Source organism: Miscanthus floridulus, chromosome 6, assembly GCF_019320115.1.
Source record: "Miscanthus floridulus cultivar M001 chromosome 6, ASM1932011v1, whole genome shotgun sequence".
NCBI classification, from domain to species: domain Eukaryota; kingdom Viridiplantae; phylum Streptophyta; class Magnoliopsida; order Poales; family Poaceae; genus Miscanthus; species Miscanthus floridulus.
The window spans coordinates 98,886,890-98,958,978 of NC_089585.1; the positions used below are offsets into that span (position 1 = coordinate 98,886,890).

Consider the following 72,089-nt stretch of genomic DNA (forward strand, 5'->3'; position numbering starts at 1 on the left):
GATGGGGAGGCGGTAGCGCTCCCACTAGCATGTGCATGGTGGAGAGGGAGCCAAGGCGAGCTAGTGGTGCAGAGGAATTTGCACGGGGTGAAGTGATGGAGGCTGACCATGGCACGGGCGGTGATGGGTCTTAACGGCACGGTGGCATGGCGAAGCTCCAAAATTGAGGCATGGCTGAGCCACAATCAAAGTGGGGTGGGAGTGGCTGGAGAGGGGACATGAGGGCAGAGGCGTGAACAAGTGGGATTGATGAGAGGTGACCCCTCGTAGCTACGGCACTAGTATGATTCGACGGTGGCAGGGAGACAAGAACTGAGAGAAAGCGAGGGAGCGGTGGGGGAGGGGCAGCCAGCGACTCGGCAAGGGCATGCCTTGGCAAGACACGGTTGGCATGACCAGCATAGCCCGTGGCTAGGAACTAGCTGACAGACACGCACGCTCGCTACCGGCATGGCCTTTGCGCCACAGTGCCATCAATGGTAAGGCGACAGCGACACGGCCACGTGCATGCAGCGTCAAGGCAGGCCAGCGGTGCAACACAGCTATAGGCGTGCAGCATGGTGGTACGATGGTGGTGGCAACCACATTGTCATTGCATGGCATGGAGACAGCAGCAGCACCAGTGGTAGCCACGGTGGCAGGGGCGGTCGGGCGTAAAGTGGATCGGCGGCCTAGCGGAGTGGCCAGAGTGGCTAAGCCACGACAAGGCCACGGCGCCCACGGCCAGCCGGTGTGTGGCCATGTGTGTGCACGGCACAACCACATGGTGATACGGGTCGACCACGTGTGGTGACCACGCGCACGACGCTAGACAGCACAAAGTTGTGACGTGCACGAATTTTAAAGCACTGATCACGACCAAACAGTTGCTCCTAAACCTAAACCGGCTTCACTACACTCAAGATGGCATATGGAACTACTAAATCAAATCATAGCACTACACCACTCCTTAACACTGTCTCTCCAAATAAATTGCTAAACATAGCAGCGTCTAGCTGTCCACAGACATAGAAATTTTCTAAGCGTTTGAGCTAATCTTAATTTCCTATTGCATTTCTAATCTACTGAAAATATTACTTAGCAATATTCTTTTTTAACAACAAGTATTTCGTTGTCATCTACAAAGTTTGCACTTCCAACTTTATTTAAGTATCACACACATGTTCTATAGTATTTTTGCTTAATAAAAATTGGTTTTAAACCCTACTAGATATGCATGAACCATCGAACCAACATTTGTTTAGCATTTTTATTGATCATTTTGAGTTACAGAAATCGATCTACACCCTTCACCACATGCATTAACACACAAGTATGATGCTCATGATATGTTTTAGTAGATGATTAATGGGGTAACACCAACGGTGTTACAGCTCTACCCCCTTAAACAAAATCTCGCCCCGAGATTTCATGTGAGTGTCTAGCGTAGGAAAAGAGATAAGAATAAATTCTGATTTAAACAATTACCTCGGTGAACTAGAAAGAAGGTGGGGATAATGCTTCAAGATATAGCTTTCTTGCTCCCATGTTGCTTGGTCCTCCGAGTGATTTTGCCACTGAACTTTATAAAACTTCACCACATTGTTTCAAGTCACTCTTTCTTTTTCATCTAAGATCTTGATGGGATGCTCAATATAAGACAAGTCAGGCTAGAGGGGAAGTCCTTCAATTTCCACAGCTTCATCAGGGGCCCACAAACATTTCTTTAACTGGGAAACATGGAAGACATTATGTACTGCTGACAAAATATCTGAGAGCAGGATACGGTAGGCAACAGAACCACACCAGGTCAAAATCTTGTAAGGTCCAACATAGCAAGCGGCTAGCTTTCCCTGGACACCAAAGCGATGCACCCCTCTCATGGGAGACACTTTGAGATACACCTGATCACCAACTTCAAATTGCAATGGCCTTCTTCGCTTGTTCGCATAAGTTTTCTGATGACTTTGAGCGGTCTTCAAATGACTTTGAATAACACTAACTTGCTCTCTTGGTTCTTTGATAAAATCATGTCCAAAATATCCATGGTCACCCACTTCAACCCAATTAAGAGGTGTTCTACATTTCTTGCCAAACAAGGCCTCAAAAGGTGCCATACGAATGCTTTCTTCATAGCTATTGTTATAAGAAAACTCAGCTAGAGTCAAGCATTCATCCCACTTTTCTAGAAAAGAGATGACACAAGCCCTCAACATATCCTCAAGTACCTTATTGACCCTTTCTGTTTGCCCATCAGTCTGTGGATGATAAGCTGAAGTTCAGAGAAGATGGGTACCAAGGCATTTCTGGAGTTGCTCCTAGAAACGAGAGACAAAGACTGACCCTCTATCAGAGATGATAGTAAGAGGAACTCCATGCAGGGTCACAATCTGGTCAAAATGCAACTTGGTTGAATACCTTGTATCCACCGAGAGGAAATGAGCGGACTTGGTAAGACGATCCACAATGACTCAAATAGAGTTGTAGCCCTTGGACATGTGGGGTAACCCACAATAAAATCCATGGAAATATCTTCCCATTTCCAAATAGGGATGTGCAAGGGCTATAGAAATCTAGACGTATGCATATAGTCTGCCTTAACTCTTCCACAATTGTCACACTCTGAGACGTACTTGGTAATATCCTATTTCATATTTGGCCACCAATACAAGTGACGCAAATCATGATACATCTTGCTACTTCCTGGATGAATGGATAACTTGGAGTTATGAGCTTCATCCAAAATCTTTCTCCTAAGCTCCTCACTTGATGGAACAACCAATCTATTCTTGAACCTCACTACACCTTGATCATCAATACTAAAATGTGGACCACGCTCTTCGGTGATTAACTTCTTAATGTGAGGAATTCCTGACGTATCTTGCCTTTGCTCGATAATAATTTACTCAAGTAGATCTAAGACTAGAGCAATGTGAGCTAGCACCTCAGCATGGTTGAGAGACAAAGGTGCTTCTTCAACTTGATATGACTTCCGGCTCAAAGCATCAGCTACCACATTAGCTTTTCTAGGATGGTAATGAACCTCCAAATTATAATCCTTGATTGGCTCCAGCCATCTCTATTGCCTCATGTTCAACTCGGACTGAGTGAAAATATATTTGAGGCTCTTGTGATTCATATAAATATGCACTTTATTTCCCAACAAATAATGCCTCCAAATTTTTAGAGCGTGCACCACAACAGCCAGCTCTAAATCATGGGATGGGATAATTCACCTCATGTTTTTTCAGCTAGCGTGAAGCATAAGCTATCACACGTTCATCCTACATAAGCACGCATCCCAATCTAGTCCTTGAGGCATCATAATACACATCAAATGGCCTATTAATATCTGGTTGGGCGAGAATAGGAGCAGTGGTAAGAAAATGCTTCAGAGCTTGAAAAGCTTCTTCACAAGCTGGACTCCATACAAACTTGACATCTTTCTAGAGCAACTTGGTCATTAGTTGGGCTATTTTGGAGAAATCAGGAATGAAGCGCCGATAATAACCACTAAGACCAAGGAACTGACGGATCTGATGCACTGACTTTGTAGAATTCCAATTTAACACATCTTGCACCTTGCTTGGGTCCACAGAGATACCTTCAGGTGTTAGGACATGTCCTAAAAACTACACTCGATCTAACCAAAACTCACACTTGCTAAATTTGGCATACAACTTGTGTTCCCTTAATCGAGTCAGTACTATTCAAAGATGTTGTGCATGCTCTTCTTTGTTCTTGGAGTATATCAAAATGTCATCAATGAACACCACTACAAACTTATCCAACTCCAGCATGAAGACTGAATTCATGAGGTACATGAAGAATGCAGGAGCATTGGTGAGACCAAAAGACATGACTAGATACTCATAAAGCCCATACCTAGTAGAGAAAGCTATTTTTGGAATATCTTGTGGTCTGATCTTAATTTGATGATACCCAAAACAAAGATCAATCTTTGAAAACACCTTTGCACCAGCCAACTGATCGAACAAAGTATCAATATGAGGTAAAGGATACTTATTCTTAATGGTTACTACATTGAGAGGGCGAAAATCCACACACATCTGCAGAGTACCGTCCTTCTTCACAAAAATAGCTAGGCAAGACCATGGTGAAGAGCTAGGACGGATAAAGCTGTAACACCCTAGGTGTTTGGCTTCCACATTTGCACTTGCATTTCATAAACATGAGCATCATTCATCCATTCATGAGTTTAGATTTGTATGAAACATGCTTTTGAAACATTGCAACATATTGTTATATGCTATGTGTGAGTGTTTTAGGAAAATGAATAGTGTGTAATACTCAAGTGCAACATGTGCAACACACTTTAGTGAAACATGGTTAGCTAGTACAATGCCACAAACTCGTGAAACACATGAAACATGGTTTTGAAACAGAAGTAACAAAGTCACTTGTTTTTCCTTGTTTCAATACATGTGATGCTTGATTTTGGTGTGACCAAGGTGTGGTGTGGCTAATTATCCTCTTAGCAACTTATTTATACTTAGAATGTCATTAGGAACAATGTTCATGTTGATCATTTTGCCTAATTAAGTTTCCAAGTCATGGTTTGACTATTGTGGACCCCTAGAGCTCCTTGGTTTGACTGTTTAAAATGTATAGCTTAGATTGTTTGCATGTCTGAGCAACCTAAAGCAAAGTTGTAGAAAATTTTATAAGGAACAAACTTTGTTTAGGAGCCAAGTCATGAAAATGTGCAGAACATGCTCTAAAGGGACCCACAAGTCAGTTTTAAGGTCTATTTGGAGACTCTAAAAAATTTCTAAGTATTGACTGCATTCACCGTTTGTTGTGGCTGACTTTGGCTTGATGTAACTCGTGATTCTTTGAGAATTAGCTGATACTTTCTAAAGCAATGTTGTAGACCTATCATAGCTCTACATTTTTGCTTCAAGGAGATTTTGCTAACTTGCCACCGATTAGGAGTTTGAAGGTCATCAAGTATCGCTGTCAGGCGTCGATGGCTTAACTGAATGGATGCTACAGTGGCCCGACCGGCAGTAGAGCTTCACCACCGCGTGGCGCCGCGCGTCACTGGCGCCCTGACCGCGCAGGCCACATCAGGCTTCCACGCACCAAATGAAGCCCCAAAACATGCCTGTGACTCCACCGCGCTCACATTTCATTTTCTGGTTCTCCTTCGCTCTCCCGCCGTAGCCGTAGCGGACCACCACCATCGCCCTTGCTCTGCCAAGCTCGCGCAGGCTCGCCGTGGCACCACAGCCAGCCAGATTCTGCCCAAAGCTCCGCTAGCACCCCACAAACCTCGTCGACCTTCTCGCTGAGCCAGACAAGCCATAGGTGAGGGCCTTTGGCCATTTCCGACGTCGTCGCCATGATCGTTACCTCGCCGGAGTTGGAGCTCACCGTGGCCAGCACAGCACTACCTTTCTCCTCCTTCCCTAGCCCTCGCCTAGTCTTCTACATCACACATAGATGCTCAGGTGATGGTGCTACCGCCAATGCCGGTCCAGCCACGCCAAAACACGGCTGAGCGCCATCGTGCGCCGTGGCCGACGTACCTAGAGGCCGATAGGGCTTAGGTTAAGTAGGTCAATCGACGCGGGAGGTCGAGGTGGTCACGCTGATGCCATCCTCGTCGCTGGAGACGCCGCTGTCGATGAGCTCCGCCGCTTCCGCGCCGTCCCAAGCCGCCTCCTCTGCTTTCGTCTCACTGCCATGCGGGCCCAGCTGACATGTGGACCCCGCCTGACAGTGACTGTGTATTCAAAAGCTAGCTCATTTATTCCAGATTTGATTGTTGTTTTTTAAAATTGTATCTCCAGTTTTATAAATCCAAATTGGGTGGTTTCAATTTTGTTAGGATCATAGTGAAGTGTAGTATTTAGGAAAAATACAACATGAACACTTGTAGTGGAAGTTTTGGATGAATTAAATTGAAACTTGAAATGTGTTTTTAAATGCATGCAAACTTATTTAAATTATATCTTGAGTTCCTGTGCTCCAAAAATTATAAACTTTTGTTGGTGAGCTCTTCTTGATGAGTAGAAACTCTGGTAAAAATTTGAGAGTCATTGCATGTATAGTTTTTGAGTTATAGATTTTCCTTTTATCATTGAATGATCCTTGTGTGAATTTTAGTAATTTATCTATGAATCCAATGACCATGAAATTTATTGGAGAATGTCCTAGTACCTTAAGGATGCTAGAAAAAATATAAAATATGTTGCTTGACACTTTTGACTAGGGTTTCCTAATTATGTCATTTTAAGCTTTTATGCCTTGTCATTTTTGTGTAGGATGTTATACTTGCTCAAATGATGTGAAATTTTTACAGTAGTCTACTTGGAGCAAGTAGTACCTACTGTAATTTTGGTAGATTAAATGGTGCAGTTTTCATATATGTTTATCATTCCTCTTAATTAATTAAATAAATTGAGAAAGGCATTAAAAGAAATGAATTAGGAGTGAACACTTTACTTTCTAGTGTTCTTCTGATATGTGTGATAAGTGAGTAAAGTTGGTTTTGTCCAATTATTTGTTTGCAACATAAGTTAATAAATATTTCCTTGCATTATGTCTTTCGGGACAGTTCTTGGGACTTTACAAAGTTCCCCATGATATTTTGGTTTGCTTGGAAAGTGGTGAATACAAAAGTTGTAGATAAATTATGTATCAAGCTCCTATAAAAATTTGGTGGCATTTGTCCTAGTAGTTTATGAGCTACAGTCATTCAAAGTTAGATCATAGTTTTGCTTGCCTCTGTCTTGTTTGGACCTGATTATGTAATTCTGTAAATTCGACCTGATAAAGGTTGGAATCATGCCTTGAGGTTTGAAAATGAATTGTAGCCAATTTCATAAACTTTCCAAATTGTCTTGTTTCCTATCATTTCGATTTGTATATCTCTGGTTATGATCAGTTTACTATACCGCTATATAAGTTCCCGTTTCGCTGAATTTCGAATGATTGTGTGTGTGCTTAGTTGCGATGTTCTTGTTGATTGTTTAGGTGCTAGCCTAACTTGAGAACATGCTTAGGTGCAGGTGCTAGGTCCTTAACTGAAGATGAGCAATTGTACATTAGATTGTATAAACTTGGTAAGTTAAAGTGATTTGAATAGAGCTTAAGTCGGAAAATACGGACTGCAGTAAGCATGTGCATTCCCCGAGCATTTCTAAATTCGTTCATGTGCATCCATGATATTTATCTTGCACATACATGCAATAGGTGTGCTAGAGGGAGTGATGCTTCTGGAGTTCGAGGGAGCAAGCCAGGAGGAGGAGCCCGAGGTGCAGGCAATCAACAAAGCAGCCGCCGAGGAGAAGTTGCCCGAGTGCCCTGACCACCGCCTTCCTCTTTCCTAAAAGGCAAGCCCCGGAGCATATTAAGTCTCCTATGTTTTTACAAATATCTTGAGTATCTCTTATTGTTGATGATGCATTAAGTATAGGAATTGGTTGGAACCAATTGTTACATTATATATCTATCCTTGTCCAGGTATCGCACTTGAATCATATTTAAGTTTAGGAACGGGTTAAATGCTTAGCCATGCTTAGTGCGGTAGAAGTCAGGTGATTTCCTGTCACCTGCGAGCTTTAGGATGAGGTGGATCATGGTTGGCTATATTTGCTATCGTGGAAAAGAACCATGTTAATAATGAATTAAGACCGGGCGGAGTCTTGTGTAGGTTTGGACATAGTGGCTCCGTCTATGTCGTTTACGGATCGATACGTTGTACGTCCTCATGTCATGTTGAACGTAGCCTAACACTTAGATGGCCGGATAACTCGTTCCGACCACGAAGCCTAGTAGCTCGACTCAGGCTAGGGACACGAGCAGTGGCGCTCATTCTGGAGGTAGTAAGGATGTGTGGAGAGCCATTGGCATAAGCCCAAGCCGGGTTAGAGTCCTGATCAACCTTGGCAGAGTGGTTCTCTGAGAATGCCGATCTGTTTCGGACTCGCGACTCTGGAGTTTTGACAAAGGTGACTTGTTTGCGACCCTGACGGGGGAAGTAGGGTTTGTGTTTAGGAATACCCCTCCAGCTAGATAGGAATCGATTCGAATCGTCGTCTCTCTCAGATAGTGAGAACTTGACTGAGCAGCGGCAATGTAGATTCAATTAATTTAACGATATGGTTAATTGGATGATGATGATAATGTTGCCATGATTTATAGCTGCTATGGTTATTAATGTTTGCATCTTAATCAAATGATTGCTTAGTACAGGCGCTAATATAGATGATAGGTTAATGGCTAAAAGTCACTGCTAGTTCAGATTAAGAGTTGATCATTATTACTTATGCTTTTCCGCAAAAAGAAAGTGTTAGCCAGATCCACTAAATTAAGCTTTGCATGATCCTTGGTGTCTTTTGTTTTGGTTTCCGACGGGTAAGTCTGGCTGAGTACATTCTCGTACTCAGGGTTTTTTCACTCTTGTTGCAGATGACCTTCTATATCAGGGCTTCTGTAAGTATTGTCTCCACCCGGTGGGTGACGAAGACTAGATCACGGGCATGATCTCTGTTTTTCTTATCCGAATGCTTTTGTGGGTTGTGATAAGCAAACTGGTACTTGTATTTGAACTTGGGTGTGTAAGTTAAACTATTTGCTTCCGCTACTTTACAAGACTTGTTTTGTAATAATGATGACTCTGAGATGTTGTAATCTATTTGCAAACTGTCTGTGAAATGTTGTAACGTATGATGTGTTATGTTGAATTACTGTGATCTTGGTTGTATGCAAGTTGGTTTGAAATCCTTCGTGGTTTCAGTTGACTACCGGGTTTATATGGGCTCAAGTGCGAGAATTTGATCGTTCCGGTGTTTGTTTTTGTACTTATGCTCTTATAAATTGGTCGGTTCTGTGATAAAAGCCCTTCTAGAATAATTCCTATAACTGCTTCTTCATTTCTACAAGTTTTTTAGGAGCCATGCGGTAGGGACGCCGTGAAATAGGAGTAGTGCTAGGTTCTAACTCAATAGTACACTCCACATCCATATCTGGTGGCAACCCAGGTAGATCTTTAGAAAAGACATCTGGAAACTCATAGACCACTGGAATAGAAGCAAGATCAAGAGAAGCTTCAACATGAGCAACAACTGGTAAGGCTGGATCTAAGGGCATAAGGAGAGACATCCTATCCTTGGAAGAAGGAAATTGTAATTCAACAACTCTATGCTTAAGGTCCAAGACTACCCCATAAACTCACAACCAGTTCATGCCCAGAATTGCATTTATGCCATGCCCAGAATTGCATTAATGCCTTGCCCAGGCAACACCATGAACTGGAGGTAGTAAGTGTGAGTGGCTAGCACTAATCTGACTGTGTCCATCCGAGTATTAACGCACAACTGAGCACCTAGAGTACTGATTCTATAGGCAATAGGAATAGCCATAAGAGATATAGTGTGCCTATGTGCAAACCCATGCTCATGAATGAATGTGATGCACCAAAATCAAACAACACATATGCTGGGTGGGAATCAATGGTAAACATACCAGCCATCACAGGTTCATTCTGCAAAATCTCCTCAGCCTTAGTGAACTTGACTTGTCCAAAGCGGCTTACGGGCACCTTCTTCTTGATAATCGTCCTCTTGACCAGACGACAGTTGGCTGAAGGCTAGGAAGGCTACGCAGGCTGGTTCTATGGACACTCCCGAGCATAGTGGCCCTCCTTGCCACACTTGAAACAAGCACCAGACTTGTTCCCCTATCCCTAACGAGGCAGAACCTGCTGTCCCTGAGGCTGTTGTTGCACCTGCTGAGTAGGTGGACGATACTGGGTGGGAGGTGTCTAGTAAGCCTGCTGAGACTGATGGGACGACTATCCACCCAGAGAGTGATAGGACATTCTCCTAACAACCTGCACCTTCTGAGCTTGTGGGTGACTAGAAGATCCAGTGATCACCCGCTTGCTCTTCCACTTCGCCTGAGAATCACGCTAAAGTCCCTCCATAGCAATGGCTGCATTCATCAAAGCACCAAAAGTCTGATATCCCCCAGTGTATAGCTCCTTTTGAAAGATGTAAGAGAGACCATGGTAGAAATGGTCCCTCTTCTTCTCATCAGTGTCTACATGGGTCCAGCATACTGTGCAAGATGGTTGAACTTGTTCACATAATCCATCACAGTCGTACTCCCTTGCTTCAGATCTAGGAACTCAGTCAACTTCCTGTTCAGCAACCCAACGGGAATATAGTACTCACGGAAAGCAGTGATAAACTCTTGTCAAGTCACATGATGGTCCGTCGGCTACATGGCACTGAAAGTATGACACCATGCACTGGCAGACCCCAAAAGTTGTAGTGCGGCAAAGTGCACCTTCTGCTCTTTAGTCATAGTGAGCAGCTGAAACATTTGCTCCAGAATATGAAGCCAATGCTTCGCATCCAGAGGCTCAGCAGTTGGCGTGAACATGGGTGGGTGTGTCTTCATGAAGTCCTGGTAGGAACAGGGCCCTACGGAAGCGCGGGCACCACCCCCGTTCCCGCCATTGCCATCGGGGCCTCCATGGGCGAAGCCACCAATAGCCTAGGCAAGCATCTCCAAGGCATGGGATGACTTGCGCCGAGCAGCCAGCATCTCCGCCATCATCTCCACATGGGTCATCAAAGGTGGTGGTGGCGGAGGAGGAGCCAGAAGTGGGGCCTCCTGGCTGTCCCCCTTGGTGTTGCCATTGTCCTCACCACGACCGTTATCACCCTAGTCTGCCCCAGCGTTGGTACTCCCCCGACCAGACCTCAGGTTCATCTATAAATAGATAAGAACCAACCATTAGGGACAATCCCTCTATATTAGGAACAAGAGACTTAGAGAAATGATAAGGTTTTTATTAAAGCATTCTTTTAGGTTATCCTATCAATTCACTAATCCAAATTATACATGTGGAGGAGTTTAGTTTAAGCAAGATTCTCTTTTCATGATGCATGCATCGGCCTACCCGTTCACTCAAGCCATGGTGATTCGTGGACCAATGTATCCCAGCTAGGTACCCCGAAACACATGCCCCGCTTGTACCCCAGGCAAAAGCAAGACCAACCCACCACTCTCCTATCAAGGGGTCCATGTCCTTGTTGAAACTTGGACTCAAAGCCCCCACTCCTAAGTCCTAGAATTAGTGTGGTGCTTAGACCTCCACCATCCCCGCCTCCAATCAGTCGGTTCGGAAAGAGCCGGAACCCATGACAAGAGAGCAACGAGTCTTCCCGATCCTAAGCAAGTATGTGCTCAGGATAATAAGTCTATGACCCGACTACCATCCACAGCAACGGACAGTCCTTAATCGACATGAATAGGAAAAAAGTGTAACCAAGCTAAGCCCCATTGGCCATGGGACATAACCTGTTACACCCACCAATACCCATACCATACCCCTGCCCTGTCTCCATTTTTTCTTTCATCATTTTATCATGAGTGTAATAATAATAATCACCTATTGTGAGTAACGGTAGGTTACTCACCCTACCGATAGCCTAGGCATAGCAGCTACTTGACCTATGCTAGTAAGACTCATAGGTAGGTTTATCTATGCATGTAGTTTCAATATAAATCATGTAACCTAAATGCACATCACATATATATATATATATATATATATATATATATATATATATATATATATATACAGTGATTATTCAAAATAAGGGTTATGCACCGGGGCTTGCCTTTGGCAGGTGGATTGTCAGCTATGTCAGTCGTCAGTGGCTGTGGGGCTTCCTCCTATACGAGGACCTCCTCCTCGTACTCCTCGATCACGTCCTCGTACTCCTGCTCTCCGGCGGTCACGAACTCCACTAACTCGTTCTCTACATGCATGCAATGATGATGCAACACTTAGTATTTTAGCAACAGCAACTCTTAAAATAAGAATACACATGCTAAGCTACTAAGCTAGCTCTAATGACTAAGATACTAAGCTAATCATTATCTCTACCAAATATATTTTAAGCTCACCCTACAAGTGCTTAACTTTTATAAACCAATATCATGCCATTATTCCTTTAGCCTTAATGGGTATTTAGCTACCTATTAAGTAGTCTATTCTAGGGCGATAAAAATTACAGTGAGCACATAATAAAACAATGAAGCAACTATAAAATTTTTAGGGTTTTTGCTATCACCAATCTACCACAAAATTCCTACAATTATTAATCGAAATAATACTAAGCATCTCAACTATTTTAATGCTCCTTAGCAACCACACAGATATGTATGAACTAACTATACTAACAGGTAGACAATGTTTTTGGGAACCTAACAAAATTAGTTTCACAATTTTTGGATATCTACATTATTGTATATTAATTATCAAAGTTCATCTTAGAATTAAAATGAAAAGGTATTTCTATTTTCCACGAAAAAGATAAACCGATTTCGGCCCAACGCGGCCCACGCACAGAGGCAGCCCACGGCGGGGAGCCCACGCGCACTGGCACTCTTGCAAAAATGCCCTCGCGTTATCAGACAATAGCGCGAACACTACACGTACTATTTCTATAGACAACGACTTTGCAATGGAGCCCTCGTATCTTTTCACCTTCGCATCGGAGAGGTCCCCAAGACGCCATGCGCTCGTCGACGTGGCGGACGGTGGCACAAGGCAGTACACTGGCCACTCGAGGCTTGCACTGACCCAACTAACGAGCCGAACCACATCTACGACCCTAACGCCTACCCTAAGCGGCGAAACAGAGGAACAGGGCACACTGGAGTGGGTTGCCACCGCGCGTGGTCGACCACGACGGCGTTGCGGTCATCCCGATGAGCTACAGCGCTAACAGGATGGTAGAGATAGGGGATAAGCACTAGGGGCACACTGTGAAACCGTCCAAAGTGGTGGTTCGGCCGGCGATTACCTGAGCAGGGCTGGCCGCATGTGCGCGATGACCACAGCAACGAGCCACGGCGGACACGGCCGCGTCAGCGGCGGTAGGGAGGCGGTAGCGCTCCCACTGGCGTGTGCACGGTGGAGAGGGAGCCAAGGCGAGCTAGTGGTGCAGAGGAATTTACGCGGGGTGAAGTGGTGGAGGCTGGCCATGGCGCGGGCGGTGATGGGTCTTAACGGCGCGGTGGCGGTGCGAAGCTCCAAAATTGAGGCTCGGCTAAGCCGCAATCAAAGCGGGGTGGGGGCGGCTGGAGAGGGGACATGAGGGCGGAGGCGTGGACATGAGGGATTGATGAGAGGTGACCCCTCGCAGCTACGGCGCCGGTGCGATTCGACCGCGGCAGGGAGACGAGAACAGAGAGAGAACAAGGGAGCGGTGGGGGAGGGGCAGCCAGCGACTCGGCAAGGGCGTGCCTTGGCGGGACACGGTTGGTGCGACCGGCGTAGCCCACGGCCAGGCACTAGCCGACAAACATGCACGCTCACGACCGATGTGGCCCGTGCGCCGTAGTACCATTAATGGCAAGGCGATAGCGACACGGCCACGTGCGCGGAGCGTCAAGGCGAGCCAGCAGTGCAGCGTAGATACAAGCGCGCAGCATGGTGATGCGACGGTGGTGGCAGCGGCATCGTCGCGGCGCGGCGCGGAGACAGCAGCAGCAGTAGCACCAGCGGCAGCCACAGTGGCAGGGGAGGTCGAGCGTAGAGCGGACCGATGGCCTAGCAGTGCGCCCAGAGCGGCCAAGCCGCAGCAAGGCCATGGCGGCCACGGCCAGTCGGTGCGTGGCCACGCGCACGCACGGCACAACCGCGCAGCGATGTGGGTCGGCTACGCGTGGTGACCACACACACGACGCCAGACAGCACAAAGTTGTGACGTGCACGAATTTTAAAGCGCTGATCACGACCAAATCGTTGCTCCTAAACTTAAACTGGCATCACTACACTCAAGATGGCATATGGAACTACTTAATCGAATCATATCACTACACCACTCCTTAACCCTATCTCTCCAAATAAATTGCTAAACATAGTAGCGTCTAGTTGTCCACAGACTTAGAAATTTTCTAAGCGTTTGAGCTAATCTTAATTTCCTATTGCATTTCTAAGCTACTGAAAATATTACTTAGCAATATTCTTTTTCAACAGCAAGTATTTCATTGTTATTTGCAAAGTTTGCACTTCCAACTTTATTTAAGTATCACATATATATTCTATAGTATTTTTGCTTAATAAAAAATGGTTTTAAACCCTACTTAATATGCATAAACCATCCAACCAACTTTCGTTTAGCATTTTTATTGATCATTTTGAGTTACAAAAATCGATCTACACCCTTCACCACATGCATTAACACACAAGTATGATGCTCATGACATGTTTTAGTAGATGATTAATGGGATAACACCGAGGGTGTTACAGGATCCCATTTCGATCACCAGACACTCCATTCCATCGGCCTCTGCTTTGCACAGAGAGCAGGGCAACCCGGAGAGGGGCACCGAGGGCCTCTCCTCCATCTCATCCCATACTCTTCCTCCTCTCTTACGAGTGGGGAGGCACCACCGGCGGTGAGACAATATTAGGATTAGCACCGAGCTAACCCGCTACAAAAATCTTCTTCCTTTACGCTTTGCTGTAACCCCTCGATTTTGGATGCTCTTGAGTATAAGGATCATCAGCTGCTGGATGTAGGGACCGAATTGGCCCGAACCAGGATAAACCATTGCATATCTCCTGTGTGATTCTTGTGTTCCTGAGTCCACCCGAGCCACCGGAGACCCTTACTCTGACACTTACTCGAACAACATGTTTACCGCGGTTTCGACCCCGCGACAGCTGGTGCGCCAGATAGGGAACAACGTCAAGTACGATTATGACTCTACGGTGGCTGGAGTCACCCGCCTCGTCGCCGGAGCGAGCGGCACAACCCCAGGCGGCGTCCGCTTCCCGGCCGAGTCCCCCGTCACGACCGGGGCGTTCCCCGACACAGAGGCCCGGCACGCAGGAAGGCCCGCCTGGCGAAGGGATCGACGCGCTAAACAGTAAAGTCACAACGTCAGCTTCGATGAGTTGTGTCTAGGGATGAAAACGGTACGGATATTTTTCGACCGTATTCGAAACCGAATCTGTTTAGAGGGGTTGAGATCTGTCCGTATCTGAGTCCGGATATCCAACATCCGATACCGTATCCGTATCCGAATACTCAAATCGCATATTTATGATGTCGATATCCAATCGTATCCTATCCGACATAGTTGACACTATCCGTATTCGAATCCGAATCCAGACAGAAATATAAAAACAAATGTAATATCGGTGATATCCGTCCGTATCTCATCCGTTTTCATCCCTAGTTGTGTCTGTACAACAGCAGCGCCTTCCACAACCTCACCTTCTTCTTCGGCTGCCACCTAGGCGATTCCATGACGCATACAAAATCAAATGCGTGGATTTCAAGAGTCCGCCAGATGCTGGCCCAGGAGACTCCTTTCTGGTCATGACTGATGAGCATGACAGGTATCTGGAGCAAGAATTGGCAAAGGAACTGTAGCATGATTGTCACCATGCCAGCGAGAGGCGATGTTCTGATAGCAGCAAGTAACCCGAAAAAACTTCACAAGCGGCGGATACGGAGACGTGCTTAAGCGTGGGTTCGAGTTGGAATGGAGCCGTATCACAGAGGATGGGTGTCACCTGTGCGAGGAGTCGAACGGGCAATGCGCCTATAGCCAGAACTGGGTATTCCCGGGCGGCTTGTGCCACGGAGGGAAGGCGGGCAACCCGTACTGCAAACACATCGCATCAAGTAAGCCCTTAAACCTACTGAAAGATTTATTTCCGTCTAAAAACAAATTCTGCTCCGTCTGCACAGCCAACCATTTCACTCGGCGATTCCAGTATTCCACGCCTGTGTGTCTTTCTATTGAGGCTTCGCTTCAAACTAAAATGAGTTTCATGATTTGGTTTCCTATTCACAAACAAAAAACGAAGAACTCAAAGCTCTTAAATTTTCAGAAGAATCGAAGACAATGAGCACGTTGGTTTTGCATAGGCCACCATGAATTGACTAAAATTAGGCTCTCATCACCAGCACATTACGAATCCACTACTTAGTCAAGCTTTCATCATTTCGCCAATCAAGTGACCTGGCACTGAGAACATCTTATCAACCGCCAATCAAGTAGACTCTCACGACTGCCAGGAACCTCAATTATGAAGGAAATTATTCTCAATGACCATACAAACGTTTTCAAGGTAATGAAGCAAAACTTGTCGGCCCACCTGTCTCACTAAGTACTCCCTCCATCCAAAAAAATAAAATAAAAATCTCGCTTCCTCGTATGAGTCAAACAATTCCAATTTTAACAAAAAATATATTAAATATTATTTATGATACGTAATAAGTATCACTAAATTAATCATGAAATATATAAACCTATTTGAACATACAATTCCTCGTATTTGTGCTTTGTGTTTCTGTTTGACGTAATCTTGCTCAAATCTAACATTGTCTTTTGTTCGTTGGCTACAGGATCAAAAGGGAAAGCAACAATTATTGCTGGTAAGCACTTCGCAGCCTATAGCCAGTACCCATCTTCATGAATTTAGTCTAAAAAGAGCAGAAGAAAAGCATATAATGAATTATTGGCATGTCATGTTTGAAAATCCATAATTCTCAAAAATATGACAACAATGTAGATAAATTTCATCCTCCCTTTGGGCAATAATCTGTTGAGTTTCTTCACTGACTATTGGTGCATTTTTCTTGGCAAATTGAATTTTTAGAATGCTTTGTAGTTGAATTCGCTTGTGATGCTTTTGTGATGCAGGTATTGTTGCAGGCATGTTATTCATGTGTCTAGTAATTCTCTTATTCTTCTCGGCCACCGAATCTATTATCAACAGCAACTCGACCACCACCATAGATGAGCTTGGGGCGGTTTGGGATCTACCAGGCCTACCCACTTCTCTTCCAATGTTGGTGACTGCAAGTGGGGCTACAAAACAGTCAAGAGGGATGAAACATTTTGGAAGGAGGGATGGATCTAGCCGATGGCAGGCCGAAGAGGCGCTAGTGAGGATGGATCTGCCACTTTCTCTTCCAACACCGACAAGCGCGTAGGAGGCCGCTAACCTCGTCGCCTCATCCAGCGTGCAGCTGAAGACAACCACTTTGAACCAATGGAGTTTGAAGACAAGGGCAAAATAAAAGTCGTTTCCCCCACGTTTATCTCTACAAGTACGAGAAATTAATAAAATAATCAGCGGCATGCGTTTTCAAAAAAAAAACACACACACTTTCATAATGGTACTAGACAATTTTTTGAGTTGACAGTGCGCCCATCTGCAAATACCATATTTCTCCGATGTCCCTCAACAAAATTTTCTTTTTTTACTAAAGATGGACATGAAAAAACAGCTTGTCCCAGCTCCTTTCTCGCTCTCATGAGCCCCATCATGATCATGGTCAGATTTGCTCTCACGGACACAGACATGGGTTGCCGATGTGCACAGGCGTGGCCGCCGGGGCACGCGAACGTGGTGAGCTTTCGGGGTGGGGGCACAGGGCTTAGGGCCTGGAGCATAGGAGCATCGGGAGAGGCGTGGGGAAGAAAGAGAGGTTGTGTGGAAGAAAGACGAGAAAAAATAAATGAGGAGAAGAAAAGATAAGGGCATTATGATCATTTCATTTTTTATGAGGAATTGTTTTGCCAAATATTTTATCAAAACAGCTTCAACTTTATTAGTGGAGCTATCTTGCAGCGGAACAAAAAAAACTACTCCGCCTGTGAAGTACTCCCTCTGTCCTATAATATAGTGCATTCAAGGAATTTAAAGACAAATTAAGAGAGAACATAAAAGACACATATACCCTCATTTTATTTTCTAATCAGACGCTGTCATTAACGTGATTAATAGTGATTGATCGATAAATGAAAAGTATTTAATGCAAAACTAGATTTTGTTCTCTAGAATACTTTATATTTGAGGATAAATTTTGACGCATATACCCTCATTTTATTTCCTAATCTGTCACTATCATCAACGTGATTAATGGTGATTAAATGGAAAGTATTTAATGCAAAACTAGATTTTGTTCTCTAGAATACCTTATATTTGAGGATAAATTTTAAATACTAGAATGCACTGTATTACAGGACGAAGGGAGTAGAGCTGTGCTAAATAGGCCTCGACACTCCCTCTGGGATCATCAATTGGATCTGGGGAAAATGGCACAATTCGGGACTGGCCGTAGTTTGGTTCGTCAAGTCTAACCCGTTGGGCCATAAAAAAAGCCAACCTGTCGTATACTATGGGCAGGCTTATGCCAAAATTTAAAGCCTAAACCAGGCATGAACTAAATTTGGCTCAGATTGTTACATGTATGTAAATTTAGTTGGGTTACGTTGCCTACTCCTGGCGTATTTGGTTTAGTGCCGAAGCTAGCAATCAAATTTAGGGCCCATTTGAATACTAAAGTTGGGTTGTAGTTACGGCTAAAAAATAGCTAAAATTTATTTGATTAGCTAGCTAGTTGGCTAATAGTTAAAGATTTGTTAAAAAATTACTCACCTATTAACTTTCCTGTTGAGACATATTTGAGCTAATTTTATTTTCTAGCTAGCTAGCAATTAGCCTAAATAGGCTCTTAATCTGAAGCCCATGCATCCGGGTGAGGTTGTTCTGTGGACAATGAAGGCTTGACTCGAAGGAGGAGCTAGCATAGCTGATAGCTGTGCCAATGAAGTCACGGTGCGATCGGTAGACCTGACTAGCAGAGAGGTGACTCTGTCCATCCCGGTCCCGGGTGAACGTAGTTTCGTGGAAAGGGCGAGGATATCCTACTAGTCGAGTAGACAAACAATAGAAAAGTGTGCAAACACGGAAACACCTACCGCACAAGCGCTGTCATTTTAAAAGTCGCTGGTGGCATTACGAATCATGAAGACCACTACATCTTTTCCGGTTTCTCAATTTGACTCAGTCTTGCTATATAGTGTGTGCCAGTAAGACAGAAGGCACCTTTATCTACTTTGTCATGGTTTTTAATGTGAAAACATAGACCTCTTAGGTGGAACAGTTTTTTCTTACAAATTGATATCACGAAATTAGGTTCTGGATAATAACCATCACTAACAACAGAGATTAGAGCCAGTGTTAACCAGCATATTACGATTTGTTCAGATGAAAGCAATTGTGTGACGTTAAGAGTCTATTTGAGAGAACCCGTAGAGCAATTTACAATTATATGACGTTAAGAGTCTATTTGAGAGAACCCGTAGAGCAATTTACAATTATATGACGTTAAGAGTCTATTTGGCAGAACCCTTAGAGCAGTTTACAGCTAAATTGATCTGACCAACACCAAATCGGGTTAGGCTGAGAAAAATGATTAGATCGAAATGGTTGGTCCAAAATTCGACCCAATGCACCGACGGGTTGGGTCGGGCTACTTCTTAGAGTTTTTCTACTTTGGGTTGAGCCATGTGTCGAAAATCATGGCTTGACACACTAGCTGATTAGGTTTTTTTTGAACAGGAGGTGTGAAGTGGTTTTTCGAAATCAATAAAAAAAGTTGTAAGCTGGAAAATGAATTGCTCCTGATTCATGTTTTTCCTCCACGGAATTTATCCAAAAAAAAACTACTCACACACTTTCGGACAGATAATTGTTTCTCTCCGAAAGCTCCTAGGAAACCCAATTTGCAGCGCCGGTTCATCAATTAACAAAATGTGATTCTTGAAAAGGAATAGAAAAAACATCGTGAGCGAAGACTTTCATTATATACTGCTATATCCCTTTGATTGGCATACGGTCCAAATGGAAGTCAACTAAAATCATACTCCGTACCGAGCAGTAGTAGGGCCATGTTTAGTTGCCTGAATTTGGCGCCGCCAAAAACACCGTAGCAAATTGTAGCTACACTGTAGCATTTCATTTGTATTTGATAATAATTGTACAATCGTTGACTAATTAGGCTCAAAATGTTCGTCTCGCAGAGTACAATCAAACTGTGCAATTAGTTTTTGATTTCGTCAACATTTAGTACTCCATTCATATACCACAAATTTGATGTGACGAAAAATCTTCTTTTTACATAGTGTCAAAGTTGGGAATTTAGGGTGAACTAAACGTGGCCTAGGTTAAGATCGTATCTTGCCTGACTGGACCAACAAGCCTAGGGAGGACGTAGCAGGCAGCCCACGATCAGTGATCAAACGGCTTGGCACGGACCGGGAAGACCGCCAAGTCCACGGCCAAGTCTCAATCCGTGTTATCTCCTGCCCCACCTCCGGGCCCACCAGCAATCAACCTTCGCCGAAACCCGGTCAAGTCCATGGCACCTATAAACGGCGGCGGCCGCAAGTCACAAGCAACTGCGTGCCCAGTTGGAGCTAACAAAACAGCCAGATGAGCGCGAACCCACCTCGTCTTCTCGCCACCATGGCTGCTCACCTACCAGTACCACGTCTCCCCGTCCTCCTCTTCGTCTTCCTCGCCGTCCATGTCCATGTCCCTGCTTCCCATGCCATCTCTCCGTCGCTCCCGACCACCTATGACGGTTCGATTTGCTCGGAGTCGATCAACTGCGGCGGCGTCAATATCAGCTATCCCTTCTACCTCGCCGACGTGACCATAGAGACCGCCGATTACGGATACAGCTACTCCTGCGGCTACACCGACCTGAAGATTTTCTGCCAAGCCGAAAGGCCGACCGGGATCCCGGTCCCGGTCATCAGTCTCGGCGGCGAGAACTACTTCATCCAGAAGATCTTCTACGACAATCACACCATCATTCTGGCGGACAGCGACGTGTTCGTCGGCGGCAGCTGCCCTGCAGTCAGCCACAACGTCAGCTTCAACGAGACATGGCTGTACAACAGCAGCGCCTTCCACAACCTCACCTTCTTCTTCGGCTGCCACCTAGGCGATTCCATGACGCTTGACTTGGACGCATACAAAATCAAATGCGCGGATTTCAAGAGTCCGCCAGATGCTGGCCCAGGAGACTCCTTCGTGGTCATGACTGATGAGCATGAGCATGACTGGTATCCGGAGCAAGAATTGGCGATGAACTGCAACATGATTGTCACCGTGCCAGTGAACCACGATGTTCTGATGGCACCAAGTAACCAGCAATACCTCAGAAGCGGCGGGTATGGAGACGTGCTCAGGCGTGGGTTCGAGTTGGAATGGGAACGTCTCACAGCGTATGGGTGTCACCTGTGCGAGGAGTCGAACGGGCGATGCGCCTATAGCCAGCACAGGGACTTCCTGGGCTGCTTGTGCCACGGAGGGAAGGTGGGCAACCCGGACTGCGAACACATCAGCACCGCAACTGCATCACGTAAGTCCTCCTGAACCAACCCTTTGTTTTTTGCAATCACCAGAGCAAGCACCGGTTCCGTCAGTAGCTTGCAACCTCGTAGCTAGCTGCTAGCCTCGCAATGTCCCGTGTGTGCGCGTCCCGCTGCTCCTTCTTGCCTCGTGCTGATGGTGAATGCTTTGACTTTGATCTAGTCTACACTTCGTCGGGGTTTGCCTGGGAAATTAATGCTTGGGTAGGTACAGAGCTGGAAATTCTGGCTCCTGCTTGCATCATTCGACAAGGATGTTTACAGCCTCGCGACCCTCGTTCTGCTTTTTGCACCAAATCCGTCCTTTTTCTCGTGAGCGAGATTCATCAGGCGGCCCGGCGGCCTGCCGTGTTCCACGAGCAGAGGCGGTATTGCCCCTGTTTCCGTGTGGAACAAGGACCACGATGCTAAACGGCAGACGCAGCCCCCGAATTTTTTACTTTTTAGTCTTTTTTTTTTGAAAGTTTTTTATAAATATGTCTCTGGAGAAAAGATTTCAGACCCTTAGCTCAGCGTCATCGATACTGGCGTCGAGCTAACACGTCTCGGCTCCAGCGTCTATGGCGCCGAGATCTTGGGCTCGACGCTGACGTGGCGCTGATTTGGCAGACAGCTCGGCGCCAGCGTCGCCGTAGACGCCGGCGCCGAGCTCTGGTCACCGGCTCATCACGCGCACTGCACGTTGCCTTTGGCAGCTCCCACGTTGCCGCACCAGAAAACTGACTGGCCAGTAGTGGCATGTACTAAAACCTGACGGTGACTACAGCGACATGGGAGTGCAGCGCAGCGCAGTGCAGCGCAGACAGCGACGTGAAGTGACAGGACGTTTGCCTGCGCTCTGGGTGCGCCTGCGACTCTGCACCAGTGCGTTGCTTTTAGCATCGCGTCTCAAACTCTGAGCTGCACAACGGAACGGGGCACCAAAGTATGATTGCTTTATCCGTCCAGGAGAAGAAAAGCTGAAAACGCAAACGTGTCGCGAGTACAACGTTTGAACGTGAACTCTGGTCCTGACAGCAATGCAAAGAGCCGGGGTTCTCCCTGAAACTCTGAAACAAAGAAGAAGAAAGGGCAAACGTACTCAGTTATACCAGTAGCAATTGAGTGTGCTCCCGCTGATCATGTCGATTATCGGCATGAGCCATGATGCATCACCAGAAGGTGTCGTACGAACGAAATGAAGCTAGGGGCCCTGAGAGTGTTCCATCGAAGAGATGCATCATGCTGGGGCCGCATGAATGCAGGAGCGGCAACAGTGATTCATCGAGCAGCCGTGGCGTTTGTACACACTGTGTCTATCGGGTTCACAAATCCAGGGTTCCTCGCGGACCGGCTTCCCCACAAAGGCTCGGCCCAAGCAGACAGCGCGCAACGCATGGGCCGGCCCAAGAGTCTAAACAGCAGGCCAGAAGGGCGATCCAATCACCGACCGGAAGGTCTGGCCAAGGAGAAGCAGCGTCCGTTTTCCGACTCCGGTCCACCTCTCTGACCGGAGCGCTCACTTCGGTCTCCAGCTGCCTCCGGACGGTCTCTCCGACCGGAAGGCCTAGCAAAACACTACCTCCGACTTTGACCCCACGTCTCCGACAGGGGGATACAAAGATCATGCTCACTGCTCTTCTCCGACTGGCGCAACCAGAGTCGACTAGGCCAACCGACCGGGGACGCCCGCTCGGAACAAGCCAGGGAACGAACGGAGAAAGCAAGGCAAGGCGCACAAGTCAAACCACGATACCAAGGACCGTACCCTATACACTTGTCGGAACAGTACTCTGCAACCGCCCTGACACAAACAGTGTTGTAGGCGCCGACATTTTCTCTATAGTATTGTGGGCACCATTAACTCCCATACGGTGAGGCCCCCCACATGTCTCTGGGCATCGACAGTGTTGTGGGTGCCAGAATTTACCGTGCCGAGTGAACATGGTGAAACTCCTCACATGCCTCTGGGCATCAACAGTATATGCAGGTACCAACATCTGCCATACCCGAAACAAGACGACGTAACCTCCCACATGCATCCGACACCCAACAGTGTGTAGGCGCCTACCCTCATCCTGTACCTGCCGGCGTGGACAACAAGGTTTAGAAGCATACGTACTTTCTTCCTCTCACTTGTAAGTCCGCCCCCTTCATCTATAAAAGGGGATGTGCTCTCTCCCAAGAGACTAAGTTGATTCAAGTTCATGCAAGTTAATCCAGATCGATCAAGTTCACTAGCTCACAACCATAGAACCACCAGGTTCGGACCTCAAGCGCTCGCTTGAACACTTAGCTCATAGCGGAGCTCTTATCGCTCTCGGCCCTTCCGACCGGAGCCGACCGGACCACTTGTACACCCATCTTTCTTCTTCTCGTTTGTAACCCCACTGCAAACTTCGAGCACCTGGGCTCAGGAATAAAGTCACCGACCGACTCAAACTGAACGTAGGGCACGTTGCCTGAACCAGTATAAACCCTGTGTCATTGAGTGCTAGGCCACCTCCGATCACAACGTACGGCAAAACTATAAATATTTACTTGTTTGTCACTTTCTGCAACGACAGTGTCCTTGGGTCATGTCGGACTGTTGTATTCTTACTCCGCTACTATATGTCAAAACGTACTCCTACGTGTGTAACACTGGCGCCAAGTATTCGAGAGAAAAAACACACAGTGCAAGTGCATTATATTTTGGGCTTTTAGTATACTGATACCAGTATGTATAGTGCAGGAGCGAGTAACACTGGCGATTAGTATACTGATACCAGTATATACTGATACCAGTATTAGTATAGCTGGCATTATATTTTGGGGGTTTTTTTCTCTCCCTCGTTGCTGGCATTATAAGTCAGATATACTGATATCAGTATTAGTATAGCTGGCATTATATTGTTCATCTGGTGCATTTTGGCGTGCGGCCGTGCCCGTGCGTGCATGAATGAGTTGCGAGGTTCGAGCAGGGGGACGTCGACGTGGCAGGCGCCGTCTGCTCATCAGCCCACAGCTGCGACGGCAGCGACCCTGCCTGCCCAATCCGTGGGCATGGACAGCAACCCCGCGCCAAAGACACAGACACCGCGGGGGTTGTGCCGGGAGGCTTCCATTCATTGCGTCTCCTTCTCTGGTGGCGTGGAGATGCAGCGCACTGCGTTCGTTCAACCACGTCGCTCTCGGTCTCGGGCGCACTGTTTGGTGTGTGCTTGGTTGCTTGCGAATGCAGCCTAACGCTTGGCAACAAAGGGCTGCACCTGCACCTGCATGCGGGGGAGCTAGCTGAGAAATGCACTGTATACACTGGTATCTCTCCGTTTGGCTTACCCAGAAACCGGCTTGTTCGGCTTCTTTTTTCAGCCGGAACAGTGTTTTTCTCTCACAACAATTCATCCAGAACAGTGTTTTTCAGCCAGTTTCAGCCAAAATTCAGCAAGCCAAACGGGGCATAAAATCCCAAAATATAATGCACCTGCACTGTGTTTTTTTCTCTCTCGAATACTTGGCGCCAGTGTTACACACGTAGGAGTATGTTTTGGCGTATAGTAGTGGAGTAAGAATACAACAGTCCGACATGACCCAAGGACACAGTGTGTACAAACGCCACGGTTGCTCGGTGAATCACGGTTGCCACTCGCTCCTGCATTATGCGACCCTAGCATGATGCGTCTCTTCAATGGAACACTCTCAGGGCCCCTAGCTTCATTTCGTTCGTACGACACCTTCTGGTGATGCATCATGGCTCACGCCGATAATCGACATGATCAGCGGGAGCACACTCAATTGCTACTAGTATAACCAAGTATGTTTGCCATTTCTTCTTCTTTGTTTCAGAGTTTCAGGGAGAACCCTGGCTCATTAGCATTGCTGTCAGGACCAGAGTTCATGTTCAAACATTGTACTCGCGACACGTTTGCGTTTTTAGCTTTTCTTCTCCTGGACAGATAAAGCAATCATACTTTGGTGCCCCGTGTAATAGAACCGACCAATTATACGAGATTAAGTAAGGAAATCTTCCGCCGAAGCAGGTAATTTAGCAAACTTAAGCCTGTATAACCTGGTAGTCCGTGAAACCACGAAGGATTTCAAACCAATTGACATACAAAGCAAGATCGTACAAGTTTAGCAGTCACCGTCACATGTTACATAAAGTTCGCAATGACAGTGGATACATCAGAGTTTAGAACATAAAGTTATTACAACCCAAGTTCAAACTGAAATTGCGGAAGCAAATAGTTTTAAAGCCACACACACACTTTTAGTTCTGATACAGTGCCAGTAGGTAGTCATCTCCAACAAAAGCATCAGATGAGAGATACGGAGTGACCATTGCCCTTGGTCCTAGTTGTCACCCATCGCCGGGTACAGGCAGTTAATGCAATAGCCGTAGTACATTTGACCATCTGCAACAACAATGGGAACAACGCCCTGAGTACGAAAAGGTACTCAGCTAGACTTACCCGTCTTAAACCAAAATTAAGCGACACCAAGGGTTATGCAAGGCTTTCTTTAGTGGGCTAGCTGACTGGTTTGCGAAAAGCATAAGTTATCATGAAGAAACCATTTTAAGTACTTTGCATCATCTTTATTATGACCTATCCATCTAGGTAAGCACCTGTACTATAGCAATCAATTGATTAACCAATAGCATCCAGTTACCAACTTAGATTTAGCATATCCCATACTATCCAGATAACCATCAGTGTTCCATCATAATTACTACGGTGCTGTAGCTAGAGTCAAGTGCTCACTATCCAGGAGCGATGGCGATTCGAATTGATTCCTAACCAGCTGGTGATTTATTCCTCACACAAACCACACTCACCGATCAAGTGAGCTACAGATCACCAATGACACTTTCCAAGTAGCCGTGGGATAACAGTCATGGACCGCACTACCCAGGGACCGCCCGACAGCCAGGACGCATCTTGGGCTTACTCTTCGCGTCCCCGTCATACCCCCTTCAACACCAGTCTACCAATCCGAGTTTATCCCGGCTCGAAATAGTGTCACTAGCTTCGCGGTCGAAAGGTACTTTATTCGGCCAGCTAAATGTGAGGCATGCGTTCAACATGACAAGAGGGACGAGCAACGATCGGTCCTTAATCGACACAGATGGAAACTAACAGCACCCCAGAACCCTATCTGGTTGCCTCCAACTTTTCCCGTTCGGTCTCCAATTATCCATCACACATGGTTAATTCCAGGATATCATTCTTTCCATAGCTAAATTCTTCCAGTAACCACCTATAAATGTAGATGACCGGAAATCACCGATCGCTACCGGTCTAAGCAAGGCTAAGCAGTTATTCGACCCCGACCTAACAGGGTAAAAAGGTAATAAGGTAGGCAAGGATAGTAATAAATGCATCAACGGTTTCAATCAACTCCTACAACATAATGCAACAATATATAAACTTATATATAGAAAGAATTGCTTTTATAAAGTACGAGACTTAAAATGCTCCGGGGCTTGCCTCGTTCGAACGAACTAGGTTGATGATCCACGCACTCGGGCAAGTCCTCTCCTTGCTCCTCTTCCTCTGGCACCTCATGTGCCTAGACTTCTCGTGGATCTGTCCCGGTCTGCTCTTCCTGAACTGCTACTAGCAACTCCTCCTATGATCCTGTATGATGCAGATGCATAAGTGCTCATACATAGGTGCACTGAAGAGATGACATGTAGTGATCATGATGCATGGAATGTCGATGAACATGTTTAACTTTATTGAACATAGTAGAAGTAAAGTTCTTCTACAAGGTAGCCAACATTATCCAAGAACATATACTACTGTACTACTACTACAACCACTGTACTAAACATGCCAAGTCACCACAGCAAGCTAAGATGCTTCAAAGATACACCAAAGCAAACATTATCAACTAAACATGCATTAAAGAAGATTATTTTATTTCATTTTAAACTAGGGCTACAACAGCAACATATATTTCTGGTGCTCATAAAAATCTGAGAAAATTACAGTAGCATAGTACTACTCTATGTAGATTACCATAAAATTTTCATGGCATTTGGATAAGTAAAATAGCCTACACAAAAATAACAAGCTATGTCATAATTATGAGCATGAAAATACTTTGTACTATGAAAAGTGTCAAACAACAGATTTGGTATTTTTCCTATGTTCTACACAGTAAACAATAACTGCACAAAAATTATCATACACATGTTTTATACAATTTTTGCTCTCTATCAAAAATAACAAAAATCATCAATTAAAGACACTTGAACTACACATCAGTATTTCTATACAGAACATGCATGACATATATTTTTCCTACAAAGTACATCACTAAAGAAGATTAACAAAACTGGAACCATATTTTTCTGATGTATATTCTATTTACTAGACATTTTCTAAGAAATCAGCATTTATTCAATTTAAATAAAGCTACACAGAAAAGTATCACAGATTTGACATGCCATATTTTTAACAAATAGATTTAGTCACAAGAAACCTAGCAAAATTTGTTTCAACAAATTTGGAGCTAATTTGAGCAAGTTAAAAATTTCCAAAGCATTTAAACAAAATATGTAAATTATTTCTTTTATTCTTTTCTGAAAATCCCGGTTCAAAATGCTAGATCCACCCGGCTCAAACACACACACACACACACACAGAGCAACAGACAGGTGGGACCCCGAGGGTCAACTGACCCCACCGGTCAGTCAAACCCGAGCAGGGCTCGCGGTTAACCGGTGAGATCTCGCCGTCGGCGAGGTTGCCGGTGACGAGGTCACCACCATCATGACCACCGTGCCAAGGCAGACACGGCAGTGCAACGGGCGTGGCCAGAGGTGCACGGAGGCGACCTTGCTGGCGTGCATGGCAGCACGGCGGCTTGGCTCTCCGGCGGGAGCGCGTCTCCGGCCATGGGGTGGCGCGGGGAGCGGCGTGGGAGCTTCACCGAGCTCGAGCGGTGCTCGTGCGCGTGGAAAGAGAGCGAGAAGGAGGATGGAGGGGCGAGGTCCACGTAGCGGAGTTCTCCGACGAGGAGGAGCTCACGCCGATGAGCGATTCACGGCCGAGGAAGGCTTACCAAGGCGAACTGAGGTGAGCACGGGGTGCGCGAGGTGGAGGCGAAGCTGCTGGCAAGATGGAGCGGTCGACGGCGAGCGGTGGTGGCCGGGCGAGCTAATTCCGGTGAGGCGCGGCGCGCGGTGGCGGAGGCGAGCGCGTGCGCAGGAGCTGCTGCTACGCTGCGGCTGGCGGAGTGGAGAGGCAGGTGGGGAGCGCGGCGCGGTCGGGCAGGTGAAGGCGAGCGCGTGGAGGGTGGGGCAGGCCGGCGGTGACGCGCGGCGAACTCGCCGGCGCATGGCCGCCACACGTCGGTCGCGCTCTGGCGCCGGTCGGGACGCGGTGCGGGCGAGCGAGCGAGCCAGCGCGGAGGCAGGCCGGGCCGGCCTGTGCGGCTGGGCCGAAAAGGAGGCGGCGGCCCATTAAGGTAAAACCGATTTTTTTTCAATTTCTTTTCTCTCCCAAATTCATTCAAATAAAATTTTGAACCTTTTTAAAGCAATTTCAAAAGTTGGACCCAAAATAAAAGTTGTTCAAAAATTTATTCTCTACAACTTTGTCAAAAGGAGCTAGGGCTAATTCCCACTAGATTTTGAATTACAAAATTAAGGTCAAATTAATTTCAAAACCGTATTTTGGAAGATTATTTTTCAAAAGCAAAATTTGGAAAATTTTGAATACCAACGTTACTCAAAAATGCATGTGAAACATTTCTAAGTCATTTGTACTCTCAAACAAGCATGTTAAACATCATTACAAGCACAAACACGACCCAGGTTCATTTAAACAGTAATGCAACATACATGTTTCACGAGCCTGTTTCATATGTTTCAAAGCACTGTTTTAGTTATTATTTAACATGATTATGCATGTATGATTATGATGCTTGATGATGTATTATTTTCAGGATTTGCAGAATGTTAATGCATGCTTAACACCGAGGTGTTACACCCCGTTCCGTTGTGCAGCTCAGAGTTTGAGACGCAATGCTAAAAGCAATGCAATGGCGCAGAGTTGCAGGCACATCCAGAGCGCAGGCAAACGTTGTACTGCCACTTCACGTCGCTGTCTGCGCTGCAGTGCACTGCGCTGCGCTCCCACCTCGCTGTAGTCACCGTTAGATTTTAGTACACGCCACTACTGGCCAGTCAGTTTTCTGGTGCGGCAACGTGGGAGCTGCCAAAGGCAACGTATAGTGCGCGTGATGAGCCAGTGACCAGAGCTCGGCGCCGGCGTCTACGGCGTTGAGCTGCCTGCCAAATCAGCGCCACGTCAGCGTCAAGCCCAAGATCTCGGTGCCAGGGACGCTGGCGCCGAGACGTGTTAGCTTGGCGCCAGCATTGATGGCGCCGAGCTAAGGATCCAGATTCTGAAATCTTTTCTCTAGGGACGTATTTGTGAAAAACTTGCTGGCGCCGAGCTAAGGATCCAGATTCTGAAATCTTTCCTCTAGGGACGTATTTGTGAAAAACTTAAAAAAAAGTCTAAAAAGTAAGAAATTGGGACGCAACCCACAGGCGGACAGCCGGACAGGCCTGGTTTGCGTTGCCAAACGGAGAGGTTTGGTAGCGCTGGCTGGCTCTAGCTGTCTAGCAGGCGGGCAAACATTGTTTGGTTTTCGTTGCTATTGGATCTTTGTTCCGTACGTATAAGCCATGTTTTAGTCCATCCGAAGACGTGTTTCCAGGGTTGGAGTTGTTAGTGAGTGTATGCTTTCTATTCGCTTTGATTTCAATGGTTCACAAAAGAGGACTGACAACAGGAGGCAATAATATCCCCAGTTTACCTACCGAGTAGATGAGTGGGTTCAGACTCCACCACCTAGTTTCGCAAAGTAGAGTCGAGGTTTGAAGTCACATTGTCCAAGTTGTACGAAGTTTTTGTTTTTGCTTTGTTTGTACAGTTCCATTTTCTTTTCTATTGCCGTCGTTTCGAAAAAAAACAAAAGAGGAGTAGGTCCCTGCCCTTTGGTACTCCTATGGTTATGAAGTGCTGAGCACTGACCACTTATAGAATATTATAAAGCTTAGGATTAGTGGAAACCATCATTAATTCCTCTAAAAAAAGGGTAGATTATCAAGCGTAGAGCCAAGACCACGCCCACGCGCCTTCGCTTCCCGTGATGTAGAATGAAAGTTCAGAAGTGTCTGAAGTCGTCATTTTTAACCTTCACCCTCTTCTCCCCGAAGCAACCATGGCAAAATTCTTAAAGGGTTCCAGGGGTTCTATGGAATTAGCGACAGTAGGAGGGCATGAGCCCCCACCCACCCACCCACCCACCGCTGGATCCATCCCTGCTTGCTTCCATGATATTGTTGTTGTGCAAGCTCGGTATTGGAGCGACAGCAAACCGGTAGTGAGAGCGGAGATTGTCGTATGGAATCTTCTAATTGTTAGGAGTGTTTTTTTTTCCATGCAAAGACATGGTTCTTGGTCTTAGTCGTGATTCGTGACGTCATACTTTCTGTTTACTCCCATTTCATGGTTCCCAACCTTAGCAGCCGTGTTACTGAAACAGTGTTTTTCTCTTACAACATTTTAGCACAAACTAAATTTCAGCATAAACGATCAGGGCGGAGGGACGTGGAATAAGAAATGTGGTACTACATCATGTTTTTTCACATAATAGGAACATGAATAGTTTTCCGGAACGAACAACTTTCCCCGATTGCCAAGTTCCCATCACTTTTCCTCAAAAAAGTTCCCATCACTGCATCACAGAGGGGATCACAGGACTGGGTCCTGACTAGAATCCTGAGTACCACTGCATTTATGTAGTTGCTGACCATGTACGAGTGTTCAACGCTAAACGCAAATCTTTTCTTCTAGATAGAACACAACTACACAAGCCCCGACGAAACAACGACGGGGAGGCAGGAGTCATAGGCCGTAGCCGACCTTGCGTGGCAAGCGATTGGCATTTCGCGACACCCAGGTGGCTGGTCAACCACGGCTCTTCCGTCCGGTGCCGCCCTCGTCTGCCACCCAACCTTCGGCCAGTCTCAATGGAGAGTTTCACCTCCCAGTTTCCAACACGTGAAACTTTGATATGAAACGGGTCTCTCCCACAGTGCAAAGTTTCATGGCACGGTTTCATCCCTTATTTTACTATTCACGGGTCCCACCTATCCCTATCATCCCTCTCTTCCCCGCGTGGTCCCGGAGAAGAAAAGTCGCGATGAAACGAAGGAAGGGCCTCAGTGCAGGTTTCACGGCGTTTCCAAAGTTTTGGAAACAGTGCGGATAAGTTTCATGGCCATGAAACGAATCTCTTCTCTCTCCTCCCAGTTTCATGCAAAAACTGACGTGGCACCTTATTAATTGTGCATGAAACCCCCCATGAAACTCCATTGAGACTGGCCTTATAAACAGAGAGAGCCGAGGCCGGCGGCCACCGAACTAACGGGGAGGGAAAAAGGAAAAAAAAACTCGACTTATTCAGCCATGGCCCTCTGCTCGCTTCGGCACCGGCTGCCGCTGCCGCTTCTCCTTGCCGTCTTATTTGCCGCTTCCCGTGGCGATCCTTCCGACGACGATTACAAGTACAACACCTCCATATGCAAGGTGCAGCCATACACATGCGGCGATGTGAATATCAGTTACCCGTTCTATCTTTCCGATGAGACGGCAGATGTCCTGGGCAACAACTCCTCCTGCGGGTACCCTGGGCTGGGCATCGACTGTGTGGACGACAAGTATCCCATCCTGCAACTCGGCAGCGGCCCAGACTACTCGTACAACGTGACGGGCATCGACTACACCAACTCCACCATCTCCCTCGCCGATCCCGATGTCCTCGACGGCGATGAGAGCTGCCCGGTCGACCACAACGTCACCGTGCCGCCCGCCGTGTGGCTCAACTTATTGCCAGAGTACACTGTTGGTTACCTCCTCTTCTTCGCCAACTGCTCCATCTACACTATCCCTGGGCAGCCTTACATCAACCCGATCTCATGTCCAAGTTCTTTGGTTGGTTATTATTCTTTTGTGATTCCTTCGGATTCGGAGGTGCCCCAACAAACTTTGTCACGGGAGTGCAAGCAAGTTATCCAAGTGCCGGTGCTTCAGAACGACTCCCTGACGATCGATTCGCAATGGAGCACCAACGGGTACCGCAACGCTCTTAAACAGGGTTTTCAGTTGGGATGGAACTCGAGTAGGAAGTCCGAGCTGTGCACCAACTGCGAGGGATCCAATGGACATTGTGCCTACAGCAGATATGGGGAATTCGTGGCTTGCTTGTGTACCAACGGCCGAGTGAGCAACCATGAATGCACCAAAGGTAAGCCCTTTCTGTCTTGTAGTACTACCTTTTCTCCTTCCTTTTTTGGTTGAAACCAAGCCTTTTCTCCTTCCTTGGTGTCAAATTGCTAAGGGGGTCCATTAGCTTGCAGCTTCATCAACTGTAAGTAGGCAGGTAGCTGCTAGTTGTAGCTTCAGTAAAAAAAAAAAGTTTTTGTTTCAAATTTTACCTTGGAATCAAATCTTTGCTTGGCCTGAACAAAGAACTTCGATTGCTCTTTGAAAATAAAAGGTGTCGAAATGGATCTAAATTAAAGGATGAAAAATCTGTAAAAATCAATCAACCATGTAGCAATTTTAGACCTGTCCTTAACAGGACCACCAGCGGAAGCCTGCCACCAGCTTGCCATATTTTGGGCCATCTTCATCTTATTCCCCTTGGGCCTTCAATGTCAGTTTCCTTCCAACCCAAAAATCTGCAGCCGCCGCTCCCTCGTGCTTACCACTCTGTAATGTTTTACATGAGTTAGGTTTAAGTTCGAAGTCGCATCATCAACTACCTGATTACAGTAAGCCGGCAGCTGTATGTGGGATGGAATGGAATAATGGCACGATTGGTTCGCTTCCAAAATTTGTCATACCACTGATCAATACATGATTTTGGCTAGTATTTGGTTTGCTACCAAAACTTACAAGTCTTACATTTGTCTTGCCAAATCTATAGCAATGATTTTGCTCAACTTTTGGCTTGTCAAATCTTTAGCATGACAAATTTTAGATGTTAACCAAGCAGGCTGAAAGTAATAGCCGAACACGACCAGGACCAGCCACTCTGACCGATTCTTCCCCCAATCCGAACGCGATGTGTAGTTGTGGACCGCTCTGTTCTCCTGAACGTCCACAACTTGGACCGCGCATGCTCTTATATTTCTCCACGGCTGCCGTCGGCGGGAATGAGACAGAACTTTTACAGCCCATCGCCGGCACATGCCTGCTGCTGCTGGAAGCCACACCGCCAGTGATAGGAGGAAGCGGCTCAATTTTCTCAAGCTGTCTTTCACGGCCATAGACTCGATCTTCAGGAACCACTGACCGAAGCATTTCTGCCGTAGCATACATACGGAATCGTTGAACACGCGCAGGAGAATAGGGCAACCATTCCAAAACGAAAATTGGAGGAAAAAAAAACAGCTTCCTTCTAGAAACCACCTGCACAAGGATAATACCAGTATAATAATAAAAAATAGACGACCAATAGCTCTTCCTTTTGACGCCAATTTGGAAAAGTGACTAGCCACGCCCCACTCTTTCTTTAGTTTGTCTGTTTTGTACTTGTACTTGTGTTTTACTGCATTTCATTAATTTGATCAGTAGGGGCTCGTTGACCCTCCTGTTTTTTTCAAAAAAAAAAAAGCTCTGGAGTCGCCATGGGATAGGGACATGGGTCAGGTAGCGCAGCGACTCTGGCAGTGTGGCGCGGTAGGCTGGCAACGTCGCGACTCGCGAGTCCGCTACTACAAGCAGGCAGGCCCCTCCTCAAGCCATCGTTTGCCCGTGTGTCCTTGCCCGTCGTCAGTGTCAGCCACCCAACCTTCGCCGGTACTGCACGGCTAGCTGCACTTGCCACTACCAAAGCGAGGCTTAAAACATCGCTTGACCAAAAAAACCGGAACCTGCCCGCCGTCCACCAACCAAAACTGCGCGCCAGAAATTCCTGAGACCTGAACAGAGCTGCCAGCTTCCCCAGCTGCCATGCTTTCCCTGAGCCACCACGACCGAGGCCTCCTCCACCTCCTCGTACTCCTCCTACTCGCCGCGGCCGTCGCGTCGCGCGGCGATGACGACACGTACGCCGTCTCCGCGTGCCGGTCTCGGCCGTACCTCTGCGGCGGCGTGAACATCAGCTACCCGTTCTACCTCGCCAGCGACGACGCCAAGGCGGTCCCGGACCACGACGGCGAGTCCTACTGCGGCTACCCGGGCCTCGCCATCATCTGCGACGGCGCCAACAACAAGCCCGTCCTGAAGCTCGGCGACGACAACTACACGGTCTCGGGCATCGACTACGCCAACCTGATCGTCTCGCTCGCCGACGCGGACGCCGCGGGCGCGGGCAACGGCGGATGCCCCGTCGTGGACCACAACGTGACCATCCCACCGGCCGTCCGGCTGTCCCTTATTCTCCACAGCGTCGACTACCTCTTCTTCTTCGTCGGCTGCTCCTTCGGCCCGGAGGCCGAGCCCGCTCCCAAACCGCCGAAGCCGCCGACCATCAAGCCCATCACCTGTGGAGACATGGACAAACCGGCTTCCATGACGTTGGTGCTCCCGCGCGGCGAGGTGCCTCCCGGCGACTGGTCGAGCGCGTGCCGGCAGATATTCGAAGTGCCGGTGCTCAAGAGCTCCATCCCGCCCGACGCTCAGGACCCGGTGTGGAGGAAGGACGGGTACGGCAAGGCCCTCCGCGCGGGGTTCCAGCTGGGCTGGGACCGGAGCTCCGGCGGTCCGTGCGGCCAATGCGAGCAGTCCAGCGGCAAGTGCGGGTACAACCGCGCCGGCGAGTTCCTGGGCTGCCTCTGCCCCGACGGCCGTGTGGGCGACGGCGGCAGTTGTAGTAAGATCTCTGCTGACTCCTCCGCTCTGTCTTGGCCCGGTACGTAACAGCCATGCTTTCACCGTCCAAATCGCCATAGAAATGGTCGAGCCATTAGCCTTCGATGGCGTGCATTCATTCTATCAGGTGTCATTACTACCTGCATAATTACACACCATATCGCTGCTAATAATCCATGGTTTCCTCTGCACGCTAACGCTTTCTTCTCTGTCAGGAGAAAACACTGTCGCGTTAGAAATACAGACAAACACTATAAAATATCTGGGTGTGAAACGAACCAGAGCTTAAAGCGCGTCAGTCCAATTCTCATAGATAGCTTGAAAGCACCGCTCCGATCCGATGGCGCAACGGCACCTCGCGGCTTGTTTTCCAGTGTCTGTCGCCGGCGGGGCTGTTGGGACGAGTCGGCCTCCGAGATTTTATCCAGGACCACCGAGTTCGGTCGCGTCGCTCTCAGCACGACCACGCGTTGAGGAAAATCGTAGAGCCACAGCGACGGGGCTCCGTCTCGCCCAAGACTTCTTCCTCTTGGTTGTGTGTGTCTCGTCGTACGGCCAGGACCGGTTGAGAATTTGGAAGTACTCTTTGCATCCATCTCTCCTACCTTCCGTACCCTATATGTTAGGGGGTGTTTGGTTTCCTGGACTAAATTTTAGTCCATGTCACATCGGACATTTGGATGCTATTTAGGAGAACTAAATATGAGTTAATTATAAAACTAATTACACAGATGGAGACTAATTTCCGAGACGAATTTATTAAGCCTAATTAATCCATCATTAGCACATATTTACTGTAGCACAACATTGTCAAATCATGGACTAATTAGGCTTAAAAAATTCGTCTCACAAATTAGTCACAATCTGTGCAATTAGTTATTTTTTTCGTCTATATTTAATACTCCATGTGTCAAACATTCGATGGGACAGGGACTAAAATTTTCCTGTAGAAACCAAACACCCCCTTAGCTGCTCCATGCAGGCTGCAGCACCAAATCATGCGACTTCAGTACTGCTCTCTAGGCACTTATACATAATTAATTGCTTAAAAAGGACGGGGTCCTTTGCTACGATCGATTGCCACATCACGGTTTGCATGACAGTAGATTAGAGCGTGTTTAGTTCTCTGAATTTGGGAATTTGGGCTACTGTAGCACTTTCGTTTTTATTTGTCAATTAGTGTTCAATCATAGACTAAGTAGGCTCAAAACGTTCATCTCGCAATTTCCAACCAAACTGTGCAATTAGTTTTTTTTTCGTCTACATTTAATGCTCCATGCACGTATCGCAAGATTCGATGTGATGGGTACTGTAGCACTTTTTGAGATTTTGGGTGCCAGCTAAACACGCGCTTACCTTCATGTACAAGACTCGTAGGTGCAGCCTGTAGGCTGTTGCTGATTAAGCCTTACGACGTTTATGGCCGAAAACCCCACCTGACAGAGAGGCCCAAACAACGCTCCCCGGCCAGAGCTTTTTTTTCGCGACCGGGACTTCACCCGTTTTTCATTAAGAGGGATAAAAGTTTAAAACAGTACAAACCAGTAGCTGATGGCGGCGAGTCGCCAACATCAGACAACCAGCACAGCACAAACCTAACTACTGGAACTCAGACATAGGCATTACATATTCGCAGAATCTTGCGACCAGACTTGAGCAATTTCACCAACAGGAGTGAAGCCACCAAGGACCCAATCCTGTCCTTCCCTGATTACTGCTTGCACAACTGAATGAACTGACGACGTCGGTCGCCCAAAAGTTCTGTTGTTCCTTTCCTTCCATAGTGACCAAGCGATCAGAAGCAACAGAGAGTCAAACAATGTCCTGGATGCACCGTCCAGCCTACGTCGTTGTTGCAGCCACCATTCAGCAATGTCGGCCTCGGAGTCTGGTGCTAGAACCAACAGATGTATAGGATGAAGCAAAGCGACCCATACTGCTCTGGAGAAGACACATCCGAGGATAAGATGCCTACATGTCTCAGGCGCCTGATCACACAGAGCGCACACATCGCTGTTCTGCAAGCCGTGCCTGGCTCGTCGTTCAGAGGTCCAGAGACGGCGATGCAGCACATACCAGAAGAAGAGTTTAACCCTGGGAGGCGCCCTGACCGCCCAAAGTTCCTTGGCGCCTGCTAATTGAGATGCTCCATTGAAGAAGGCCTTGTACGTAGCAGATGCCGAGTAGCTCCCGTTGGACGACCATTTCCAGACGAAGTGATCAGGCTGCGATGGTTGAAGTACGATCGAGCGGAGTAGCAGCCAGAGACGCAGACAGTCACGTAGAACCTGTGCCGTAGTTGCCCCATTGATATCACGGGCCCAGCGGTGACCCTGAATTGCATCACATAGTAGGCGTTTTCTTCCTGCTCTGGATGTCGCCTTGTAAAGAGCCGGTGCAAAGAGGTTTAGGGGGCCAACTGACGCCCAGTTGTCAGTCCAAAAAATCGTGCTGCTGCCATTTCCAATTTGAACTGAGATGCTTGCCCTACTCATAGCTTCAATTACCCTCTCCTTCCTTGCCGGCAGCCTTCCCCAGCAACTGTGCTGATCAACCCGTGATAGCCATTCCCAGCGAAGCCTGAGTGCGTAGCCAAAAAACCTGAGGTCCAGAACGCCCAGGCCTCCAAGTTCTTTAGGCCGGCACACAACCGGCCAAGCGACCTTGCACTTCCCACCTGAACAAGTCTCAGCACCCGCCCAGAGGAAGGCTCTACGCCTCTTGTCGATTTGCTTGATAGCCCACTCAGAGAGGCAACAGGCAATGCTAAGGTGTACTGGAATTGCTGACAAAGTAACCTTAGTGAGAAGAAGGCGGCCCGCGTTTGTCAAGAGCCCAGACTTCCAGGTCGGTATTCTGCCCGCGACTGCATCGACAATCGGCTGTTCTTCCGCGTGCTTGAGCCTCCCCAGCGAGAGCGGGATTCCCAGATATTTGCACGGAAACGGAGAGATGACACACGGGAACGCATCCTGGACAGCTGCTACCATGTCGTCAGTACAACGGATGGGTGTCGCCACGCACTTATCCACATTGGTGATTAGCCCCGAAGCACCAGCAAACAAGTCTAGAATCTGGGCAATGCAATTGAAGTCCTGTGGCTTGGGTGACAGTAGAACGACCAGGTCATCTGCATACAAGGAGGCACGGTGCAAAATGGTGTTTCCCGGCAGGGGCGACAAGGCAGAGCGACGATCAGCCTCCTGTAACAGAGAATTGAGAACTTCCATCACAATAACAAAGAGCATCGGTGATATAGGATCACCCTGCCGTAGGCCACGGGCATGCGCGATCCGGCGACCCGGCCGACCATTGACTAGTACCCTTGTGCTTGCTGTTGAAAGCAGGATTGAGATCCAGTTTGTCCAGCGCCTAGAGAAACCGATATGCTGCAGAATTTCCAGAAGGAACGGCCAAGCGACAGAATCAAATGCCTTGGCTATGTCTACCTTTAGGAGAACCGATGGGAATTTTTTTGAACGCAACCAACGGCATGTAAGCTGTACCGCCCTGAAGTTATCGTGTATGACTCTGCCCTTAATGAATGCGCTCTGGTTGTTTGCGACAATTGTTTCAGTTTTGGTGCAAGCCTTCTAGCCAAGCATTTGGCAAACAGTTTGCTGAAGCTGTGCATGAGCGAGATTGGACGGAAATCCTTGAGGCAATTTGGCGCCTGATTCTTCCTGAGCAAAACCATTAACGCATCATTGAGCAGGTGGAAACTCCTGGAATCCAAAGACCATAATGCGTTGAAAGCATTAACGACATCAGCCTTAATAATGGGCCAAGCGACTCTGTAGAATAGCCCTGTGAACCCATCAGGTCCCGGGGCGCGGTCAGGCGGGAGCTCCCTGATCGTTTCCCAGATCTCCTGCTCAGTGAAGCATACATCAATGCTGTTGAGTTCAAGCCTTGGCAGTAGGTTTGTCAGGTTTATAGAGTGCGCCCGCTGAAACGGTTTCCCAAGAATTTCATTGTAATAGTCATAGATGAGCTCGGATTTTGCTTCATTTTCTGAAAACCAGCTACCATTGTGCATGATTGACGGTATTTGATTCTTCCTGTTCCTGTGACAAGCCTGCAGGTGGAAGAACTTCGTATTGGCGTCACCTTCTTCAAGGAATCTGACTCTCGAACGTTGACGGGCAATAGTTCTTGACAGGGATGCCAAGCCTAGAGTGTGCTGCTTCATCAGCCGGCGAAGAGCAATCTCGACGTCATTCAGTTCCCTGTAGTCCTGAGCCGCATCTAGCTGAGCCACAATCTCTCTTGCCATGAACAACTGAGCCCTCACGCTGCCTATATTCTGCATGCTCCAGCTTTTCAGGTCCCTTGCCAGCTTGCGTAGCTTGAAGTCGAGCACTCTACACGCATCAGCCCCTGGTACCTGACAATCCCAAGATTGCTTGACAACATCTTCGAACCCATCCAGGCGTACCCAGAACGCTTCAAAGCGAAACCGCGGCTTAGCCCAAGACTCAGTGCATAACTGTAGTAAGAGAGGTGCATGATCTGAGCAGTCCGATGACAAACATCGCAGATGGTGACGAGGGAAGGCTTCGACCCAGTCCACAGAAGCAAACACGCGGTCAATTCTCTCCAGAGTTGGTCTCCTCCTTTCACTGCTCCAGGTGTACAATCTTCCATGGAGGAAGAGCTCCTCAAGTCGGCAGTCATCAATGAGGCGACGGAAGCGACGCATGGAACGAAAGTCAAGGCGATCGTTATTCTTATCGGCTGCTTGATAAATTTGGTTGAAGTCCCCGCATATAATGAGCGGGCCAGTCGCTGCAGCACAACATGTTCTGAGCTCGTCAAGGAATGCCGGCTTGAGTTCGTCCAGTACCGGACCATAGACGACGGACAACGACCACGAAAGCGACTGCGAAGAAGTAGCAGCTAATTGTAAAGACACAGAAAAAGAACGACATGCATGATTGGTCGCAGCCCACTCCGATCGACGCCAAGCCACAATGATGCCCCCAGAGGCGCCCACCGAAGGCAAGCACACATGCGGAATTAATGGTTGCGCGTCTAATGACTTAAAGAGAGATCCATGCCCACCTGTCGATGTAGGAGCACAGCAGAAACTGATGCGCACCAGCGTAGTCTTGTTAATTTCAGCGACAGACATCTCGTCGCTCTAACTGAAAACCGCGACGCTTCAGTTTTTTTTGTGGTTGCATGAATCGCTGCTGTGCACATTAATTGGGACCGTTGATGCCTGAGATAGCAACTTCATATAGTAGGCATTTTCACTCACATTATTGGTAACTGGATACACTGTAGAATCACTGTACTACTTTGGAACAGTATGAGCCATGAGCCTCTAGCTTAAAATTTCTATGTTCAAGACTTCAAAGATTATTGTGTTCTTCAACTAGCAGGTTTAGAGTGGTAGCTTTACATTTCAAACCTTCTTCATTCAAGACTTTGATTCCCTGGTTAGCCTTTTCAAACTGCTCTGATTTGTTTGAGATGTTGATGAGGATATAATCTCAAAAACTAGTACTGGTAAAAATTGCTTCTTCTTTGATTTGATGGCTTTCAACTGCTCTGATTTCATATTGAGATGTTCACTTTTGGCTATTCAGAAAGCTTAGGAATATTTCAGATGTCTGTCTTGCAAGATATTTGTTGCCCACCTTTATTTTGATGCCGACCTCCTACCCATAGCCCTGTGTCCTGAGTCCTGAGGGACATTATGATTACGACTTTATATAATAATATATATACAAAGACCAAGTTATTCACCAAAGGCGAATTGATTACTTGCCTCTGCAACTTTTCCCTGTATCGTAGCATTTTTCCATGTTATTACATGATGCATCGTATCTTCCTAAAGAGGAGCAAGTTTCAGCAAAATAAAAGAGAGGACAGAAAGGAAGATCTTGCATCATGCTCTACTATTACTACAAGATATAGATTATTCAAAATGCAGGATCTGCCTATCTGGTCAAAAAGGACACTGAACTTGTTTTACATTTTGGCCTAAGTTACTAGCAGGATATGGATCCGTTGCCTTATTGACAAGGAGAATTATGTCTGCGAATTTCAACAGAGAATTATGTCTGCCTTTGATTGGCAAACGGTCCGAATGGAAGTCAACTAAAATCATACTCCGTACCAAGCAGTAGTAGGTTAAGATCGTATCTTGCCTGACTGGACCAACAAGCCTAGGGAGGACGTAGCAGGCAGCCCACGATCAGTGATCAAACGGCTTGGCACGGACCGGGAAGACCGCCGAGTCCACGGCCAAGTCTCAATCCGTGTTATCTCCTGCCCCACCTCCGGGCCCACCAGCAACCAACCTTCGCCGAAACCCGGTCAAGTCCATGGCACCTATAAACGGCGGCGGCCGCAAGTCACAAGCAACTGCGTGCCCAGTTGGAGCTAACAAAACAGCCAGATGAGCGCGAACCCACCTCGTCTTCTCGCCACCATGGCTGCTCACCTACCAGTACCACGTCTCCCCGTCCTCCTCTTCGTCTTCCTCGCCGTCCATGTCCATGTCCCTGCCTCCCATGCCATCCCTCCGTCGCTCCCGACCACCTATGACGGTTCGATTTGCTCGGAATCGTTCAAGTGCGGCGGCGTCAATATCAGCTATCCCTTCTACCTCGCCGACGCGACCAGAGAGACCGCCGATTACGGATACAACTACTCCTGCGGCTACACCGACCTGAAGATTTTCTGCCAAGGCGAAGGGCCGACCGGGATCCCGGTCATCAGTCTCGGCGGCGAGAACTACGCCGTCCAGAAGATCTTCTACGACAATCACACCATCATTCTGGCGGACAGCGACGTGTTCGTCGGCGGCAGCTGCCCTGCAGTCAGCCACAACGTCACCTTCGACGAGACATGGCCGTACAACAGCAGCGCCTTCCACAACCTCACCTTCTTCTTCGGCTGCCACCTAGGCGATTCCATGACGCTTGAGTTTGACGCATACAAAATCAAATGCGCGGATTTCAAGAGTCCGCCAGATGCTGGCCCAGGAGACTCCTTCGTGGTCATGACTGATGAGCATGGCAGTTATCCGGAGCAAGAATTGGCGATGAACTGCAACATGATTGTCACCGTGCCAGTGAACCACGATGTTCTGATGGCAGCAAGTAACCAGCAATACCTCAGAAGCGGCGGGTATGGAGACGTGCTCAGGCGTGGGTTCGAGTTGGAATGGGAACGTCTCACAGCGGATGGGTGTCACCTGTGCGAGAAGTCGAACGGGCGATGCGCCTATAGCCAGCACAGTGAATTCCAGGGCTGCTTGTGCCACGGAGGGAAGGTGGGCAACCCGGACTGCGAACACATCAGCACCGCAACTGCATCACGTAAGTCCTCCTGAACCAACCCTTTGTTTTTTGCAATCACCAGAGCACGCACCGGTTCCGTCAGTAGCTTGCAACCTCGTAGCTAGCCCCGCAACGTCCCGTGTGTGCGCGTCCCGCTGCTCCTTCTTGCCTCGTGCTAATGGTGAATGGTTTGACCTTGATCTAGTCTACACTTCGTTGGGGTTTGCCTGGGAAATTAATGCTTGGGTCGGTACAGAGCTGGAAATTCTGGCTCCTGCTTGCATCATTCGACAAGGATGTTTACAGCCTCGCGACCCTCGTTCTGCTTTTTGCACCAAATCCGTCCTTTTTCTCGTGAGCGAGATTCATCAGGCGGCCCGGCGGCCTGCCGTGCTCCACGAGCAGAGGCGGTATTGCCCCTGTTTCCGTGTGGACTGCATACAGATCGCATCAAGTAAGCCCTTAAACCTACTGAGAGATTTACGCCTGTGTGTTGTATTGAGGCTTCGCTTCAAACTAAAATGAGTTTCAGGATTAGGTTTCCTATTCACAAACAAAAAACGACGAACTCAAAGCTCTTAAATTTTCAGAAGAATCGAAGACAATGAGCACGTTGGTTTTGCATAGGCCACCATGAATTGACTAAAATTAGGCTCTCATCACCAGCACATTACGAATCCAGTACATAGTCAAGCATTCATCATTTCGCCAATCAAGTGACTTGTGACTGAGAACATCCGATCAACCGCCAATCAAGTACTCTCACGACTACCCGGAACCTCAATTATGAAGGAAATTGTTCTCAATGACCATACAAACGTTTTCGAGGTATAATGAAGCAAAACTTGTGGGCCCACCTGTCTCGTTAAGTACTTCCTCCCTCCAAAAATAAAATAAAAATCTCGCTTCCTCATATGAGTCAAACAATTCCTATTTTTAACAAAAAATTAAATAATCTTATTTATGATATGTAATAAGTATCACTAGATTAATGATGGAATATATTTTTATAATAAACCTATTTAATTTGAAGATACAAACATTGGTATTATTTTCGAAAAAACTATTTTGCAAGACAATTGTGCTTTGTGTTTGTGTTTGACGTAATATTGCTCAAATCTGACATTGTCTTTTGTTCTTTGGCATACAGGATCAAAAGGGAAAACAGCAATTATTGTTGGTAAGCACTACGCAGCCTATAGTCAGTACCCATCTTCATTTAGTCTAAAATGAGCAGAAGAAAAGCAGCATATAATGAATTATTGGCATGTGTCATGTTTGAAAATTCATAATTCTCAAAAAAAATTATTTAGAATCCACTAACCAATGACAACAATGTAGATAAATTTCATCCTTCCTTTGGGCAATAATCTGATGAGTTCCCTCACTGACTAGTGGTGCATTTTTCTTTGCAAATTGAATTTTTAGAATGCTTTGTAGTTGAATTCTTTTGTGATGCTTTTGTGATGCAGGTATTGTTGCAGGCACGTTATTCCTATGTCTAGGAATTCTCATATTCTTCTCGGCTCGTAAATATGCTTGGCTACCCCTCAAATCAAAGGACGAACCAAGGATTGAGTCCTTTCTACAAAAGAACGGAAATATACATCCGAAAAGATACACTTATGCAAATGTTAAAAGAATGACGAAATCCTTTGATGTGAAGCTAGGCCAAGGTGGATTTGGTGCTGTATACAGAGGCAACCTCCATGATGGCCGCCAAGTAGCAGTTAAGATGCTAAAGGACACCAAAGGTGACGGTGAGGAATTTATGAACGAGGTGGCTAGTATTAGCAGAACTTCTCATATCAACGTTGTGACACTTTTAGGATTTTGCTTGCAAGGATCTAAAAGGGCACTTATTTACGAGTACATGCCAAATGGTTCGCTTGAAAGGTACGCCTTCAATAGAAACATGAATAGTGAAAATTTACTAAGTTGGGAGAAATTATTTGATATAGCAATTGGCACGGCTAGAGGACTTGAATATCTCCACCGAGGATGCAATACTCGAATCGTGCATTTTGACATCAAACCACACAACATTCTATTGGATCAGGATTTCTGCCCTAAGATATCTGACTTTGGATTGGCCAAGCTATGCCTGAATAAAGAGAGTGCCATCTCTATTGCTGGTGCAAGAGGGACAATAGGTTATATCGCCCCAGAGGTCTACTCAAAGCAATTCGGACTGGTCAGTAGCAAGTCTGATGTCTATAGTTATGGAATGATGGTCCTTGAGATGGTTGGAGCAAGGGACAAGAATACAAGTGAAAATAGTGAATCTAGTAGCCAATATTTCCCTCAGTGGATTTATGAACATTTGGACGACTACTGTATCAGTGCTTCTGAGATTGATGGTGAGACCACAGAGCTCGTGAGAAAGATGATAGTTGTAGGTTTGTGGTGCATACAAGTGATTCCAACTGATCGACCAACAATGACTAGAGTCGTCGAGATGCTGGAAGGAAGCACAAGTAATCTGGAATTGCCACCCAAAGTTCTCTTGAGCTGACAAGCATAGATATTTTCCTACTAATAAATGTTGCTAGCGTTACCAAGTTGTACAAATGCAAATATTTGTTATATAGTATGCAGAACTAAGGGCATGCATCAAATGCTATTTTTGTTCTGTAAACATAGATGTAGTAACTACATAGGAATTTCTGGAGAGGGGTGCTCGTAGCCTCATACGACACAGTATGATGGTATTAGAGTACTTTGTTCAGACTTCAGACTTGCTGCAAGCACTGATTCTCTTCTGTGTACATGTACACTAAGATCACTGGACAGATGCATTACAAATTCAGTAGGTGGTCCGGGTTTAAAATTTAAATCGCGATGGAATACATTACACAAATTAAAATAGCGACTAAACTCTTCATTACAATTCAGATCAGAATTGCGACGCCCAATTCCTGAAAATACTTGAACTGAGGACTAGAGATGATCAGTAGGCATTAAGTGTCGGAGCTTATCGAAGTCAGAAGGCTCAACCGATGTGGTCATAGCTGAGATTTCAGCTGTCCGCACTCATAAGTGACCGTCGGCTATAGCGGTTCCGCCTGCGCGCATGTTTGCCTCCACTCCGCTTCCCGGCCGCCCGGGTAGCTTCCTAACAGATGACCGCGTTCCCTGTCTCCAGAGCCAACTAATTTCCACAGGCACAAAAGTCCGAACTTCGAAGGAAGCGATCGACCCAGACCTCCACTGTGTGACAAAAGTCCCTCCACTGGACGTGGAAATTTTTCTATGACGACTGACTTCGCAAGTCCTGTAAAGATTGACAGTGATTGACGGGGACTCCTGCGGTGACGAGTTACCGACAGCGCGTATCTTGACTTCCTACTAGAGTTCAATCCATTTTCGACGGAGCTTTCTGTCACCACGAAAGTTAGCCCAGCAGATACGTTTATGAACCAAGACGATTTGCCTGCACTACAAGACTAAGTGATCAGTGGACCAATCAACGGAGGACTATTCTACGTTCAAACCAAATCTTTTCATGGGTAGCTCTGGTTGTGCTGACCAAACTTCTTTATGTTAAGTTGCGATCCAAATTCAGTTATCTACAAAATAAAGGCTAACTTCTGTCGGAGCGAAGCGGGGCCCATCGCCGGTATGGATTGTCGCCTATTATGATTTTTCATCTATATATACTCCCTGTAAGCCGTCGTCTTGGGACAAGAAAAGTTATAAATCCCCGACGTTTATAACCTCACCCGATATAGTGAAGATTTGCTGGCTGGTGCCTGTGGTTTTTTCCCTTCCTCCTTGGAAGGGTTTTTCACGTTAAAATCGTGTGTCCCCTGTGTTTGATATATTGTTCTTCGTCGTTTATATTGTCTATCGTTTCTAACAAATGGTATCAAAGCTTGGTTTCACCTTAGGGTTTCGCGATGGCATCGATGAAGTTTGATCTACCACTGCTGGATTATAAAACAAGATTTGCACTGTGGCAAGTCAAGATGTGGGCGATTCTGGCACAATCTTTGGATCTTGATGAGGCGTTGGATGGTTTCAGAGGAAAAGGGCAGAAGTCATGGACCGCTGAAGAGAAGCGAAAGGATCGTAAGGCTCTGTCTCTTATTCAACTTCATCTACATAATGATATTTTGCAAGAAGTGCTGCAGCCTGCAGGAGAAAACTGTCACAGAACTTTGGCTCAAGCTGGAATCGATCTATATGTCCAAGGATCTAACCAGTAAGATGCATGTAAAGATGAAGTTGTTCACGCACAAGCTGTAAGAAGGTGGTTCGGTGATGAACCACTTATCGATCTTTAAGGAGATCGTTGCCGACCTAGTGTCGATAGAGGTAAAATATGATAATAAAGATTTAGCTCTTCTACTGTTATGCTCACTGCCTACTTCGTTTGCAAATTTCTGAGATACCATACTATTAAGCCATGATGAACTAACCCTTGCGGAAATATATGAGGCCCTTCAGACGAGGGAGAAGATGAAAGGTATGGTTCAGTCTGACGTGTCGTCCTCCAAGGGCGAAGTGTTGCAGGTTAGAGGCAGGCCCGAGCAGAAAACCTACAACAACAATAATAATCGAGACAAGAGCAAGAACGGTAAAGGTCGTTCGAAGTCCAGAGGCAGGGATAAGTTCTGCAGGTATTGTAAGAAAGATACTCATGTCATTGAGGATTGTTGGAAGTTGCAGAATAAGGAGAAAAGAAACGGTACGTATAAACCAGAAAATAAATCCGATGGTGATGGTAAGGCCTCTGTTGTCTCTGCTATTGATACTTCTGATTCAGGAGACGTTCTTATTGTGCTTGCTGGTTGTGTTGCTGGTCGTGATGAACGGATACTTGATTATGCATGTTCGTTTCATATATGCTCTAATAAAGATTGGTTTAGTTCTTACGAGTCTATGTAGAGTGGAGATGTCGTGCATATGGGAGATAACAACCCACGTGAGATCGTGGGCATTGGCTCTATTCAGATCAAGATGCATGATGGCATGATATGCACACTGAAAGATGTGAGACACATACCAGGGATGGCCAGAAATCTCATCTCCCTCAGCACACTTGATGCCGAGGGGTACAGACACTTCGGTTCAAGTGGAGTGTGTAAGGTATCAAAAGGCTCTCTCATTCATATGATAGGTGATATGAATTCTACAAAGTTATATATTCTTAGAGGAAGTACTTTACATGGTTCCGTTACTACTGCTATTGTTTCTAATGATGAACCAAGTAAAATTAATCTTTGGCATATGCGTCTTGGGCATATGAGTGAACTTGCTATGGTAGAATTGATCAAGAGAGACCTGCTGGATGGCTACACTGTGGGTAAGATGAAGTTCTGTGAGCACTGTGTTTTTGGTAAGCACAAGAGGGTAAAATTCAATGCATCTATTTATACCACCAAAGGTACACTTGATTATGTACATGCTGATTTGTGGGGGCCGTCTCGTAAGCCCTCTTATGGTGGTGCTCGTTACATGCTTACCATTATTAATGATTACTCTAGAAAAGTGTGGCCTTACTTTCTGAAAAATAAAGATGATACTTTTGCTGTTTTTAAAGAGTGAAAAGTTATGATAGAAAAGTAAACTGAAAAGAAGGTAAAATTGCTTCGTACTAACAATGACAGTGAATTCTGTTCGGATGCTTTTAATAATTACTACAGGGAAGAAGGCATTGTCAGGCACCACACCATCCCGTACACTCCTCAGCAAAATGATGTGGCTGAGCGCATGAACCGAACCATCATCTCGAGGGCTCGTTGCATGCTGTCCAATGCTCGTATGAACAAGCGTTTTAGGGCTGAGACTGCTAACACTGCCTGTTACTTGATCAACCGGTCACCTTCTATCCCACTTAATAAGAAAACTCCTATGGAGACATGGTCTGGTATGCCTGCTGATTATTCACAGTTGAGAGTTTTCGGTTGCACTGCTTATGCTCATGTTGATAATGGAAAGCTAGAACCTAGAGCTATTAAGTGTCTGTTTCTTGGTTATGGTTCTGGAGTTAAAGGATATAAGTTATGGAATCCTGAAACTAAAAAGACTTTCATGAACAGGAGCATTGTTTTCAATGAATCTATTATGTTTAATGATAGCTTGTCGACAGATGTTTCATCAGTTGGTTCTGATGAGGAACAGAAACATGTTAGCGTGCAGGTGGAGCACGTAGATGATCAGAAAACTAAAATTGTTGATAACAATGTTCATGATATTGTTCAACACTCACCTCCTATTTTGTAGCCTCAAAATCAGTCTATTGCAGATCGTAGAACAAAGAGGAATTATGGACCTCGTTCATGTTTAATTGAGGAATGTGATATTGTTCATTATGCCTTTAGTTGTGCTGAACAGGTGGAGAACATTCATGAGCCGGCTACGTACACTGAAGCTGTTGTTTCTGGTGACCGTGAGAAGTGGATTTTCGCTATGCAAGAGGAGATGCAGTCACTCGAGAAAAATGGCACATGGGATGTTGTGCGCTTGCCTAGACAAAAGAAGGCCGTTCGTTGCAAATGGATTTTCAAGACAAAGGAGGGTTTGTCTCCTAGTGAGCCTCCAAGATTAAAGGCAAGGTTAGTAGCAAAAGGTTTCAGTCAGATTTCTGGTGTTGATTATAATGATGTGTTCTCTCCGGTTGTAAAGTATAGTTTAATTCGTATATTTTTTGGTATTGTTACTATACGAGATCTTGAGCTTGAGCAGTTAGATATAAAGATTGTGTTTCTACATGGAAAGCTCGAGGAGGACATATACATGGACCAGCTAGAAGGGTTCATAGTACCTGGTAAGGAGGATCATATTTGCAAATTAAAGAGGTCCTTATATGGTTTGAAACAGTCTCCTCGTCAATGGTATAAAATGTTTGATTCTTTTATGATGTCACATGGTTTTAAGAGGTCTGAATTTGATAGATGTGTGTACATTAAATTTGTTGATGGATCACCTATATATTTGCTGTTATATGTTGATGATATGTTGATTGCTGCTAAGAGCAAGAAAGAAATCACTATATTGAAGAAACTGTTGAGTAGTGAGTTTGAGATGAAGGATCTTGGTGCTGCTAAGAAGATTCTAGGTATGGAGATTGTTGAAACATCGGTTTCTAACAAGCGTGAGAAGTGGGCGGAGGCCTTCGTCTTAGGTCGGGGTCTCTGCCCAAGATGGGCGGAGGCCGGCCTCCGCCTAAGACGGGCGGAGGTCCTTGAACGCAGCGCACTCCTATCGGACAAAATCCTCTGGCGGAGGCTCCAGACAGAAGGTCGCTAAATGAGGGATTCGGTAGGCTTTGGCCAAGTAGGAGTAAGAGAAAGGGGTGGAGGCCCTCGGCTTTGGCTGATGCTCCGGACTCGGGCTATGGCTTAGGCTCTGCCTGAAGGAGAGAGTGAGGATCAAGTACCGACTCACAAGAACTAGGGTTTCATAATTGCTTCACCAACCTCTCTCTCACAGTTACAAGTGTTCCCTATTTATAGGGCTCAACTACAACTTTACAGAGTTTACAACAGTGCCCCTCAACTGCTACGGTACATTCCAGGAATATTCCAGCCCTAGTGTCTAACCTCAGGGGTGTTCTCATCACACCATCTCGTGATGTCTTCATCTTGGGCCTAAGCTGACGCCCACTAGAGGCCCATCAACTGTCCTCATGTATGCCTTACTGACCTGATCGTTCCTTGATGGGCCTCCGCCGCCCTGGGGAACACCTTTGCCATGATTACTGCGCTTGGCCTCCGCTGTCCTGGGGAGAGCCTCCATCGTCCCGGGGAGAAACTCCACCTTCATTCTTGTACTAGACCTCCGCTGTCTTGGGGGGAAGCCTCCGCTGGCTAGGCCTCCGCCGTCTTAGGGAGAGCCTCCGCCGGCTAGGCCTCCGCCGTCTTGGGGAGTGCCTCCGCCGATCAGGCCTCCGCCGTCTTAGGGAGAGCCTCCGCCGGCTAGGCCTCCGCCATCTTAGGGATAGCCTCCACCGGCCGGGCCTCCGCCGTCTTAGGGAGAGCCTCTGCCAGCTGAGCCTCCACCGTCTTGGGGAGAGCCTCCACCTGCTAGGCCTCCGCCGTCTTGGGGAGAGCCTCCGCCGGCTAGGCCTCCGCCATTATTCCTTCATCAGGCCTCTTCGAGGGGGAGTTGACCCATACTCCGTATGGGCTCCCCCAACAGTAGCCCCTCAGCTACTAGGTTATGGACGGTACTACATGACCTGGTAGATGTTCATACAAGAAGAGGCACTATACAACCCAGATCTTGGTTGCGAGGATTGCCCTCCGCAACCCGTTCATGCACGCCTCGCTAAAAACTCCATCCCAAAAACCCTATGGGAAAAAGGGCATGGAGAAAAGAGCACGCGCATGACTCTAACCTATACATGCACTAATTCCTTAGGCGTTCAGCTCTGGGTGCCTTTATCTTCTAGATTTCTTCATCTATGGCCTTCGGCTCCTTCTACTGCTTCTATGGCATGGTTCATCGGCTTCGCTCGGTGCTCTGATCTTCATTTCTGGGACCTTCATGATGCGTAGGCCTGTATCCTTGAGGCCTTTGCTTCTAATGTCTTTTTGGCGCGCATGTGTGTCTCCAAGGCCCAATGTGTGGGCCTTTGTCTCCATGTCTTCTCGGTGCAGGGGTCTTCAATCGCCTAAGGGTCTTCCGCCTCTGGTATCACCTCGGCGTGTGGGTCTCCACCTCCGAGGCCTTCCTAGGTCTTCATCTTTGGGGTCCTTGCCTCTAGTACCTTCACGATGCTCAGGCCTTTGCTTCCAAAGCCTTCGCAGGTGTTCATCTCCGAGGTCTTCACCTCCGAGTCTGGTATCGTCTTGACGTGCTGGCCTCCATAGGCCTTCGACTTTTCTTTGGGCGGAGGTCTTCATCTCCGATCCTTCTTTGGGTGGAGGTCTTCATCTCCGATCCTTCTTTAGGCGGAGGTCTCCGACTTTTCTTTGGGCGGAGGTCTTCATCTCCGATCCTTCTTCGGGCGGAGGTCTTCATCTCCGATCCTTCTTTAGGCGGAGGTCTTTGACTTTTCTTCAGGCGGAGGTCTTCATCTCCTATCCTTCTTTGGGCGGAGGTCTTCATCTTCTATCCTTCTTTGGGCGGAGGTCTTCATCTTTTCTTCAGGCGGAGGCCTTCATCTCCGATCCTTCTTTAGGTGGAGGTCTCCGACTTTTCTTCGGGCGGAGGTCTTCACCTCCGATCCTTCTTTGGGTGGAAGTCTTCGTCTTTTCTTTAGGCGGAGATCTCCACCTCCGATCCTTCTTTGGGTGGAGGTCTTCAAATAAATCTTCGTTCACGAGCGCCAGACAAAAAGCCTCACGCTCCTGAGTGGTTGGTCCTCCGGTGCACTCCCCTAGCCCCTCTTGGCTGGCATTTGTGGTTGAGTTTTTAGCCACGATTGGTGTAGTCGACGTAGTCGTAGTAGTGGAAGTAGGTGTTCAGAACCAAGTTTGCCGATGTAGACGTCGACGAAGGTGTTGTAGAACTTGGTGTCGAAGGTGTCGATGGAGGTTCTTGAGCCATATTGCAAAAGTTGTTTGACAGAGGCGATGTTGTTGTACACGATGAAGGTGTCGATGAAGCCCCTCATGCCGTCGCGTTGGCGGAGGCTAGTTATCATGGTTTTGCCGAAGGTCCTCCTGCAAAGCTGCTTGGCGAAGGCCAAAAGGTGTTTTTGGCGGAGGCGATGTTGGTGAAGTTACCAAAGGCGAAGGCTATGCCAACATAGACGCCGACGCCGCGTGTCAAAGGCCAGAGAAGTCATAAAAATGCAACTGAGTTGATCTCCTGCATTTTTAGTGACTTAGGTTGGGCATTATAGCTTCGTCGAATATCGACTTGCTTTGCAAGTCTTTCGACACCCGGAAAGGCACTAGCTTTCCCACTAGCTGCAAAAGATGGTTAGTCATTTATATGATAGGTGAAGGTAGCACGAGAGCCTTAGCTTCGTGACCTGGTGCCTGTGTTGGTTTAGGACTTCTTCCAGGATTTGATGTCTCGGCACGACAGCCTTAGCTTCGTGACCTGGTGCCCGTGTTGTTTCAGGACTTATTCTAGGATTTTGATGTCTCGGCACGACAGCCTTAGCTTCGTGACCTGGTGCCCGTGTTGTTTCAGGACTTCTTCTAGGATTTTGATGTCTCGGCATGATAGCCTTAGCTTCGTGACCTGGTGCCCGTGTTGTTTTAGGACTTCTTCTAGGATTTTGATGCATAGAGTCATGGCGCCCGTGTATTCTCGGGACTTCTTCCGGGTGATCTAGGCCATGCATTGCAATGTACTTACGCAATATATGTATGCGATAATGAGAATGATAGCATTTGCGCAAAAATATTTAAAAGGTGTAAACTTATTATGCATGCTATAAGGATGTTGGTTAAGTTTGAATGAAAGATAAGCTATGCATATAAGAAATAATGTCCTCAAATGAGGGGGTAATAGTTTTAGATGGCTAGCGAAGGCTGCCACTTGATAGCCTGCATGAGCACAGACAAGATTCATAGCAGTGACTATAGTAAGGATTAGTTTCCTGTGAAGGTTAGCTCAAATATTTGATTGATATAGATATTATGAAGATCTTCAATGAATTTAGTCAGTATAGCCTACAAAAAAGAGGAAAACATGTTAGTGTTTGTGGGTTCGAAGGTTGGTTGGATGTCGAAAGTCAATTTTTGATGGAGGTCTCTGACTAGAAGGCTGTAGAGTGACGAAGGCTACCAACTGATGAAGTTCAATGAGTGACGAAGACCAATAAGTGACGAAGGCTACTGAAAACCAATGAAAGATGAAGTCCTCTGATTGATGAACGAAGACCATGACTGATGAAGGCTCAAAAAGATGAAGGCCAAAGACTGACGAAGGTTATTGACTGGTGAAGGCCAATACGTGTCAAAGGCACTGACTGGCGAAGACCGTTGACAGATGAATAATCGGTGAGGGTCCTTACTGACACATGCCCTGCTGAAAGTTGTAGAGAACCTTGATTGATGAAAGGCACTGACTGATGACGGAGGTTGTTGATTTGACGAAGGCTGCCCACTGACTGATGATGGAGGCTGTTGACTGATCGAAGGCTGTCCACTGACTGATGACGGAGGCTGCTGACTGATCGAAGGCTGGCCACTGACTGATGATGGAGGCTATGGAGAACCAATGATAAGGTGCACTGACATATAATGAAGACCCATAATCAGCGGAGGCTGTAGAGATACTTACAGTGCTGGTGACATGCATGTTATTGAAAAAGAGATTCGACAACAGTTGAAAATTGTTTTAAGTTAGCCGGGTCAGGGCCAAGCGTGTATAGCCACTCAGGCCATGCTTTCGATGCGGCGAAGGCCACAACAAGTTTTTTGGTCACATTGGTGACAAGTTGTACATGAAGGTTGGTTTACGAAATTTGCCTCGAGAGGCAGAGGTTAGACCAAGAATGTGTAAAAATAAATGTCAAGGTCGAAATTTGTTAGGATTATAAGCTGATGAAAAGTATTCTCTTATGCTATTTTGATACCTTTGGTGTTGTAGGCTAAGAATTCGAAGTTGCGCAAAGTTCGCCTGGCTGTACCTTCGCCCTTCTGCGTGTGTTCGGCCTTCGACCAATGCAGTGCCAAGGAACAAGCTGCGCATGCACACAGAGCACAAAAGCTTGCAAGGTAATCTGGTTAGCGTGCGGAGGTTCCGTAGGTGGGGCTGCTCATTTAAGACCCATGTGCCCGCGAAGGACACGACGATCTCAATTCAAGAAGGTTAGCTCATGTATATGTATATGAAGTTTTTTTGTACGAAGGCTAATATTAAGGTGGGCAGCATACTTATCTTTGGGCAGCAGCATTGATTGGAGTTTTGCATGGTCATTCGAAGGCTCATGCTCAAAATAGATGGGCCAAACATGATACGAGCCGAAGGCAAAAACTGGCTAGAGTCATAGGCTGCCAAAGATGTCTCCGTGTACAGCTCCGTATACTGCTAGGAGAATGGAGAGTTGGAGACACATACACCAAGAGCCGAATATAAAAACACAAATGGCGAGAGGTAAAGCCTGATGTGATAGCTCTGTCAGACTCCAGAGACAAACAGAATTCTAATTAACCAGTCAGGCTGACAACGATGATTGTTGTGGGCTTTGCCCAGCAGTCGATGCATTGCACACTTCATGCATGGTCGAGCAGATGAAAAAACAACCTTGCCTTCGCGTCACTCAAGAAGTTATTAGCAAAAATAGAAATAAGAGCAGAGTGCGGAGTTATCAAAATATAAAAATGTGAGCAAAGATGAAATCAGAGTGTAGTGCTGCTTTTATTTCTTGAGGCTTTCTAATCTTTGTAGAAACTTTTTTAAGTAGTAGCGGACGAAGGCTTTAGGATTTCGGCTAAAAATTCTTTACGGAGGTGTAAGTATGTCGTACACTCATACCTTCGCCCAAAGGTTCTGACCATCCCTTGAGGTTCATTGCTAGTCTGCTAATGAAGTCATCGCTACAAAGGCTAAGCTGAAGAAGGTGCGTCGACGAAGGCAGGTCGGAGAAGGTCCTCTAATGAAGGTCTAGCTAGAGAATGTCGGCGATGAAGGCCAGTGGCGACTGGCGAAGGATGGGCCGGAGAAGGCGTGCCGACGAGGGCTCCAACTTCTAGCTCAGCAAAAATTTTCGTGCCGACCACGGTGGGCGCCACTGTTGAAACATCGGTTTCTAACAAGCGTGAGAAGTGGGCGGAGGCCTTCATCTTAGGTCGGGGTCTTCGCCCGAGATGGGCAGAGGCCGGCCTCCGCCTAAGACGGGCGGAGGTCCCTGAACACAGCGCACTCCTGTCGGACAAAATCCTCTGGCGGAGGCTCCAGACAGAAGGTCGCTAAACGAGGGATTCGGTAGGCTTTGGCCAAGTAGGAGTAAGAGAAAGGGGCGGAGGCCCTCGACTTTGGCCGATGCTCCGGACTCGGGCTATGGCTCAGGCTCTGCCTGAAGGAGAGAGTGAGGATCAAGTACCGACTCACAAGAACTAGGGTTTCATAATTGCTTCACCAACCTCTCTCTCACAGTTACAAGTGTTCCCTATTTATAGGGCTCAACTACAACTTTACAGAGTTTACAACAGTGCCCCTCAACTGCTACGGTACATTCCAGGAATATTCCAGCCCTAGCGTCTAACCTCAGGGGTGTTCTCATCACACCGTCTCGTGATGTCTTCATCTTGGGCCTAAGCCGACGCCCACTAGAGGCCCGTCAACTGTCCTCACGTATGCCTTGCTGACCTGATCGTTCCTTGATGGGCCTCCGCCGCCCTGGGGAACACCTTCGCCATGATTACTGCGCTTGGCCTCCGCTGTCCCGAGGAGAGCCTCCACCGTCCCGGGGAGAAACTCCACCGTCATTCTTGTACTAGGCCTCCACCGTCTTGGGGGGAAGCCTCCACCGGCTAGGCCTCCGCCGTCTTAGGGAGAGCCTCCACCGGCTGGGCCTCCGCCGTCTTGGGGAGTGCCTCCGCCGATCAGGCCTCTGCCGTCTTAGGGAGAGCCTCTGTCGGCTAGGCCTCCGCCGTCTTGGGGATAGCCTCCGCCGGCCAGGCCTCCGCCGTCTTAGGGAGAGACTCCGCCAGCCGGGCCTCCGCCGTCTTGGGGAGAGCCTCCGCCGTCTTGGGGAGAACCTCCGCCGGCTAGGCCTCTGCCATTATTCCTTCATCAGGCCTCTTCGAGGGGGAGTTGACCCATACTCCATATGGGCTCCCCCAACAGAGATTACAAGAGAGAAATTCTGGTTTGTTATTTCTTAGTCAGCAAAGTTACATTAAGAAAGTTCTTCATCGTTTCAACATGCATGATGTAAAGTCTGTTAGTACTCCTATTGCTTCTCATTTCAAATTATCAGCTTTACAATGTGCTAGTACGGATGAGGATTTTGAGTACATGTCAAGAGTTCCATATTCTAGTGTTGTTGGTTCTTTGATGTATGCCATGATTTGCTCTCGTCCTGATTTATCATATGCTATAAGTTTGGTTAGTAGATACATGGCTAATCCTAGTAAAGAATATTGGAAGGTTATTTAGTGGATTTTCAGGTACCTTCGTGACACAACAAATGCTTGTTTGAAGTTTGGCAAGACTGATAAGGGACTCACTGGCTACGTGGATTCAGATTTTGCTGTCGATTTGGATAAGAGGAGATCTCTCATAGGTTATGTATTCACTATTGGTGGTTGTGCTGTGAGTTGGAGGGCAACATTGTAGTCCGTTGTTGCCCTGTCTATCACTGAAGCAGAATACATGGCTGTTGCTGAAGCATGTAAAGAATCGGTTTGGTTGAAAGGTTTGTTTACTGAGCTTTGTGGAGATGATTCTTACATTAATTTATTTTGTGACAGTCAAAGTGCTATATGTCTCACTAAAGATCAGATGTTTCATGAGAGAATGAAGCACATTGATGTCAAATACCATTATGTTCGCGATGTTATCGCGCAAGGTAAGCTGAAGGTATGCAAGATAAGCACACATGATAATCCTACTGATATGTTGACAAAGCCAGTTCCTGTTGCTAAGTTTGACCTTTGCTCAAGCTTAGTTGGTATAACTGTTTAGCCCAAGAGACTATTTGGCACCGGAAGTATTTCTTTGTTGTTTCAGGGTGAAGGTTCGTTTTATGCTACAAGAAGGAATTTGTTTCAAGGTGGAGTTTGTTGAGTTGTGATCCAAATTCAGTTATGTACAAGATAAAGGCTAACTTCTGCCGAAGCGAAGCGAGGCCCGTCGCCAGTATGGATCGTCGCCTATTAGGGTTTTCCATCTATATATACTTCCTGTAAGCCGTCGTCTTGGGATAAGAAAAGTTGTAAATCTCCTACGTTTGTAACCTCAGCCGATATAGTAAAGATTTGTTGGCTGGTGTCCGTGGTTTTTTCACGTTAAAATCTCGTGTCCCCTGTATTTAATCTACTGTTCTTCGTCATTTATATTGCGCTAACACTTCTAAAAGGATCAAGATGCCCAAGAGGGGGGGTGAATTGGGCTAATTCTAAATTCTCTTGCAATAATCAAATCCTACGGATAGCCCAATTAACCCCTTGTGCCTAGAAAAGTGTTTCTATCAAACTAACGCACAACGGACTTACAACCGATATTCCAAACTTACTCTAGCATGCAATTCTATGGATGTAAAAACAAGTATTGAATTGCTCAAAGTAAATACTCAAAGTAAATGCTCAAAGTAAATAGAGAGAGAAAGGAACGCGGCGATGTTTTGCCGAGGTATCAGAGAGTCGCCACTCCCCACTAGTCCTCGTTGGAGCACCCACGCAAGGGTGTAGCTCCCCCTTGATCCGTGCAAGGATCAAATGCTCTCTACGGGTTGATTCTTCGACACTCCGTCGCGGTGAATCACCCAAAGCCACTCACAACTTGAGTTGGGTCACCCACAAGCTCCGCCGGGTGATCACCAAGCTCCCAATCACCACAAAGCCGTCTAGGTGATGGCGATCACCAAGAGTAACAAGCACGAACTCTCACTTGACCACGCGAAGCCTAATGAGAAGATGGATGCACACTTTGCTACTCTTGATTTACTAATGAGGCTACTCTCTTGGATTCTCAAATCTCAATCACCTCACTAGGACCTTGCTCTTCTTGGCACTCACAAACGTGTTTCTTAGCTGTTGGAATGAGCAAAAGTGACTCCACACACGAGTGGAGCTTCTATTTATAAGGCAGCCTAAAAAACGAACCGTTATGAGCTCCTGCGGGGTGACCGGACGCTCTGGTCGTGTTGACCGGACGCTCCGGCTAGTTCAACTCGCAAACCAGTGAAAATGTATTGATCGGACGCTGGTAGGGTTCGGTCACCACTGACCGGACGTGTCCGGTCGCATGAAACCCTCACTGGATGCTTACTGGACTCGACCGAACGCTAAACCCTCAGGGTCCGGTCAGTACTGACCGGACGCATCCGGTCATAGATTCCCTTCACTGGAACCTTACTAGAGTCAACTGGACGCTGCCTCTCAATGTCCAGTCACTTAACTGATCCAGCGTCTGGTCACACCGAACGCTGTCTGCTTGATCAAATGAACTGACCGGACCCTGCGGCCAGCGTCCAGTCACACCGGAGCCAGCGTCTGGTCAGCATTTGACCCTCCATTCACTTCCAACTTTCGATCATATGTGAATGAAGTTTGCTCCAAAAGATCTTAGGCATTCATAGAGCTACCTAGAGCTAGTTTTAACAAGTGTGCACCACACCTAACTCACTAGACTCAACTAGGTCAAGCTACCCATCCATACCCCCCTTAATAGTACGGCCAAAGGAAAAAACAAAGTCCTAAACTACTCTAAGTGTCACTCCAACTCCAATCGACACTTAGAACTAGTCATCCTTAACCTTGTCGTCCATCCTTTGAAAACCGAAACGATTTCCATCGTAGGGGCATGACCACCTCGATTGTCCAATCGATCACCATTACCATGACCTAACTTAATTGCCTCTGCAAAACACACGTTAGTCATAGTAATCTTGTATTGACATTAATCACCGAAATCCAACTAGCGGCCTAGATGCTTTCAATCTCCCCATTTTTGGTGATTGATGACAATACCACCTCGAGTATGTGAAAGAGTGAGGTTTTTGACGGGCTTGGTTCATATAAGCTTTTGTCAATAAGAACAAAAGAAGTTAGGCAACCTTATATGACCCAAGCCAACACAATGTACTCAAAGGATATGAATTACGCATGAGTACAAATAACAAAGCTCATTTGCATTGGAGTATAAATGCGGAAGCAAAAGCAAATGAGCATTACACAAGTGATATGACATATAAATGATGCAAAGTAGAAAGCACACATGTCATATATCATAATCACGTAGATATCACTATCACATAGATATAATAATATGCATGAAAGTAACACACGAATGCATAATAGTAATAGTGTATCACACAAATAAAACTCCAAATGTATATAATAAGCTAATACTATAAAACTAGCTCCCCCTAAATCTCGCTCCCCCTGAGTCTACATACTCAAACCCTCTCCTCCTTTGGCGTCAAACACCAAAACCTAGAGGTCGGTCGGCGGGGATGCAGCGGACGAGCCGGGCGCTGAAGTACGTGGAGCAAGATGGAACTAGGCGCCATCATCATCTGACCCTGAGCTCTGTACTGACTGACCCTCTGAAGCAGGAAGTGTTGCTGAAGCGGTCTGGGTCTGAGCTAGGGCAGGTGCTACCTGTGATGCTGCAAGGACATCTGTCGTAGGATCTGACGAGGTGACAGACGAGGGGAGCCTCTGAGTAGTCATTATAGCTGGAGCTGCTGTAGAGGGACCGGTGGTATGCATATGAGGTGGTGTGGGCATGCCGGTCAACTCGCTGAAGGATGCTCCAAGACTCCTAGATACTGATGTGTCAAGCACAAATAGCGAGAAAGACTGCTCTGGTGTGAAGCCCGTCTGAAAAGGCGTGAACTGTGGGGCTACCACTGGTGAGGACAACCACTGGGACACCTGAACTGTAGGTGAAGCAAATGTAGCTAGAGGCTGTCCCTGACTCTGAAGCCCACTAGGCTGTACTGTTGGAGTCATCGAAGTGGTGGCAGGTGGAGCAAGCTGGGGCAAAGGCTGTGGCTGTGGAGCCCCAAGTGCTGTGACAACATGCTGCATAAATCCCATGAGCTGCTGCTGCATAAGTAACTACTGGTGCTGAAGGAGCCTCTGCTGCCGCTGGAACTCGTCCTGACGAGCCTGAAACTGTGCGAAGTTGGCAGCTGTCTCCTGAGCCTGTCGTGCCTGCTCCCGCTGCATCTGCTCAAGAATGACAATCAATGCGGGGTCTGTTTGCGGTGTAGGTGGTGCTAAGCTAGAACTGCCGGCCTCTGCATCATGTCTGCGTGGAGGCATCTGAGGTATCGGCTGATAGTCATCATCCGAGCTATCACTGGACTCGGTCATCCCCTGCTGTGCCTCAAGCTACTCCTCCTCTATAGCGGCTATGCCTCTGATGATCTCGTCCTACTGAGCTGCTGACTCTGGAACATCTGGACGATGGCTGGGCTGAGCAGGTGCCTATGGAGTGTTGTGCCTGATCCTCTATGCCATGTTATACGCTGGAAACTCTGTGGTGGCAGCCCTGTACTCGGCAACTATCTCTAGGGTCCTGACTTGCACACACTTAAGCATCAGGAAAGTAATCTAATGTGCATACGGAAGCTACCTACGACCCTTGAAGCCCTCAGCAATAGTATCCTCCATCTCTGATAGAAGGAGGTCCCAAATGTCGAACACTGTCTGCTGCATCAGGGCATTCAGGAGCCAGAGCTATAGGCGAGTCAGACCCTCTCTGTATCCCAACCTGGGAAGTAGTGTCCTCCTGATAATGACCTCTAGCACTCTCGCTGTAGGAGTCAAGTCACTGGGGTTCCTGCTTGACCCCTCACCAAACGGCTCCTTGAAGCAATGTCGCACCAGATCTGTCGGGGGCACCATCCCTCCATGAGGATGCCTGGGAGGCTCCTGCTGTCCATAGCATACCTCATGCAACTTGACAGGCTGATCCTGTAGCCTCAATATCTCCCGGGCCCTGAAGCTCATCACCCGGTAATCTCTGCCATTGAATGCAAAGTGTATGAAGTTGTGATGCAGATCAACGTAGAGTGAAGCATAAAACTACCGGACCTAAGATGGTACATATACTCCTATCCGGCCAATCAGATCTGCAAGCCCCGACAAATATGACAAGTAGGGGCGGATGTGCTCTCCAGCGGCTGCCACAATAGACTCCAAACTACAGACCCTCTGAGATCTGAACACTGCTCCACTGTTCAGATATGCGTTGTAGAAGTCCTCCTAGAGCGGTGTATAGAACCCCTCAGCTGCTCTCTCATCCCTCCTCGGAGGGAACCACACGTTGAACTCAACAAAATGTAGCTGGCGAACCTGTCTGGCTATGGCGGCCCTCAAGTCGAGGTGTACCACTGGAGGCGGACCCTGTGGTCTGGGCGGTGGGCGTGAACCCCTGCGCTGTGTAGCTGGCCTCGGTGGAACTATAGCACTGGTACGACTAGAGCGGCGTAGCTGGGGTGCCGGCTCGGTCTCCTCGGCCTGCTGGCCCTCCTAAGTCTCCTGAGCTGGCTGAGGCTCTGCTGGTGGGGGCTGCTGCTGTGCCTCCTGCTGGGACTCCCCCTGTGGTCGAGCCTCCTCAATAGCTAGTCGATGACCTGCCATCATGACAGTCCCAGGTGGACCACCATGACGACGCTCAGCCTCCTCAACTGTTGCCCACTGTGCTGGTGTGAGCTGTGGATCTGCTATGACAACACCACTGCGAGCACCTCCTCTCTTGGCACGCTCTGTGGCCTCAGCGACTGCAGCTGCTCTTGCTGTCTCTGCGTCGGGGTGCTTGTGCTTCTTGGATGTCACCTGCTTTGTTGACTTGCCTTTCGATCCTACAGGCTGGCGAGGCGGGGGCCTCCGATCATCATCACCTGGGCCACCACCAACGTTCTTGGTGCGAGCCATCTGATCTGACAAGAGGATGAACTGCCGCTGATGAAGATCAACTGTCAAACTAACACTCCCGAGGCTTGGCCTCGATCCTTACTCGTGAGCTTGGCTCCGAGTTGACTGACAATTGCCACACGAACCATAACGGCACCGACTCGCTGCACGATAGAATAGATGGATATACGAATAAATACAATATATCTAATAGATGCGAAAACCTAGGAAGCAAGCAATGTAGATACGAAATTGAGACGACGGGCAAGCTACCTGACGATCAGCGATCCGGGAAAAGAAAAGACGTCACGCGGGGGAACCCTCGGAACCGGCTGGGGCTAGGGTTACGAAGAACAGCGATGAACCGGTGGCCCTAGATTATTTGAAATCAGTGCATTGCATTGCAATTTGATCTAAGCAAATCAAAATTGGAACACAGGTCAGGCCTTACCAACGATGGAGGAGGTAGGGCAAGGGCACTGGAGATGGCCTTGAGTGGCACTCGGTGCCGGAGGAGCCGACGACAGCGCTGTCGTCGCGGAAGGTGCACGGGTCAGGCAAGCGCGCGAGCTAGGGTTGGCACGGCTGCGGTGGCGCGGAACAGGGGCGAGTGTAGGCAGGGGAGGCGCGGTGGCATGCGAGACGGGCGCAAGGTGGTCGGCTCGGGGCTACGGCGGCACGGCGAGCTGCCGTGGCACGATGGCTTGGGCGCGGGAACGGCGGGCGGGCTCGGGACGGAGCTGCAGTGGCGCGGTTAGGTCAAGGAAAAAAGACCCGATGGCTGCGGTTATATGAGGGCCCCAAATGCGACAAAGAAGGAAACGGAAGAGGAGTCCCGATGTCGCACGAAATCCACTGACCGGACGCTCCGGTGGTAGCGACCGGACGCTACCACCCAGCGTCCGGTCGATTCTAGAGAGGTCCAATTCCTCTGGAATCGACCGGACGTAGGCAGGGTCCGGTCAGTACAGCATGTTCTTGCTTCAAATGATCGGACGCTGGATCCGTTCCTGACCAGACGCACAAACGCAGCGTCCGGTCACTCCTTCACCAGCAGTTCACCTCCTGTGAACTGACCAGACGCTGGATAGCAGCGTCCGGTGCAGCGTCCGGTGCACCTTTTCCAGCAAATCTTCAAAGTTCCTTGGCGCTGCCTGTTCCCAATCAAGTCCCAACTTGAATAAGATCCAAATAAACACCAATTGGGACTGATGTGAGTGACCTCTCTCAAACCCTCATATTTTTAAAATATTTTGCCTTAGGCTATAATTCTTTTTAAGAAAATAGGCAACAAGAGGGCAAATGGAACAAAATGACAAATCAACATTCATGCATATGCAATACTTGTAAGTAAATCTAGTTGCTTGTCAAGTTTGATCCAAGGTTAAGCTTCTTCACACGCTTTTCGGCGGTTATCTTAACCATGTTAGACAAGCCCTATATGCATTGCCAAAAATTAAACATGTTGTATATTACAATGAATGCAAGGGACAACACAAGCTCAATTTTTAGTGAAGTTGCTAAAATCAAGTACATTGAGCTCATTCCGCAATCTACAAAATGTAGCCTCATCTAGCGGTTTAGTGAAGATATCCGCTAATTGATCTTCGGTTCTTACACCTTCTAGTGATATATCATTTTTAGGAACATGATCTCTTAGAAAGTGATGACGGATATCTATGTGCTTGGTGCGAGAGTGTTGAACCAGATTATTTGCAAGTTTTACCGTACTTTCATTGTTGCACAAAAGAGGTACCTTTTCTAGAACTACACTATAGTCTAGCAAAGTTTGTTTCATGTATAATATTTGTGCACAACAAGCACCCGCGGCAATGTATTCCACTTCGGCGGTGGACAAAGCCACACTATTTTGTTTCTTGGAGGACCAAGACACAAGTGATCTACCAAGCAAATGGCACCCTCCAGATGTGTTTTTTCTATCAACTTTACATCCAGCGTAATCCGAATCGGAATAGCCAATTAATTCAAATATAGCTCCTTTGAGATACCAAAGGCCAATGCTTGGTGTGTGCTTAAGATACCTAAGGATTCTTTTTACGGCTATTAAATGTGTTTCCTTAGGACTAGCTTGAAATCTAGCACACATACACACACTAAACATGATGTCGGGCCTAGATGCGGTCAAATATAACAAACTACCAATCATTGAACGGTAGAGAGTTTGATCAATCGGGTTACCTCCTTCTTCTAGGTCGAGATGTCCATTGGTAGGCATTGGTGTCTTGATTGGCTTACATTCATCCATCTTGAATCTCTTGAGAAGATCTTTTGTGTATTTCTCTTGAGAGATGAAGATGCCTTCTTTCATTTGCTTGACTTGAAAACCAAGAAAGAATGTATGCTCACCAATCATTGACATCTCGAACTCCTTCGACATCAATTCACCAAATTCTTTACATGAGTCTTCATTTGATGATCCAAAGATGATATCATCAACATATACTTGACAAATGAAGATATGCCCATCAAGCTTCTTGGTGAATAGTGTGGTGTCGACCTTTCCAATGGTGAAGCCCTTCTCAATGAGGAAGTCCCGAAGGCGCTCATACCAAGCTCTTGGGGCTTGCTTAAGCCCATATAGTGCCTTGGACAACATATAAACATGATTAGGATATCTAGAGTCTTCAAACCCTGGAGGTTGATCAACATAGACTAGTTCATTAATAAAGCCATTTAAAAATGCACTTTTCACATCCATTTGATATAGCTTCATTTCATGATGTGATGCATATGCAAGAAGGATACGGATGGCTTCTAATCTTGCAACCGGTGCAAAGGTCTCTCCAAAATCCAAACCTTCAACTTAAGAGAACCCCTTTGCAACTAGTCTTGTCTTGTTCCTCACAACAACACCTTGATCATCTTGCTTGTTGCGGAACACCCACTTTGTTCCAATGACTCTTGCACCTTTTGGTCGCTCTTTAAGAGTCCAAACTTCATTGTGAGTGAAGTTGTTCAACTCTTCATGCATGGCATTGATCCAATCCGGATCTTTAAGAGCTTCTTCTACCTTGGTAGGCTCATAGCAAGAGACAAAAGAGTGATGAGCAATAAATGAAGTAAGTTTTTGAGATCGAGTCATTACACCCTTTGATGGACTCCCTATGATGAGATCTTGTGGATGATCTTGTAGGAGAGGTGTATTTCTTCTATTAACCACTTGAGGAGGAGGTTGTGGAGCATCAACATCTTGTGCTTGTACCACCATTTGCTCATAGGAGATATGAGTATCTTCATTTTCTACCCTTCCATCCTTTTCACCATCTTGTGGCACACTTGATGAAGAAGGTTGGTTAATGACTTGTACATCATCTTCATCATCTTTTGGCTTGATGTCTCCCACCAGAATATTCTTCATAGCCTCCCTCAATGGTTCATCACCTACATCATCAAGATTCTCATGTGCTCCTTGGGAGCCGTTAGATTCATTAAATTCCACATCATATATTTCTTCAACCAAGCCGGTGGCATGATTAAATACTCTATATGCTTTGGACTTTAATGAGTAACCAATAAGAAAACCTATATCACAACATCTTTGGAACTTCCCTAGGTGTTGCCGCTTCTTGTAGATGTAGCACTTGCCATTGAGCAACTCATAAGGTGTCTTGCCAAGGAACTTTTGAAGGAATAGGTGATTGGATGCATAACATGTGGTGTTGATTGCTTCCGCCCATAGAGCTTCGGAGGTGTTATACTCATCTAGCATTGTCCTTGCAAGAGTGATCAAAGTCCAGTTCTTCCTCTCAACTACACCATTTTGTTGAGGAGTATAAGTTGCGGAGACTTCATGTTTGATTCCAACTTCACCACAATAGGCTTCAATATTTGTGTTGTCAAATTCTTTGCCATTGTCACTTTTAATCTTCTTGAGCTTCACTTCAAATTCATTTTGAGCTCTCTTGGCAAACTTCTTGAAGCAAGATGCAACTTCAGATTTGTCATGAAGGAAGAACACCCATATATACCTTGAATAGTCATCCACAATCACAAGACAATAGAGATTTCCTCCTAAACTCTTGTATGTTGTTGGTCCAAATAAATCCATGTGTAGGAGTTCTAGCACTCTTGTGGTTGACGTGAAAGCTTTGGTTGGATGAGTGTTTGCAACTTGCTTGCCGGCTTGACATGCACTACAAAGCTTGTCCTTCTCAAACTTCACATCATTCAAACCTCTCACCAAATCATTCTTCATAAGCTTTTTGAGTGAGCTCATCCCAACATGAGCAAGTCTTCTATGCCATAGCCACCCAAGTGTTATTTTGGTGAATAGGCAAGTCTTCAAATTTGCATCTTCGGAGGTGAAGTCAACTAGATATAAGTTGTTGTATCTAAATCCATTGAATATCACTTGATTGTCATCTACCTTAGACACAACAACCTCCTTCTCGGTGAACAAGCATTGGAAGACAAGATCACACAATTGCCCAACGGATAGCAAGTTGAAGCTCAATGAAGCAACATAGAGCACATTGGAGATAGAATGATATTTAATATTGCTACTTTGCCCAATCCTTTAACCTTGCCCTTTGAATTATCTCCAAATGTTATTTTCTCTTGTCCATCTACCTCTTCATCTAGTGAGGTGAACATACGAGGATCCCCGGTCATATGCTGAGTGCAACCACTATCAATAACCCAATGACTTCCACCGGTCTTGTAGTTCACCTACACACAAGAGATTCAAGCTTTAGGAATCCACACTTGTGGAGGGCCCTTCACCTTCTCAACAAGTGACTTAGCCACCCAAATCTTCTTAGGCCTACTCTTGTTGGGGGGTCCTAAGAATATGACTTTCATCTTTCCACTAGAATCTTTTCTAAGCATGTAGTGAGCATTGAAAGCAAAGGGTCTAGTATGCTTAGGCAAGGGTTGTGGCGGTGGAGTTTGACACTCATGAGCAAAGTAGCCTTCTTGTCCACACTCAAAGCATCTCTTTGGCTTTGGCTTTGGCTTTGATTGTTGTTGTTGAACTTGAGCCTTCTTCTTCTCTATACTTGCCACATATCCAATGCCACTTCTATCTATCTTCATGATAGTGTTCATGAGTATCTCACTTTGGAGATGCTTGCCTCTAGCAAACTTGCTCAACCCAATTTTGAGATGTTCTTTCTCCATCTTGAGCTTCTTGTTCTCTTCCTTGAGAACCTCATTGTTCTTCTCTTCCTTGAGCTTCTTGTTCTCTTCCTTGAGCTTCTCATTCTCAAGGATCAACTCTTTGTCATGATCAAGAGTTTCTAGCACAATGATGTTGTTGCTCTTCATCTCTTCAAGATCTTTCATGAGCTTCTCATTATCACTCTTGAGCTTGACATACTCATCATAGTCATTGCACTCAACCACTTGCTTGCCTTTGCTACTAGATTCATGCTCAATGCTCTCATCAATTAAATCATCACATGAGGTAGCTATATCAATCTTAACAACATGGTTAGTAGCATCATGTGGCTCATTTGATAACAATTCTTGAGCAATAACAAGAGTATCATAATTGATCTTTAGAGTTGTATATTCATCTTTTAGCTTGTTGTGACTAGTGATGAGCTCATTGTGCACCCACTCAAGTTTATCATGTTTATCTTTAAGCTCTTTCTTAGAAGATTTGTGCTCCTTGAGTTTGGATGATAAAGAATCATTTGTTTCTTTGAGCTCATCATTAGCCTTTTCTAATGTATCATACTTAGCTAAGAGTGAATCATTTTTAGCATCAAGTTTTTCATTTGTAGCTCTACTCTTTCTAATGATCTTGGTGTATTTTCTTAGTATTTTGACAAGATCATCATATGTAGGTGAATCATCATCGCTATCGCTATCATCATCACTAGCTTGCTCATCATCACTACTATCATCACTCTTAGTTACCTTGCGTTCACCCTTGGCCATAAGGCATAGGTGTGTAGAGGATGATGGCGATGGTGGCGGTGAAGATGCAAGATCAATAGCAATGGCGGCCACCTTCTCATTGTCACTATCATCATCGGATGATCCACTTGATGAATCAATATCTGTGAGCCAATCACCGATAATGTAGGCCTTGCCACTTTTCTTCTTCTTGTAGAAGTCCCTTTTTTTGCCATCTCTCTTCTTGTATGGCTTGTTCTTTTTCTTTTCATCTTCATCTTCATTGCTTGAGTCATTTTTCTTGCCCTTGTTCTTGAACTTGTCTTTCTTGGGCTTTGTGCATTGATGAGCTAGATGGCCAAGTTCACCACAATTGTAGCAATCCATCTCGGAGATTGGCTTTCTTCTTGAGCTAGTGAAGAACTTCTTCTTCTTGCCGTCAAACTTGATGCCACTCTTGTTTAGCTTCTTTAGCATCTTGGCGGTCTTCTTCACCATGAGAGCAAGACTTTTTTCATCATCTTCATCACTTGAGCTCTCATACTCAAGTCTTGCTTTGCTCTTATCTTGGCTAGCTTTGAATGCTAAATCCTTCTCTTTCTTCTTTGTAGAGGATGAGCTATCTTGTGGCGTGATGTGCATGTACATCTCATGAGCATTGATCTTTCCCAAGATTTGTGTCGGTATAGCGGCGGAAAGATCACCTTGATGTAGCACGGTCACAATATGCCCATATTTGTCAATGGGGAGAACACTCAAGATCTTTCTCACAACGTCGGATGGTGACATTTGAGTAAGTCCAAGCCCATTGACTTCCTCTACAAGAACATTTAAACGAGAATATATCTCATTAGCACTTTCTTTGGGAAGCATCTCAAAAGAATTTAGCTTTTTAATCACAAGATGATAGTGTTCCTCACGCTCACTCTTGGTTCCCTCATAGAGCGCACAAACGTCCGACCATAGTGCACGGGCGTCTTTGTGGTTCCTTACATGGTTAAACACATCTTTGTAAATGCCTCTAAAGATGGTGTTTTGAGCCTTTGTATTCCATTTTTCATAGTTAACCTCATCGCCTTGTAGGTTAGTAGCATCCTGAGGTTTTGGGAAGCCTTGAGAGGCGGCTCTAAGAATACCAACGTCTAGAGCTTCTAAGTACGCCTCCATGCGGATTTTCCAATATGGAAAATCATCTCCCTCAAAGATAGAAGGAGGTCCATCCCCGTGAGACATCTTTCTCTAAGCGATTAAGCTTAAAAACGTGAGCACGAGGCTCTGATACCAATTGAAAGGATCAAGATGCCCAAGAGGCGGGGGGTGAATTGGGCTAATTCTAAATTCTCTTGCAATAATCAAATCCTACGGATAGCCCAATTAACCCCTTGTGCCTAGAAAAGTGTTTCTATCAAACTAACGCACAACGGACTTGCAACCCATGTTCCAAACTTACTCTAGCATGCAATTCTATAGATGTAAAAACAAGTATTGAATTGCTCAAAGTAAATACTTAAAGTAAATGCTCAAAGTAAATAGAGAGTGAAAGGAACACGGCGATGTTTTGCCGAGGTATCGGAGAGTCGCCACTCCCCACTAGTCCTCGTTGGAGCACCCGCACAAGGGTGTAGCTCCCCCTTGATCCGCGCAAGGATCAAGTGCTCTCTACGGGTTGATTCTTCGACACTCCATCGCGGCGAATCACCCAAAGCCGCTCACAACTTGAGTTGGGTCACCCACAAGCTCCGCCAGGTGATCACCAAGCTCCCAATCACCACCAAGCCATCTAGGTGACGGCGATCACCAAGAGTAACAAGCACGAACTCTCACTTGACCACGCGAAGCCTAATGAGAAGATGGATGCACACTTTGCTACTCTTGATTTACTAATGAGGCTACTCTCTTGGATTCTCAAATCTCAATCACCTCACTAGGACCTTGCTCTTCTTGGCACTCACAAACGTGTTTCTCAGCTGTTGAAATGAGCAAAAGTGACTCCACACACGAGTGGAGCTTCTATTTATAAGGCAGCCTAAAAAACGAACCGTTATGAGCTTCTGCGGGGTGACTGGACGCTCCGATCGTGTTGACCAGACGCTCCGGTCAGTTCAACCCGCGAACCAGTGAAAATGTATTGACCGGACGCTGGCAGGGTCCGGTCACCACTGAGCGGACGCGTCCGGTCGCATGAAACCCTCATTGGATGCTTACTGGACTCGACCGGACGCTGAACCCTCAGGGTCTGGTCAGTATTGACCGGACGCGTCCAGTCACAGATTCCCTTCACTGGAACCTTACTAGAGTCGACCGGACGCTGCCTCTCAGCATCCGGTCACTTAACCGATTCAGCGTCTGGTCACACCGAACGCTGTCTGCTTGATCAAATGAACTGACCGGACCCTGCGGCCAGCGTCCGGTCACACCGGAGCCAGCGTCCGGTCAGCATTTGACCCTCCATTCACTTCCAACTTTCGATCATATGTGAATGAAGTTTGCTCCAAAAGACCTTAGGCATTCATAGGAGCTACCTAGAGCTAGTTTTAATAAGTGTGCACCACACCTAACTCACTAGACTCAACTAGATCAAGCTACCCGTCCATACCCCCCTTAATAGTACGGCCAAAGGAAAAAACAAAGTCCTAAACTACTCTAAATGTCACTCCAACTCCAATCGACACTTAGAACTAGTCATCCTTAACCTTGTCGTCCATCCTTTGAAAACCGAAACGATTTCCATCGTAGGGGCATGACCACCTCGATTGCCCAATCGATCACCATTACCATGACATAACTTAATTGCCTCTGTAAAACACACGTTAGTCATAGTAATCTTGTATTGACATTAATCACCGAAATCCAACTAGGAGCCTAGATGCTTTCAACTTCCAATTCCACTTAGCTTCTTTTCCTCACTTGGCATCCATGGTGTGCAGCAGCAGCAAACAAACAGAATCTGCGGCCATTGTTTGTGAGGAGGGGCCAGCGTGAAGCAACAAACACAAACCGCTTGGGAGTTGAGCAAACAGCTTTACCCATAGGCCATGGTGGGTGTCCTGCTATGCCACCATATGTCGCGGCTTCCGCTCCTCCTGGCTATATTGGTTGCCGCTTCCCGTGGCGATCCTTCCGGCGACGATTACAACACCTCCATATGCAAGCTGCAACCATACACACGTGGCAACCTGAATATCAGGTACCCGTTCTATCTTTCCGATGAGACGGCAGATGTCCTGGGCAACGCCAACTCCTCCTGCGGCTACCCTGGGCTGGCCATCGACTGTGTGGACGACGAGTATCCCATCCTGCAACTCGGCAGCGGCCCAGACTACTACTACAACGTGACGGGCGTCAAGCCGTCAACTACTCCAACTCCACCATCTCCCTCGCCGACCTAGATGTCCTCGTCTCCTCGATGATGAGAGCTGCCCACGGGTCGACCACAACGTCACCGTGCCGCCCACCTTGTGGCTCAACCTACCAGAGTACACCGTTCGCTACCTCCTCTTCTTCACCAACTGCTCCATCGCCACTATCCGTGGATAGTCTACCATCCACCCGATCGCATGTGCAAGCAATTCTGACGACGGTGTATTTGTGATTCCTTCGGAGCTGCCCCACCAAACTTTGTCACAGGAGTGCAAGCAAGTTCTCTTAGTGCCGGTGCTTCAGAACGCCTCCCTGACGATCGATTCGCAATGGAGCACCAACGGGTACCGCAACGCTCTTAAACAGGGTTTTCAGTTGGGATGGAACTTGAATAGGAAGTCCGAGCAGTGTACCAAGTGCGAGGGATCCAATGGAGGGTGTGCTCACAGCCGAGATGGGGAATTCGTGGCTTGCTTGTGTACCAACGGGCGAGTCAGCGGCGAGGAGTGCACCAACGGTAAGCCCTTTCTGTCCTTGTACAGCTGACTACCTTTTCTCTTTTCTTGGTTCCAAATCGCTAAGGGGATAGATCCATTAGCTTGCGGCTTCTTGACTTGTAGGTAGCTGCTAGTTTTTTTTTTAAGGGCGGCGAGAGTTTTGCCACAATTTTTATTAGAATGATAGAAGAAAAAAAAAAGATTACAGAACAAGAGTTTTGCCACAATTTTTTTTAGACGCTAGAAAAAAGAGTTTTGACATAATTCTTTATCTCTTCCCTTTTAGTAGTATAGTCTTAGTCGTACCTGCCAGTTGTAGCTTCAGAACGAAAAAAAAAACTTGTTTTTGATTCACTATTTACCATGAAATCAAATCTTGCTTGGCCTGAACGAAGAACTTCGATTGCTTTTTGAAAATAAAAGGTGTAGAAATGGATCTAAATAAAAGGACAACGAAAAAGCTATATAACACCCGGGTGTTTTAGCACCCGGGCCCACACGATTTTTTTTTTCTGCAGCGGAACCGCCCGTCCGCCGGCG

General features: G+C 46.8%; 2 protein-coding genes across 8 annotated transcripts; both read left to right on the plus strand.

Moving 5' to 3' along the window:
• The first annotated feature begins 20,030 nt into the window (after nt 1-20,030).
• LOC136456404 (LEAF RUST 10 DISEASE-RESISTANCE LOCUS RECEPTOR-LIKE PROTEIN KINASE-like 1.2) lies at nt 20,031-30,507 on the plus strand. 5 transcript variants are annotated; one of them, XM_066456254.1, is made up of 2 exons: nt 20,031-21,215; nt 29,204-30,507. In XM_066456254.1, exons 1-2 carry the CDS (start codon nt 20,279-20,281, stop codon nt 29,344-29,346), a joined length of 1,080 nt encoding a protein of 359 aa, XP_066312351.1. In that variant the 5' UTR covers nt 20,031-20,278; the 3' UTR covers nt 29,347-30,507. The 5 variants fall into 5 exon arrangements, with proteins under 5 accessions (XP_066312351.1, XP_066312352.1, XP_066312355.1 ...); XM_066456255.1 differs by lacking the exon at nt 29,204-30,507 and adding an exon at nt 23,186-24,765 and having other exon boundaries at nt 20,034-21,215; XM_066456258.1 differs by having other exon boundaries at nt 20,035-21,215; nt 29,152-30,507.
• Nucleotides 30,508-30,715: 208 nt separating this feature from the next.
• Nucleotides 30,716-46,078, plus strand: LOC136456403 (LEAF RUST 10 DISEASE-RESISTANCE LOCUS RECEPTOR-LIKE PROTEIN KINASE-like 2.1). Of its 3 annotated transcripts, none has more exons than XM_066456253.1 (3): nt 30,716-32,517; nt 43,536-43,565; nt 43,858-46,078. In XM_066456253.1, exons 1-3 carry the CDS (start codon nt 31,680-31,682, stop codon nt 44,898-44,900), a joined length of 1,911 nt encoding a protein of 636 aa, XP_066312350.1. In that variant the 5' UTR covers nt 30,716-31,679; the 3' UTR covers nt 44,901-46,078. The 3 variants fall into 3 exon arrangements, with proteins under 3 accessions (XP_066312350.1, XP_066312349.1, XP_066312348.1); XM_066456252.1 differs by lacking the exon at nt 30,716-32,517 and adding an exon at nt 33,350-35,091 and having other exon boundaries at nt 43,858-46,073; XM_066456251.1 differs by lacking the exon at nt 30,716-32,517 and adding an exon at nt 41,363-42,424 and having other exon boundaries at nt 43,858-46,075.
• The last annotated feature ends 26,011 nt before the right edge of the window (nt 46,079-72,089 follow it).

Coding starts and splice junctions, on each gene's coding strand:
- LOC136456404 (XM_066456254.1), top strand. CDS start 20,279: ATGAGCGCGAACCCACCTCGTCTTCTCGCCACCATGGCTGCTCACCTA. Junction 21,216..29,203: donor CAGCACCGCAACTGCATCAC/GTAAGTCCTCCT, acceptor TCCGTTGTGCAG/CTCAGAGTTTGAGACGCAAT.
- LOC136456403 (XM_066456251.1), top strand. CDS start 41,500: ATGAGCGCGAACCCACCTCGTCTTCTCGCCACCATGGCTGCTCACCTA. Junction 42,425..43,535: donor CAGCACCGCAACTGCATCAC/GTAAGTCCTCCT, acceptor TTTGGCATACAG/GATCAAAAGGGAAAACAGCA. Junction 43,566..43,857: donor GAAAACAGCAATTATTGTTG/GTAAGCACTACG, acceptor TTTGTGATGCAG/GTATTGTTGCAGGCACGTTA.